This window comes from Calidris pugnax, unplaced genomic scaffold (assembly GCF_001431845.1).
Source record: "Calidris pugnax isolate Ruff unplaced genomic scaffold, ASM143184v1 scaffold20, whole genome shotgun sequence".
Classification (NCBI taxonomy): domain Eukaryota; kingdom Metazoa; phylum Chordata; class Aves; order Charadriiformes; family Scolopacidae; genus Calidris; species Calidris pugnax.
Window position 1 is genome coordinate 8020155 of NW_015094510.1, and position 72089 is coordinate 8092243.

Below are 72089 nucleotides of genomic sequence, written 5' to 3' on the forward strand. Positions count from 1 at the left end.
ATGTACTGCATTTTTACTATATTAACTAATGATGTTTACTGTACTCAGTGAAACAGCCAGTGCTCAAGGAATTTCTGCTAGTTCCCTTTAGAAAATACTCCTTTATACATATAATTTGTCTACTTCCATCATTATCAAAAAAGATTTTCCACTGGACATGCTCCATCGCACTGCAATGAATGCAAGGTCTTGGATCATGCAAACTCAGATGATCGTATCTCTGATTTCAATGAAATTTAAATAGATTCTTGAAGTTTTAAAGATTTCAGTGTGACAAATTTTAAGATCACTGCTCTCTAATCAAATCATGTGTGAGTTGTTCTCTTAAATCTAAAAATTCTATTTCTGCACTTCTAATACTATATGGCTTTTTTTTCCCTATTTTTCTCTGAAAAGTTACCTGTTTGGTATATGGGTCCACAGAATGGATGGTAAACAGAGAGTAAAGATCCCAAATGTGAATATTTGTGGGATTTTTAATGTATCATGTATAGAAACACAATAGCTGACATGTTCATTCTGTTGCTATACTTATTACTAAACAAACAAAAATGTTATGATTGTTGTGATTTGCTGTAGGATGTACATCTGATTGTAAATGAAGGACCACTAGGTTTTGAAATTTGTCAATACAACTTTCACATAAAATAATTAACTTACCAGAAGAAATTTCCTCTGCATTTTGACATAGATTAAACCACCTACTCTTTATATTTCCAATAGACCAGTCATGATTATCCAGTTCGCTGCTATAAAACACTATTCATCACTTCTTTTAGTACATATAAATGTACTAAATCTTCTTCACTGAGTGATCTACCTCTACCTCTTTTCCTTACATACTGTGGAGGTTACGTCCACCCATGGCTCATTCCCAGGCTGCTGCTGTTGGCCTCTGTTTCTGCTCCATCTTCATGCTGGGGCAGTTCTTGGGGAATTTATGTTATAAAACAAGAACCAAAGCCCTTCATGGGTGCAGAGGACTCTTTCTGCTCATGCTAACTAGATATCCTCTCAATGTCATTCTTTTCTCCACTGGTCTGAACTATTAACTCTTTATTAATGTCGACAGAGGAATCCCAACACACCTGAAATGCCTTCTCATTCTCTCCATTTTTTTTCTACATGCAGTAACTAGATTGAATGTGATTTTGACCTGACTCAAACCTTCCATGTCACCTCAATAACTGTCATCCAAGCTGAGAGAGTCTTTACACTCGCCTTCAATTTATTTTTATATGTTTTGAATAAACAGATGATAAAAACTGTAATTGAGAATACTTTAGCAATAGCAAAGCCATTATGTTTGCTCCGCTGCAATTGTAACTATTCCAAGTGATCTTTAATTTACAGTTCGTTGTCATGATAGCTTGGTCTAATTCCATAGGAGTCATTTGCTTTTTCTTATGAGTATGTACTTGGGGAGTCTTCAATCCACAGATCATTGACACAATAAACTGTAATTATTTTTGTACTTTGAGATTTTACCATCCATTTGCCCAACAGCTACTGTATTTTAAAAATCAAATTTAAAAAAGAACATATAATTCCTTAATTTATATATCAGTATATGCACAGCAGGTATGTATATTCAAAATTGTTTTCAAAAACTAGGTAGCATATATCTGTATTTTTTTTTTTCTTTAAGCCAAATGGATTATTTCATTTTATTCAAACAATTCAGCACTAATCCAAAGTGCAGAGTAATATTTCTATCTGCAGACTGCTTTTGAGATTTACCAATCCAAAAAGTGTATAAAACAAGCAAGGTAATATTTTAACTGGAACAATTCTAATTAGCACTCATACATACAAGTGACTGAAAGAGTTAGAACATGTTCTGAAATGTCAGGTATGCAGCAGCTGTCAGTCTAACTTGAAGATCTAAAGCAGAGCAAATATCTAGTGACACACACTTTTCTAGTATTATGAAAATAATATTTTACCCTAGGTAACTCCTCCTGTAAGGTTTTTCCCCCAAATCTTGGACATAAATTTGGGTTCTATGGCCACCTGTCTCATGTGTGCACCCCTCTAAAAGCACATGCTTTTATTCTACTCCAGAATCAATGTACTTAAAAAGTAACACGAATTACAATTTTAAAAAATATGTTTGTTTCTAACAGATCTATTAATCATAGGGTTCTTTTGTGCAACTTTTCCCAGTCTTTTCAAGGATACCCCACAAAAACTTAGTCCCTGAACCTGACAACCCAATTTCCATGAATTAAAAGTAGGTTAAGACCATGAAATTCAGTAAGTGTCTTAGTGATTATATCATCTCCTCAAGAACATGTTACAGTCCCCTTCCATGAGACACCATGAAATATATAGACAAAATGCTATTGTGAAGCATTGCTAGACTTGGTCCTGCAGTTGGAAACTGTACATAAGTGAATCCATGATTTGCCACATGTCACAAGCAATCAAGGCACCTTCAGGTGGCCACACTTTGAAGAGGGTTTCTTTAGCACATCACTTCTCTGATGGGTGGAAGGGGAAATGAGGACTCTTAGAAAGGCAGAAGACAGAAAATGTGTGTAAGATTGGTTTCTATCTTAAGAAATGGGGAAGAAATTATAGACATTGGGTTAGGTAATGAAAGAAAGTCATACTGAATAATATGGAAGAGCTGGAAACAGTGGAAAGTAAATGCGTCCATAGGAGATGGGTAGGGGTCCTCCTAGCAGAGGTTTAAAAGTCCCCCCTCCCTCCTGTCCTCCAGAAAGGACAAAACAAAGGCTTACAAACTCTTACAGTCAGGTAGACATAAAGATGTAATTGGAGAAAAAGGTTATTACTTTTAAGATGCATGCAAGATAGTCATTTAGCTGCATGGGACGACAACAGCACTGGTCTTGGGATGGCTTCAGCTTCATTAGGCTGCCAGGAGCTATAGGTACTTACAGAGGTGACAGGAACTCCTCACCCTCCACAAGTTCACTCCTTCTAGCTGGGTTTGAACAGTCATTGCTTAACTACACCTTCCTCCAGCAGGCAGGAACCAATCAAATTAAAAAGCATTGACAAAGTGCATAGTGAACCTAGCAGTCTATGTGCATACCTGCTCCACAGCCCAACACTTTATCAGAATGACGCCAGTTTTGCCCCTCATATGTCCACCTTTCCTACAAGCCCTGGCTTCCATGTAGAGTAACCGAGTTGCACAGGCCAGGTGAAAGTCAGGTCCAAATCTGAAGGAGGAGTTCCTCTAGGGAAACCACAACAGACACCAGATGCATTCGCCTGCAGGTCAGCTTAGGTACAGTTAAAGAAGAGCAGCTTTGAGGGACAGGAAGAAAAACACTGTTTTGTTGGGGTTTTTTTTCCAAAAAAACAAGGAAACTAGATTAAGAAAGCCAGATCTACATTGCTGTTACAGACCCTTCCTTTCCAGATATTTTGAAGGCCTGCAATATTACTGTGCTTTTTTTCCTTCTAAAGAAAGGGATTTGAAGAAGATGATATTAGGCAGAACATGTGGAGATTAGATTAGAAAGCAACAGCTTGTTTTCAATGCACCTGCTATACTGTAACCTTATTTCGCTCTTGTTGTCTATGAATTTCAATTCTTGTGTTACAGGTCCGGTGTTGCTAGATATTTCCTAATTAGCAGTGAATATCCTTTAGAATTAAAAAATAATTTAAAAAAATGTTTCCTGTTTTAACTGTAAAACAAAGCATTTGTAATGAAACAGACTTCTGTATTTCTGTTTTGTGTCTGTTTTTTCACCTGAAATCTCTCAAGGTGCTTCCATGCCAAGTGTGATTTTTTGTAATGCATGACCTTTCCCAGCCTAGCCTCATATCACTTTCCTTGCAGCTGCTAAAAATACAATTTGCTTTCTTCTTAAGGCAAGTTTAAACCTCAATTTTAGCCCTAGAAGAAAGGAGTGAAATCTGTTTTCTAAAGACATTACTTAATTTCTCATTAGACAATCACTGATTAAGTTCCAGCCCCTACTGATTTAAAGTTTGAAAATTAAAACCAGGTTTTTTTTCCCCAGACTAAGTAGAATTATTGTTGACTGGATAATTAACTACGGCTATTGTATCTGAAACAGAAAAAGTTGCCTGCAGCTGCAGCTGAAAACATTTTCTTGAAAATAGATTAATTCCAGAGTTAATTGTCTTGGGTCCCAAATAAAACAAAATTAAATCTGGGCCTGCAGTGTTTTTAAAAATATGAAATATTATTTTTTTAATTTCTTGAGTAACCAGGCTCTTCGTCAAATAATTCAACAGAGAAGGCGCCATCCCCACTTGACCAAATGTCAGGATGACCATTTCAAGTGGCGCAATAACACATAAGTTTATGATTGCTGTTCAATGTCTTAGACAAAATAGATTGCAAGAGCTTCTTTCTCCATCACAGGCAATTTTTATACATATTCCTTGAAGCCACATGTCAGCAGTTGCACATTCAGGTAGTCTGATTCTATCTACCTTATCTCCAAACCCAAGGGAATATGGATTTGCTCAGAGGGATTGGGACTATGGAGCTAAACTCTGCTATGAATACAACCATGTGCTGAAGTCACGTTAGAAATCATAAAATGAGTTTGTGGCCACATCACTGAAGAGCGTAGCTAGCACCATTAAGGTAACACAGAGGAGACACACCTCAGCTGGGCACACATGAACTGCCTCAGGTCTGATTATACATATGTGTACAGCTAAATTTATACTGTACCCAAATATCAGGAGGCAGTCTTCATACCACTGTGCTGGGGATTTCCAGTCCCTGTCAGAGCTGGTATCAGTGCATCACATTCCGTTTCATGATGTGGTAGACTGTAGGTGCTTACTAGTCTCACCAAAAATGTTACTCTGACAGCTGCATTGTGAAGAAAGGAACTACTATTATGAGTTGTAGCAAAACTTAGAAAGATTGTCTTGGGGAAAAGGAGAGTATTTCAAAAAAGATCAGAGTCACTGTAATTATATGCTACACCTTTAAAAGAGAACCACGAACTAGTCTGGTTCCAACAACAGCAGACACCAACTGGCATGCATCTACACTGCTTAGGGCTAGTTTCCTTTAAAGCAATTTTTTTTTGGAGAAAGCTAATGGAAGCAAACCAGAAATGATCTGTGGAGTGGGATAACACCAACACACACAGACCAAATCAGGGTCCTGTGTCAGAGCCTGCCCTTTGGACATCATGAGTTTATCAGTATAGACATATGTCTACCACATCAGGTCTGCCTGTGGACTTAAATACAAAAAGGGCAAAACTATAAAGCCTGACCAAATGTAAGCAAGAGATACGTGAGGAAATGACAAGCTTACCCAAAATTATGATTTCTGTGGACATGCAGTAAGAAACCATGTGTACCATTTTATGTTCCCTTCAGCTGTGCTCCTCATAAAGAGCATCATAAGGAGACCCACAATTCCCTGCCATCCTCCTTAGGGTGAGCTAGATCAGTTGAAAATCTTAGCAAACATAGTGACTAGCCTGAAGGGAGCCAGAGAGACTTAATAGGTATTAATTTAGAGTAAACTTTCAGATATAGCCAAAAAACTTTTCAAAGGAGAAGAGACCTTGGCTTTATTTTGCAGACAAAGAAATTACAAGTAATGTTATGGTAGAAATGACTTACATAGAGACAAATCTATAGAAAGATTGTAAATTGAATGGAAGTAAACTTAAAAGAAGTTAGCGTATGTTATTAGCTAAATTTTAAGTTAATACCTACAAACTGTCATCCTAGGCTACTGTTGTAAGATATAGAGATACAGAATTATAGTCCCTGTTTCTAATACTACTAATAATCTTTCAGACGCTTTTATTATAAATATTTTTTAAACAGAATTCAGATCACAAGGTTAAGATACCGATGTTTAGACATCTACATACAGGTTTTTACCTGAGAGTTAGTGTATAAATTCTCATTATAACTAGTGGGTGTCTGGGGATTTTATCAGTGCTATAAAGCACCACTTCTAACACCAATGACAATTCATCCCATCTGGCCTCTAGCTGCTGTTCCCTACAGGTATGAGTCTCCCCTGCTTCTCCTGCCATATTCACCAGCCCTATGTGGATGCCTAGAGTGTCTCAAGTGACACGAAGTTCTAGCATCTGACACCATTTGAGATACCTTCATGTACCTGAGATAGCCCCCTGGTGATGACTCTGAAGCCATACCCTTGTAGAGTAGCATCCAGAGGTCTGGCAACACACCTTTAGGGCATCTCATATTACAACTCACCTATGTTTTGGCAAATAAGCCCCACCTCTAAACTCCCTATGTGTGGGCAACTAATTCAAGCCTGTGTTCAGTACAGCTGATGGAGCCTGGATGCTTAGTTCAACTGCCCACAGATAAGCACATAGTGCTGTTTGAGCTGTCTTAAGGAATTCCTCCTGCCTACACAGCCTCCTGTGTGCCCCATATCTGCAGCTCTAACATGATGTCACAGATGACACTAGACACCTATGTTTAGTCAACTGAATTGAACCCTGTGCAGCTATTAATCTCACCCTAAACCAGATGTCTGGTGGCTGGACAGCTGAACCATTATCCAGGACACATTAATTGAAGTGGACATGGTTGAGCTTCGGTTCCCAAGAAGAGAGTCACCTTGTACTACCTGCAATACCCAGCAGTACATCTGACATGTCCACGGGATTGGCATATTTGACCCAGCTAAACATACAGATGTTTGAATATGGGCAACTGCATCTAGGTAAGTCAAGCTGTAAACTCTAGCCTGCTCTGTATAATACGTAATATTGTTTCTTAATATTATTGCATTTTAATTATAAGTAAATTTTTGTCTTGTTTTCTATTAGTTAAACAGGTGGAGAAATTTTAATAGAATTAGAGTGGCTCCAGTTCTTGATTAATTTTCAAATCACTTTTTTTGAAAGAGATTGTTTTTTGTTGTTTTATTTTTTCCTGTACATATCTGCACTTTATGATTGCAACCAATTTTAGTGTTTCTAAAGTCAGTTTTAAATCAATATTGGATAGATTTCAGAAGTCAGGCTTGCAATGGTACCTAATGTGAGTGAGCAGGAATTCAAGGGAAACTGTGCTGAAAAGAGTAAGACTTTTAAAATGTGTCTGTAAAACAGCAAAACTAATAACACAGTGACAGTATTAGTTCAGTTCTGAATCATGGTATTGTGATACGCTGGTATCATGCATGTAGTCTTGTGACAACAAATGCACTAGATAGTAAAATAAATCTTTGTTGAAGTTTCTGTCATCTTTCATATCATCAAAATATTATTTATCTGTACAATTACATCACAGATTCAAAGGTAGCTTACCTTTCTATCATTCAGTGTGTAGGATCAAAGTCACATTCTAAAACTTGAATTTGTTGCATGAGAAAAAAAAATCATTTAAAAACCCTCCTATTTCTCACTTCAGTAGTTGCATAATATGCATAGAAAAAGAATTTCAGAAAGGATTTTTTCCCTGTGTCTGGATAGATACTAACATAAATAAGTTACTTTGCATGAGCTGCTTCTCAATTGCAACAAAAAATGTTAGTAAAATTAGCATATCTTTACCACATTAAATCTCCGAAGAGATGCCAGTGAGGATGAGCATTTAGTACAAATCTTTGTGTGTATGAAATAATGCTAAAGAGCCTTAACAGGCTTAGATACATTTACAGGAAAACAGCAAGTTTTTAGTAATACACATAATTAGTATGAATTTAGATGAGTGCATTTGATTTGCATGAAAGAGTGTATTCCTACCACTCTTTTGTCTTTGAAGACTAAATAAACATAAAATTAATTTTTTAGTCTGATGTTCTGAAACCTGTGACCAAGCTTTTTTCTAGCTGTTCCTGTTGTCAGAGCTGCTAAAGAAAACAAAACCATGACATACATGTACTGAAAGTTGCTGACAAATATTTGAATAAATATTGAAAGGAAACTTCTGATTGTTCCTCTGCTCTTCATAGGAATCCTCCTTCAGAATGAGAGTTACAAGGTAAACTTGGTTCTTCCGAGACTGTGCAAGCAGTGATTTCACTGTGTTTTAACATGATTTACTCTTGCTTCGGTGAACAGAACATTTATATAGTTCCAAAACATGATTATTAATAGGTTTGTCCCAAACATGCTATAATATGATTAAGGTGATGCATATGGCACTATGTAATTCTTCAGACAAGGTAAATTTGACTGAAGAGTTAAATATGGATTACGAATTACACTCCTGACCTGAGTTCTGGTATTTAGGGATTTTTCCTGGGAATGTTTCACTGATCTTCACTTCTTCAAGGAGATTATCAAAGTGCTTCAGTCAAATTCAGGAGCCTCATTTTTATAAACCGACATGTTTCTTAGATTTCTGTCAGATGCAGTAAAGATCTGATTATCATTTTCCTTAGACTTTCTTCCCTGGCATCATTATATTAGCAATATTTTAAACAGTGAGCTATAGAGTATAAGCCATTTTTTCATTTATAATAAGGCTACCTTACACCATCACTTTAATGTAAAGCAATTGTAAAGAGGAATGTACATTCACAGAACTCTAAATGCAAATGAGAAGCCAAAATAATGTGCTTAACATTTTCCAAGTTTTTGTCTGACCTTTTACTGATCATTCTCTATCATTCGTTAGATTTCATTAGATCTCACATCAGATGCAAAATGTTTTATTAATGACATATCTAGGTGCTGTTCTTGATTTGGGATATTCAAGCAATTTTTTATAGGTTGTCTGAATATTCAACAAAGTATGCAGTGCGCAAGAGCTTTGAATTCACAAGGAAGTTACTGGAATTCATATGCAGAGCATCACACTATTATTTCTAAAGCCTTTGGAAAGCCATTCCTTTTCCCATTCCAGTCCCAGGTAATTCTCCGTATTCGATACTATGTTGGTCCTTATATCCATCACTGACTTTCCAAAGAAAGGATTCTTTACCATCTGGCATCCTTTCCCCATACCTTGGAGCGGAAAGGCAATGTTTGCAGTTTCTCATCTTCTGATTTTCCCTCCCTAACCAGCAACCATTTCTTGGTGTGAAATAATAGTGCTTTTCCGGGAGGTGAAATGGAACAGGAATACCAGATGAGGAATGGCTAATGAATACGGCTCAGAAAGTGTCTTAGAAACAAAATAAATGTTCCAGGAGGCAGAAAAATGAGGCTCCCCATGGCTGTTTTTTGGTTTCTTTGATTTTTTTCTTTTAAATCTTCTTCTAGGAACGATCATTCTCTGCTTCTGATTTATGACTCCCTGCTTTCATTGAAACATCTCTGTGGTAGAATTAGAATAGTGTGAAAGATTCTTGTAAATTAAAAACCTTGAGTTCAACATACTGATAAATACTGCAATAAAGTTAATGTTTGTTCCATTTCTGGTTCCACTGTAGGGAAGTATAATTGTCTGTGTTGGCCTTAACTTTTCTGGTTTTCATCATTCAGCTTATTTTGTTTACACCAGACAACAGAACTAATACAGTTGCCAGCTTGAAAGCATTTGCATTTGAATTGATAATAGTTTGGTCTTTCAGCATCAAAAATTGAGGATTATAAAATAACCTGTCACCCAGATGGTTCTGCTAAATTACTGACCCTTACAATCATTAATCACCTTGATATTTAAACAGGAAACTCTCAATAAAGAGAGACATTTCACACCTCTCAGGGTGATTGTTTCAAGATTACATTAGCCCAATGCACTTTATATTTGTTATGAGTATGAAAAATATGTTGAAAAAGATGGCCTCTTCATTTCCAAATGAGCCTCCCTAATGTACCACATTCTTCAAAAAGAAAAGAGCATTAAAAGTGGAATAGGAGAGGTAGAAGTATGATTGGGAGGATAAGATCACTCAAGTAGGATATAAAGATCAAAGTAGAAAAGTAGAGAATGAAAGACATGATATGGAGGAAACATCAAGAAGAAAACCTGATACAACCAAAGATGGCAGTGCCAACTCCAGTGCCAGTGAGAAATCTTCAGCTTAACATCTAATTAGAGTAAATCTAAACAGAACAATGAATGCTGTGCCATGAAGGCATACCTGAGCTGACAAATTAGTTTGTTTAATGGAAGTAATACAGTTGAGTTACCTTCACTCAGGCTAATAAATCTCATTGCTCTGTAGAAGGTATTTGTCCCAGTGGAAAACTACAAAAATGCAGTTAGCCATAAGACAGTGCAAACACTTCTGTCAAAACAGGGAAGGGGACAGGGTGAGAGAAAAAGCATGAGTGAGTGAGGCAAGCTAGAGACACAGGCAGGGTTGAGGAATTTCTTTTGATAGAATTAACAATTTAAGTTGGTTTTGGATTTACAGACCCAGTATTAACCAGTGCAGAAGATAAAGGTATTTTAGCATTGCAGGCGCACTAGGGAGTGTGCCACCTTACTCCAGCTGAAGGCATCACTTTTGAAGGCTTGTCCTGCTGGGGGCCTTCAACCACCCCAACATCTGCTGGAAAAGTAGCACAGCCAGCTGTACGCAATCCAGGAGACTCCTGACGAGCATTGTGGATAACTTCTTAAGCCAGGTAATAGACATCCCTACTAGAGGGTATGCGATACTGGACCTGTTGGTCACCAATGCAAGCGAGCTAATCAGTGACATCAAGATTGGAGGCAGCCTGGGCTGCCATGATCATGCACTGGTGGAGTTCGCAGTCCTGAGGGATATGAGTCAGGAGAAGAATAAAGTCAGGACCCCGAATTTTAGGAAAGCAAACTCCCAGCTCTTCAAGGAGTTAGTCAATAGGATCCCCTGGGAAACTGCCCTCGTGGACAAGGAAACAGAACAGACCTGGCAGATCTTTAAGGATGCTTTCCTTAGAGCTCAAGAGCTATTGATCCTCAGGTGTAAGAAATCAAGAAAGCAAGGTAAGAGACCAACATGGCTGAGTCAAGACCTGCTGGTCAAACTAATGGACAAGAATAAAATGCACAGGCAGTGGAAGCAGGGACGGGTATTTTGGGAAGAGTAGAGAGACACCGCCTGCTTGTGTAAGAATGGGCTCAGGAAAGCCAAGGCATGGATGAAGCTGAACTTGGCAAGGGATGCAAAGTGCAAAGAATAATAAGAAGGGCTTCTATGGGAATGTCAGCCAGAAAAGGAAGATCCAAGAAAGCACACCCCCTCTGATGAGCAAGACTGGCAAGCTGGTAACAACAGACAAGGAGAAAGCTGAGATACTCAATAACTTCTTTGCCTTATTCTTTACTGGCAACCTCTCTCCCCACACCTTTCAAGTGTACAGACCGCAAGGCAGGGACTGGGGGATTCCCTCCCACTGTAAGAGAAATCAAGTTCGTGACTGCCTGAGGAACCTGAACATACAGAAGTCTATAGAACCTGATGAGATACATCCCAGAGTCCTGAGGGAATTGTCTGATGTAGTTGCCAAGCCACTCTCCATGACATTTGAAAAGTCATGGCAGTCAGGTGAATTCCTGGGTGACTGGAAAAAGGGAAACATTGCACCCTTTTTTGAAAAGAGTAAAAAGGAGGACCCTGGGAACTACCAACCTGTGAGTCTCATTGTGCCTGGGAATATCATGAAACTGATCCTTCTAGAAGCTATGCTAACGCACAGGGAGTTGATTTGAGATAGCCAGCACAGCTTCACCAAGCATAAGTCCTGCCTGACCAACCTTGTGGCCTTCTATGACTGAGTGACTACATCAGTGGACAAGGAAAGAGCTACGGGTGCCATCTATCTAGACTTCTGCAAGGCCTTTCACACATTCCCCCACAACATTCTTCTCTCTAAATTGGAGAGATAAGGGTCTGATGGAGACTGTTCAGTGAATGAGGAATTGGTTGGATGGTCACATCCAGAGCGTAGTGGTCAACAGCTCAATGTCCAGATGGAGTTAGGTGACAAGTGGTGTTGCCAGGGATCCACACTGGGACCAGTACTGTTTAAAATCTTCATCAATAGACAGTAGGATCGAATGCACCTGCATTGCAGATCACACCAAGCTGAGTGGTGCAGCTGACACACCTGAAAGACAGGATTCTATCCAGAGGGACCTGGACAAGCTTGAGAAGTGGGTCCATGTGAACCTCATGAGGTTCACCAAGGCCATGTTCAAGGTCCTGCATCTGAGTTGGGGCAACCCCCAGAATCAATACAAGCTGGGGGATGAAGGGATTGAGAACAGCCCTCCTGAGAAGGATTTGGAGGTACCGGTGGATGAAAAGCTGCATATGAGCTGACAATATGCACTTGCAGCCCAGAAAGCAAACGTATCCTGGGCTTTATCAAAAGAATTATGGCCAGCAGGTCAAAGGAGGTGATTCTGCCCCTCTACTCTGCTTTCATGAGAATCCACCTGGAGTACTGTGTCCAGCTTTGGAGTCCCCAACATAAGAAGGACATGGACCTGTTGGAGCATGTCCAGAGAAAGTCCATGAAGAAGATCAGAGGGCCTGAGCAACTCTCCTATGAGGACAAGCTGAGGGAGTTGGGACTGTTCAGCCTGGAGAGGAGAAGAGAAGAGAAGGCTTGTTGCAGCCTTTCAGTACTTAAGCGGGGCTTAGGAGAAAGATCAAGACAAACTTTTTAGCAGGGCCTGTTGCAACAGGACAAAGGGGAATAGCTTTAAACTAAAAGAGGGTAGATTTAGACCAGATATAATGAAGAAATTTTTTATTATGAGAGTGGTGAAACAGTGGAACAGGTTGCCCAGAGAGGTGGTAGATGGACCATCCCTGGAAACAGTCAAGGGTAGGTTGACCAGGGCTCTGAGCAACTAGATGACCTTTAAAGGTCCCTCCCAACCCAAACTATTCTATAATTCTATGATTCTAAGTATCCCATTTTATTGGGTGGTAAGTCATGCTCAAAAAATTGTTTTCTTAGCTATTCTTTCACAGCGAGTTTGTGGGGCTTTTTCCAGCATTCCTAATTGACCTAACTTTATTTCTCTTGTTAAAGGCAGGTTTGGCACAGAATTTCTTTATCTCAGCCATTTCAAAGTCATTAGTAATTTAATTCTCCATCTCATTTATTAATGGACTTACTTTATAGCGGTACTGATTTTCCCCTGATACATTTACACAAGCCTATCTCATTCTCCTGCCATAACCTCATTAAGAGTGAGATAGAGCAGTTTGATTACAGTGGTACTTCTAAGCTTCCAGCCACTCTGTAAGTTAAGTTTATACTGTCAGTCAAGCACCGATCTGTTCAAATTCAGATGTGTCATTGTTCATGATCAAGAACTAGCTCAGTCTCAGGCTTAGACCACATTCAAGAATACTCCCAAAGGGAGAAGTTCAGTCTTGCGGTATACTCCACCACCTTGCTTTTCCTTCAGTTTTCTGGATATAGTGAGAATGGAGGAGCTCAGTTCAACAAATGGTACTTCCTATGAATAGTGTTACTTAATGATATAATCTAGTTAGCATCTACAATTCTCTTGTACAGGTAGCTTGTTTTTCATTGGCCATTGGATTTCATACAGCTTATATTTGCAAGGAGGCAAGCAGATAACACTCATTTCCTTGAGATACAAGGGCTGGAATCTTCCCTAGCATTTAGACAGACTGCCTTAGTCTACAGAAGTCTCCTTCTCTCTTCTGCTAAAAATCTTAGCACCTTTTCCTTTGTGAATATATTTATTACTGCAGGAATGATCTAACCTGTAAAGCTTTTAGCGACTCCTTTACTGGTCCACCTGAAGTTCAGGCACCCATTTAGGACAGAATCCAAACTACTACCATTCCAATTAGCCGTCTTCAAAGCCGTGCCATCCTGCTCTTCCTTAGACATGGTTTTGTCTTTGAGATTCTCCACTTTTTTTCTTCACAGGCCTTGAAGTCTTCTTCCTACCATATCATATTTAACATATTTATTAAGTCTTTGATATTTACTTTCTTAGAAATTAATGTTTTTTGGTATTCTTTCTAGTGCTTCATAAAAAAGTAGGAAAAAAACCTTAGGACTTCTGTAAAAACATAAAATGGGAGCAATGTTGGAATGGACTTCAGGGAGTCTTCTTGCTTAATCTCTTACTCACAGCAGGACTATTGCCAACACTAGACATGTCAGCCATGGTTTTGTCTAGTCCTGAAAACCTCCAAGTTTTTTGGATTTTCTGTCATCACTCTGTTATTTTTTTCCCATGTCAGTAATTCTTTCCTCATCAGTAAAGATCAGGAGTAGGAACCATCAACCATTTAAACCTTAATTTTCTGCTGGCATATAAATAATGATGCACTTTTTATTGCAGTAATACTTTATATTCTGACAGCACTTCCAGGGACACGGTACAAAACTTTTAGGAAAACTCTTAACAAGGTCAGTACAAAAAGTAGGCCAGTTCCCATAAAAGTTTAGTTATTTAAAAGTTATGTATCAAAGCATTATAAGTTATATATCTGTGACTTATAGGTAATTCACCCTTCCAGTGGAATTTGCTTAGGCTCTCTGTACAAGAGAGGTAGACACCACAGAAAAAGATCTAAAGGAGTAGGTATGCTCTGAAGTAAGCTAACTACAATCAGCATGCTCAGCATGTAGTACCCTAAAGTCAGAAATGACTCAAGGCTTAATCAGAATAGAAAGGTGCCTAAGGCAGCCGTCTGCTTGGGGGGTAAGGGAAAAGGATACGCAGACACAGCCTGGCTGCCTGCATGTTTGGTCCCACCATGTCTGCATGCTCCTGTCTTCCACTGGAGAAAGGGGATGGTCACTCTGGTCACCTTTTACCACCATTATAGTCACCTGAAAAAAGTAGGCAAGCTCCTGACTTTCAAATGCCTTGGCTGTTGTGTTGTTTTGTTTTGTTTCTTAGGGACTCATCTACATGATTTTCTGGCTGTCAAGACTACCGACTCATGAGATCTTATAGTAAGCATTTATTTTTAAATCCCTCTTTATGCTTTAACAAATGTTTTTCCAAAAATCAATCTATACAACCTTACATCAGCATTTCTTCTATTCTTACAGATAAGTATGCTTCCATCTTATTATACTTAACTACTCAGCCAGCATTTCTTCTAACAATGTCTTTGTCTTGATGCAAGTATATATTATATGTATACTTACATATGAAAAAATATGATGTATAAGACATTTTGGTCTGAAATTTACAGAAAAATCTTCACAGTGTTATTTTAAAAAATAAATGCATTCAACTCATATGGGGTGGGAAAATGTAATGTTATTAGAGAACAGTACAAAAGCAAATATGCTTAGTGCTCATCAGCAGGGCCATACTCATACAGCCAATCAGCACTGAGCTCTAGTTTTTTTTCATGTGGAGGTGATTACAGCAAAAGCATAAAAGCTTCTTATCCTAATGAACAAAATTATGTCAAACCACATGAATCCCTGCTAAATCCCTTTCAATGAAGACAAATTCTCCCTCTTCCTGCAGATCCTTAATTTCACCCAACTTTTTCCAGCACCACAATAGCTACAACAACAATAAACACACCTACAATCAGCTCATAAATTTAAGACCTGCATAGATCACGCAGCTGACAACAATTAATTCTGATTAAGAACATTGTAGAAAAGTCGACAGGTTCCAGTCTTAACCCTGATTTCCAGGTATCTGAGATTCATCTGATTTATTTTTATATCAAACTAATTTACAAGAGGCTGAAACCTGGAATCAAAGTTATATTTTTTTTAGATGAGGTTCAATACTTTTTATAAACAATTTGGTTTTTAACTTATTTTAATTTCATAGGGGTAGTCATAAGTCAGGGAATGAGGATGTGGTTTGTCTCAAGGGAATTCACCAACTCTCCTCAAAATTACTTCGCTTTTAAGGGATCTGAGAGAAGTCATTATACATTGCAAGATAAGTGTTAAAAAACGCAGACCTCAAAAATGTATATAGATTTTTCAAGGCTAGTTTTAAAATGTGACTTAAGTATTTATAAAGTAACTGTTGTCAAGGTTTATATGAAGGAATGCTCTGGCTCTCAGACTCATTGGGTAAGTCACTTATCCTCTATCTTCATGGCTGGGGAAGAGATAGTCATATAAAACAATAATTTAGAAAAAGACAGCTGAGGGCCAGCAGGAGTTTCTGACCAAAAACATGTGTCATTAACCCCTTCTTGGTCAAAGCTGAGGCAGAACGCAGGTCATTAGGAAGCCAGCAGAAGCCTATGTCAGGCAAGGATTCAGAACAACAGGGAGGTCATCTTCTGCTGAGAGCAGATGCCTTAGCTATTCCTGTAGAAAACTTAACAGGTGGCTTCAAAGATGATAATCAAATAACAATTGATCTCATTTGGTACACAAAGACATGATTTATGAAAACAAGAGACTGTATTTTCCCAAACAAAATTTCACACTGTACCACTGGTGGAAGAAGAGGAGTAAAATGCAAGTCAAGCTGTAGGCTTCAGATTACAATACTATGCATTCCGACAGTGTCAGTCAGTGATCATCAGTATGCACAAACTGGTATTCGGGGACAACCCAGGAAACATGAAACAGAGTGAACATGTTTTGCAAGCGGGTCTTTCTGTATATAAGCCAAATGGAATCTAACTTAACGAAAATGGAAATGTTACAGTTGTTTAGAGGTAAATTATCTTCTGAGATGAGTTATTTTTTCACAGAGGACAGCTAATTCACTGAGATTTGAACTCCTGCCCCTTTACTGACATGTACTGAATGCAAGTCCAGCCCGAGGGTAATGAATGGTGTTTGAATGAGAGATGTTTTACACCAAATTGTGACAAGGGTAATAGCATGTCACTGAGACTACAACAAATGTCAGCAAAAGGCTGAAAACGTAATGACTTTAGAGTAATCATTATTTGCTAGTGGAAAAACTGCAACAGATGAATTCACTACATATCTAGTATGAATGTGGTACAGCTCAATGTAATGTAAATACAAGTATTGTGTCATTGCTCACTAGCCTTACTATATAAAATCCCAACTGATGTAGCAAGTTACATGTTCACTAGTAGTATATTACTTGCTTTGAAGAACCATATTAAAATTCCTTTTGCATCAAGTCCTTCAATCCTGATATGAATAAAAAGAACATGACACTGATTATGTACAGAATTCTTACATAAAACCCTGGCATATAAAATGAACACTGAATCAGACCCAGGAATCCAGATTATTTGAGTGGACAGAATTTGGTTTACATTATTATTTTAAAAAAGAAGAAGGAGATGCAGGACAGAAAATAAATTCTATTTAAATGTGATTGTTACTTTAATAAAATCAAATTAGCTTACATTTCTGATGGTTCTGCTATCCTTTCCTCAAGTCATTGTGACTCAATATATTAGACAGGAATAAATACATGTAATGCATTTTAAGATACGGTTTTTTTAAAAAAAAAAATCCCTAGATATTGAGCTTATCAAGAAAGAGAGAAAGATAATTCAAAAAAGTAAATAGAATAGGCTATCAGACTGTAGCAAAAACTAAAGAATGCAGCTCAAAATGGATACTTCCTAGAGCTGCAGTGCCCAGGATTTCTTATGATGCAATACTCTCCTCTCCACAGAGTCTTCATATATCTAGTTGTATGCATATATTGTTATGATTTTTACTTTCTAGTAAAAATTTCAAAATTGTGAGCATTTTAATAAAACTTGTAAGCACTAGCTTTACTCATGCTGCTTCTGACAGACATTTTCACTGAAGCTGTTGATTTATCTCTGAGAGATCCTGATGTTATTCTTCTGTCCTGGCACTCAGATCTCAGTCCTAACTGGATTGGATCTTACCCAGGCATTTTCCCTTGCTGTACAATATGCAATAATAAAGATAAGCCTCAGATCATGGGAAACCCGTATCTATGTGCTAATCCTGCAACAATCTGCTTACCCTTAAAAGCCTTAAAACCTTGGAGTAGCTCATTTTGGGAGGCTTTGCAGGATCAAAGACTAACAGCCTGAATTTTTTTCAAGACAAAAAATACCACTTGGCAGTCATTGACATCAAAACCAGAGACATTAGGTGCTACACTTGCAGTTTGTGCAGCCACAGAGGGTATTCCACCCTAGCACAAGTAGTAACCATAGAGGAGAAAAGAGAGAACTACAGCAAACCCCCACCTCTAGCAAGATACACAAAGGTATGGTGAGCTATCGGTAAAGGTCCTTTACTGAATTGGAGATAGTTTGCAATCAAGATTTTTTGGTCTAATCATTATCACCGTGAGTAAGTCAGCAGGTGTTGCCATTAGAGCGAGGGAGTGTGCTACACACAACAAGCACAAGCTGTGGGTAGCTGGTATTTAATTTTTCAGCCATATCAAACCTCTCATAAATCTGGAATTCCCTTTTTTTAAAAGGAAATTCCAAAGCATAATTAGCCCAGGGCTTTTCAGTTAGATTGCACAGTCATTTAAAATAATGGTAAGAAATACAGTCAGAGTTAATCCTGAGTTTGGAAACCATCAGAAAAAAAAAAAAATATAATTATGTTATAAATACTAAAATAGAAAAATAGTGGGCCAACCCATGTTTTATGTCCAGCAGCCAGGTCCAAGGTTTAAATTAGCTAAGTAATCGTGAGATGGACCTCTGTATAGTGAGCATAAAGGTAAGAATTGTAATGGTGCTGAAGTATCTGAATCAATGTGGCATTGGAATATTGGACAACTCAGAAATCTTAGACTTTACTTTAGTGCAACTGGTGCTTACCTGATAATGAGAAAGCATCTTCTTTTCTGTTCTTTTCTGCATCTTATAATGCTTATACATAATGGGTTTTAAAGCCATCATTTTGATTTACCAGTGTTTTTTCAGAGAACATTTTCTGGGCTCAAAGATGATTATAGTTATTGCAAGCATCTAAAGTAATACAGAACCTTGTAAGTGGGAAATGAACATTAAAAAAAGAAAAAGAGGGTCCAGAATAACAGTATTAGAATTAAAAAAAGTAGGCTACCTTTGTTTGGTTGGGTTAGAGCCCTCACCCAAAATCACAGCTTAATATCAGAATATATTTTCTAGCTGAACACTGTTATCCCATTTCTTTTAAATCACAGCTTTCATTAACTAACTGCAAACTTCAACCACTGTCTCTAGAACAGAGGTGGGTAAAAAGGCTCAAGATATAATTGAATATATCCAGGATAGGAAAGAGGACCTCTTCACTCAGTCATGAGTGAATAATTTCTGTATGATATGGTTCTAAGCACCTTTGATACTGTTATGGAGCTTGTTTAGACTGTTTATGACACAAAAAGAGAGAAATTTGATTTGTAATGAGTCACATAAATTAATCCATTTATAGTCAGTGTACCTGGAAAAAAAAGCTGAAGAAATCAGACTCAAGTATCTGTGCTAAAATAGTAATGCAATCACAAAATAAAATATAGACAATGTTTTTTGTTGTTTTGAAATCAACTCTCCGTCTGAAAGGCAATGAAAACAAAAGATTGAAGCTGCTAATATTGACAGGTCTTGGTTAACAGCCAGAACTCCACAGACCTCTCATGGTGTTCATGAATCTATGCTGACTTACACAAAGCCAAGATTCATCTTTTTTTAAAATGTAATATGTGACATGGAAGTGCTTTAATTTTCTTTCAAATAGACATCTTCAGCTCTGTTAACTCTATTGAATTCCACTCTGTATCATCCAGGTCATATCTCATTTCCCAGTTGCAAACATCCATCAAAGACCGTAAAAGGGTCTGGCCTATTTTACACATTTTTAATAATGTTACAAAGACTGACATGACACAAAATTCACTTTGTGAAAATCTAAACAGAAAATATTATAATGTCAGTGTCAGGCATGGTCACATAAATGTGCTCATCACAAAACCATTAAATCAGATTAACAATGATTTTTGCAGAAATGAATGACATTACCTCCCAGACACAAAGAAAATGTGAAAAAAAAATGGACAAAAGGAATAAACTGTGCTCCACTTTAGAGCAGCTAAGGTCCCTGGTTGCTGTGCATTTTTCTTGTTGTTTTAGCTTTTACTTCTGCAATTTTACTATTTTTTTATGCCAATAGGTAATACAATGTAAGAGCATTTTCTCACCCTCAAAAATAGATTAATATGATTTCACAGTGCATTGCAATCATATACAAATGTCAAAAGTTTCTTTGAACTAAGGCAAAGAAAACTTTAAAATTGAAAAGAAAAAGAAAATGGCAAAGGACAACTAAGCATATTGCCTAGGAACAAAATTTTCACCAGGACCTAGAGTATATTAATCAAATAAATAGCCTCAGTGCAATAAAAGCTTTATTAAAAGACTGATGAGAACGCACAAGCGACGTGTTCTGAACTTCTCAGCTCTCTTTGATATTGAGCAGTTCTTAATAACTCTCAGCAAGAACTTAACAAAAAAAATTCTATGGCTAACAGTATAAATTTATGCTACAGTATAATTATAAAACCATGCAGCACAACATGCAACTTAAAGGGAAATTATTATTATACATGAAAGTTAATATAAATTCAGTATATACATATACATTTTTAACCTGAAGATTTTGAATAAATAATAGTGAATTGGTTAAAATTGTAATGTAATAGTAGCCAATGACCATGAATCTTACTCCCTGACATGTCTATCTCAAATCTTTAATACACCTTGATTGACAAAGATAGGAAGGTTTGTTAAGAATTTCCATTTCATTTGCTACAAAGTAACATCCAAACAACTTGGGGTTTGCACAGAACTTAGTGTTCTTGCATCTCTCATGAGTGTTATTGATCTCCTGAATGTTCATTTTTATCCTGGAGAGTATGTTGGAGACATCTATATGCCTAAACACCTTCTTAGGTAAATCTTGATCTTGCTTTGTGAGTTGTAAGGCTAGTACATATCATACTCTATTTTAGTTTAAGTATCTGAGTTGTCTTAGGAAAGGCTCACACTGTTTTGCAACATCTACAATAATCTGAGAAATTGAAGTAGATGTCCAGGGCAAGAAGCTGGTTTGCTTTGTCTCAGCTTACCAAGATGGTTGAGAATGCAATGCACTTTATGATGGGACTCCAAATCAGACAGAGTTGTGAGCTTAACGTGCCTGCACTTTTTTCTTAAAGTGAAAATACAAAGAACATCAAAGGGCCTTTGACTTGTTAGTACTGTTAAAAAAATTAAAATGGAATGGCAAATTTTTAAATAGAGAAGTTTTTATTTTGTAAGAGAAATATTTTTTAAAGTCCTCTCGTTTCCCTGTTTCTATGTAAAGCGTATCATTTCCTTCAGCCCCGCTCCAGTAACTTCTGCTGGCTCCCTGGGTTGCACAAACTGTACACAGTCCTCTCTAGAAACAGGAAAAATACTTTTGTTCCCTGATCCCCTGAGATCTGGGCATCTGTTCAATGCCATCCTAGTGTCTGCTTATCCTGCAAACTCCAACTCACGCTGCCCCTTCTTCAGCTGCTCCTGAGACTTCTCTCCAGTAGAGCTCACTTAGCTGACCTCCAACAAGTACTTTCTTTTGATTCAAAATACCAACAATGAAAATACACAACAGAGGTGCAGCTTTTTAGCAAAGCATATTGCAGAGCAAAGAGTAAATAAAGAGAACATCCATCAGAAACCCTTCTATGGCCTTGTTGCAGCCTCCAGAATAGCCTCTTGGAAACAGAGTAGCCAAATGCTAAGACGCAGAGCTAACTCTAGGTCAACCTCTGTGGGAGGAAGGAAGCTTAAATATATATTGTAGGAGTATGACATTACCACAAAGCTACAGTGGCAGGCAGCAGTGTCCCTTCCTCCTGTTGAAGTTGGGCTGCTGGACAGTGAGTGCCTGGACAAAAGAGAAAGCAAGAAAGAGAGACCTTGCCTGAGTAGCCTAGTGATAAGGTGTCCATGCAGGAGTGGCAGGTACTGAATTTGAGCCTTTATTTTTAGGGCTCCCTACTTATCTTGGGTAGGGTGTATCACCCTGTTAAGCTGCCTCTCTCCACTAAGCACAGAGGGAGTATATAAGTCAATATGCTTTTAAATTTGGGGCATAAAATTAAGCAGGATGAATCTTGACCTAAGTACCTGTGCTAGCTAGACTCATCCAAGAACAGGAGACAGGTAAAGAGGTAAATTCTTAGTAAATCTTATCATAGATTTAGCCCTAGGTCATTCTGTATCAAATACTTGAGAAATCTCACGCTCCTCCTCTTTCTTCTTCCTGCTTTTGAAGTCGTAAAAACTTGACTATCAGAAAGCCATAACATGTACTCTTCAGATTTCAATTTTTGTGGCTGACACCATGCCAGTAGAAGAAAAAATTGAGAAAGGATAACATTTAGAGCATTTCTAAGAAGTTTGATATATGTTTGCTTAATGCATGTAGTAATGAACAGCTAAAATGTAACATAAATTCTCTACTTGCAATTACACTTAATCTCCAATATTTACACTGCTTATAACAGTGTTCATATTCTTGCTTTACTTTCCTTGGGTCAGCAGTCTGTTTACCAGGTATGAATGAGGATACCTTTTGGATAGGACTGATAATTAGTTCAGTCTTTTCCTCTTTCTTACAGCAAATAAATAACCATATTTACTTCCACAGTATAAAATGAAAAAAAAAATGGTGGGGAGTGGGGGGAGAATATTAGAAGTGCCTGTTATTTGGGCTTGCTTTTGAAACAACTGCATTTGTGTTTTCTGCATTATCTCATTGTTGTGATTGTTGATGGATCTGAAAATAGGTCAAGCCATCAGACAGAAATCAGGAGATGGAAGCATCCAGAAAACATCTGTATCTGCCTTTAAAAACCAGAAGGAGGTTTAGAGGAGAATAAGAATACGGGGGCGGGGGGGCAGCTAGGGGAGGAATATAAGTCCTATGTACAGTATTCTGAGCATATATTAAAAGTATTCTGCTTCTCAACTCTGATAACAACCTGAGTATGAAGAGAGAGGAGAGAGAGGGAGAGAGAGAATGTTCTTTATATAAAAAAGAGAGAGTAGAAGGGAATAAAGGCTATAAGCAACACAAAAAATAAGTAAGTTGGATGCATCAAAATTTGGTTGTATACAGAGAATATTGAAGACACACAGCAAATCAACTCACCCATGGACTATGTCCATACCCTTAATTCAAGAGGCTGCACTGAGTAGCCTCTCAAAATGAGTCTTCATGTTGTAAGGAAACATCTCATGTTAAAGAACAGTCTCAGTTTTCATATTTTAAATGAACCAGACAGTCTTTTGGCTAATTCCTGTGCAAGAGCTTTCTCAAAGACAATTCAAATAAAAATAAGCCATGATCTTGAAATTAAAAATGTAGCTGAGACACTGGTGTTGAAAATAACTTGCAGAGTCGTGCGGAGTTTGGCAGTTTTAACTCAGATTATTTTGTTTGAAGCCAAAAAGATTAATTTCTCCCAAATTTTGGCTTAAGCTTCAAACTTGGACATCTCAAAAGATAACTCCATTGAAAAACACTGAAGCTGGACTTACTTAAAACTGTGACTAATTTTAGTTTAAATATTTGTTTGGATTTTGAGGGATTCAGGTTTACCTTTAGGTATTCCACTTCAATTAACGTTTTATATCACTACTGGAAAACTAATAACTATAGATTACTGATTTCAGTAAATCAAGGGCAATTTATACTATCTGAGGTTCTAAGAGAATTTTCCACATAGCTAAAAAATTTGTCATAGACAAAGAAATTCTCTCACAAAGAGAGAAAATTTGGAGGGGGGGGAGAAATCATACACTTCGGCTAAACATTTAAAAGCCAAACAAAAATTGGCATTTAGAATGACTGGTGTGAGCTTTTGTGCCTATATCAACTGGTAATGAATCTTTACTTGTTGCACAGTTTGTTTAAAGGAAGGGGTAGATTTGGTTCAGAATAATTTCTTTATTATGCCAGCAAAAACTGTACTGGTGACACTTCCCTGCTCTGAGATTAACAATTTAAAAATACACTACCCATACCCATACCATTCATTTATAAACATACCCTTTGGTTCATATTCTGCTATATACAGATCCAGTGAACCAGTGGCAGCAGATGTAACAACAGATATCACTGAAAACTCTGTTTAGCAGGAAGATTTCAGCCACACACATTTCTGCATAAGAAGTACTTTGAAAAAGACCTTATCTTGTTATGCCATTGTCGTGATGTGCCACAGGGTCTGGCCTTCAAGTTAGAGCTGAGTGAATCCATTTTCTGTACAATCTTTTAGATAGTACCTGCATACTTCAAAGCATACATTTGAGTTACAGCTCTCCTAACAATTATTCTGAAGTGTTACCGAAATTGATTGCATGCAATAATTTCAGTGTACCTCTGTATCTACTTAAAAATTTCATAGCTCCATGAAATCCATGTTAGTCCCTCAGTCTTTCAAGTGCTCCAGTCCCCTTAGCAGTACTTCATTGATCTCTCCCTAATTTTTCAATATTTCCCTTGTGTTGTGAGCCCTAATCTGGACACAGTACTCCAACAGGCCTCTTCCCAAGTGCTGAGGTGAATAACCACTTTCCTGGAGGATTTGCCCTTACCATTGCAGTCCAGTATTCAGCCAGAATTCCTCTCCCCAAGGACTGAACATATTTGGTTTTTTCAAGTTATTGAAGAAATCTCCTGGTCATCACAACTTCTGAAAGACGATAGCAGCCTCACGGTCATGGCAGCCAACTGTTCGACACCTTTGAATGCATCATTTGTATATGTCCAGTTTACTGAATTATTCTGCAACTAAACCCTCCTTTACCAAGGGCCCCTCTCTCCCTTGGACTTTGCTGACAAAACTGTATATATAATGGATTAATTGTATCAGCAGCAATTTGTGAACTGACAGCGTCTCCTCATTGAGTGAAGTGGTACACAAGCTGCATAAGTAGAGTTCGTCAGTTCTTCCAGAAGACATTCTGAGATGGCCACAGGCTGGGCAGGGCTCTTCCCAAGGAACACCTTTGACAATCGCCACAGAAAGTAATAATGTTTTATTCCCCAGGAAAACTGGAAAATATTCTTTTTTATCTTGTTTGGGGCAGTAAGAAATAAATTTAACATTCCTTCCTACTGTTTTATTCCAAAACAGGAAATAATTAGTTTGTTTACATGATTTTTTAGTGCTGTTGCCCTTTTATTTGACAGCCATGCTTGTAGTGTACTCTTGCAGATTCCGAGACATCAGAGAGTTGAAAATCTTTTGTCTTACCTATAAACATGACGCCTCACAGCATACTATTAAAAGCAAAGTAAGTATTTTTTAAACAGAAAACTAAGCATTCCAGAAGTTCCCAAATAAATTCAAGCTTGGGTCTGAAGATGAGACTCTCAAATGCTAGACTAAATGAGACAAATCAAACATAGAATAATAGAATCATAGAATGGGCCCACCTCTCAAGACTGTCCAGGTCACTCTGGATGGTATCCCTTCCCTCCAGTGTGTCAACCACATCACACAGCTTGCTGTTGTTGGCAAACTTGCACTCAATCACAGAATCACAGAACCACATGAGTTTGGAAGCAACCTCTAGAGATCACCTAGTCCAACCCCCCTGACAAAGCAGGTCCACCTAAAACAGGTTACACAGGAATGCGTCCAGGTGGGTTTTGAATGTCTCCAGAGGAAGAGACTCCACCACCTCCCTGGGCAGCCTGTTCCAGTGCTCTACCACCCTCAAAGTAAAAAAGTTCCTCCTCATGTTTAGGTGGAACTTTCTATACTCAAGTTTGTGCCCATTTCCTCTTGTCTTATCACTGGGTACCACTGAAAAAAGACTGGTCCCATCCTCTTGACACCCACCCTTTAAGTATTTATAAGTATTGATCAGATCTCCTCTCACCCTTCTCTTCTCCAGACTAAAAAGACCCAAGTCCCTCAGCCTCTCCTCATAAGGAAGATGCTCTAGGCCCCTAATCATCTTCATAGCCCTCCACTGTACCCTCTCCAGCAGCTGCCTGTCCTTCTTGAACTGGGGAGCCCAGAACTGGACGCAGTACTCCAGATGGGGCCTCAACAGGGCAGAGCAGAGGGGCAGGATAACCTCTCTGGACCACACTCTGCCTGATGTACCCCAGGATGCCATTGGCCTTCTTGGCCACAAGGGCACATTTCTGGCTCATGGTCATCCTATTGTCCACCAGGACTCCTAGGCCTTTCTCCTCAGAGGTGCTCTCCAGCAAGTCAGCCCCCAACCTGTACTGGTGCAGGGGGTTATTTCTGCCCAGGTGCAGCACCCTACACTTACCTTTATTGAATTTCATCCAGTTCCTCCCTGCCCAGCTCTCCAGCCTGTCCAGGTCTCGCTGTATGGCAGCACAGCCCTCCATCATGTCAACGACCCCTCCCAGTTTTGTATCGTCAGAAAACTTGCCACTGTCTATGTCACCGACAAAGATGTTAAGCAGCATCAAGCCTTTGCCAGTGAGGACTGAGGCAAGAAGTCATTGGAGTCATTCTCCACATCCTCAGTAACCAGGCCTCCTGTTTCCTTCCAGAGAGGGTCCACATATCCCCTACTCTTCTTTTTATCACTGACTTACCTGTAGAAGCCTTTCTTGTTGCCCTTGACATCCCTGGCAAGATTTAATTCTCTCTGGGCTTTAGCTTTCCTAACCTGATCCCTGGCTGCTCAAACAATTTCTCTGCATTCCTCCCAGGCTACCTGTCCTTGCTTCCATCCTCTGTAGCTTTTGAGTTTGTTCAAGAGATCCTTGTTCATCCATGCAGGACTCATGACATTTTTGCCTGTTGCCTTCTTGGTTGGGATGCATCACTCCTGAGCTCGGAGCAGGTAATCCTTGAATATTCACCAGCTCTCTTGGACCCCTCTTCCCTCCCAGGCTTTATTCAATGGTACTCTACCAAGCGGAGCACTAGCATACATACCAAGGAAAAATTTTTTCAGTCTCCTTGCTGTTTAAATTAGCCAAATATTTATCGACAAATATAAAGGTGACCCTCTGCCCTGCTAGTTTAGACCTTCACATCTTCTGTGGCAGATGGGATTTTGAGGTCTTGTTTCCAGTGAGTGTGTTATATTTTCTGTAGAGATAACTAAGTGAGCAGAAAAGAATGAGCATCACTACTGTATTTTATCTGAGTCATTTCCCTGCAAGGCTGAAAACCAAACTCAGGTATGTTTTATGACTGAGTCAGGACAGGCAAATAAAGACAATGTAGATCTTGGTGTTATTAAGGTGACAAAAGGCCCTCCTTTTCTTGCAAGGATTCTAAAATATCCTTCCTCCAATCTGCCTTCCCCCCAAATATAGGAATATTCAGATAGTGAATTTTGCTTAAGCCTAATTTTGAAGAATTATTACTATTATTACTAATTAACGAAAATAGATAATAATAATAAATACTGTATCACTTATCTTTGAAGACTTTAGAACTGCAGAAATTGTTCTTTTTTTAAAAAAAAGTTACTTGAGCTCTCCAGATGTAGTTCTCTATTCTACCTACATACATATTTTTGAAGTTGCAGCCAATGAAGCATTTACTTTTTTTAGCAGAGAGCAAACGAAATACATGATTATTAAGCAGGTAAGTGTCACCTGGGTCTGCACAGCTCCCTTTTCATAGCTTTTAAAAATGTAGAAGCAAGTGCTAAAAAGATCAGTCTTGTTTGTGTTTCCTAACTTCCATACAAGAAAGAGCATTGCAGCCTCATGCTGACCCCAGTATTTTCTACTTAAGCTGCTGGAACAAGTGAAAACTTTATAACTGTAACAGTGAGAAACTCACAAGATGGAGACAACAAAGGGGAATAGGAATAAGAGGAATAGACCTCATAGAAAGAGAAGGCAAAGAAGAAAAAGAAAAAAGCTCTTGAAGTGAGAATTGTAGGGGTGCCACATTGGGTTTTGACCTGCTCTGTTGCAAAAGGATGTATTGAGACAATAAAGATTGCTATTGCATTATGTCACCTCAAGCTCTCAAGTACAGTCAGTAAAAATTCTGAAACATGTGGAGTTTCACATCTCTTCTAAGTTATAAGGGATGTGAAACAAAAATAAGGGATGGGATACACAAGTAAATAAGGAACCTAACTAAGAAATTATGCACCACTTTATGGCATGTTCTGAAATCACTTACACAAGCCTTAAATAATTAATACTTCCAAGATAACTTCTAACCTGTGATTGTTATTTTTCTGATGGCAAATATAATGCAAATAAGACAAAGGAACAGTGAGACAATGATGTTTCTTCTAGCTCATTATGTGATGTTGCCAATGTGTTCTTTGTCTCTAATTCTTTGCGTCAATTAGCAAAGGTTGCAGTGTCTCAGAATGTCTTTGAGGGTAAAGAGGATGTTTTGATAAATGTCATTTTCACTTAATGGCAAAAGGGAGAATATATCACCTCTACAGTACACTTGCTGCAAGGAATTTTCAGAGTTCACACATGAACTGTGCACATATGGCTCAAATATGCACAGTAAGTCTACCATGGCAAGACACAGCTTATCATCTGGACAAGTGTTCCTCATGCAGTGCACAGCACAAACACGCTTGTTTTTTTTCCTTTTCCTTTTCCTTTTCCTTTTCCTTTTCCTTTTCCTTTTCCTTTTCCTTTTCCTCTTTTCAGAAAATCCTAGATTTCTATCTAGGATTTTAAGAGACCCCTATGAAGGAGACTCCTATGAAAATGAAAACCTCGGCAAGCCAGGTACATCTACTGAGAAGTAAGGAATTCTGCATCAGTTTTAAAGTAACAGCTTTGTTAAGCAATCAGCTCACTGAGAGTAGCAATCCTAGCAACAAAGTCTGGGTTAAGGAATGGAGTGAAGTCTGATAATAAAGTAATTTAAAAATGTATAATTTATTTACAAAACAAGGTTTAATCAGTTTAGCACTTGATATGCACGTCACATCATCCTTTCTATTTCACCAGTTTTTTAAAAAAATGGTTTGTTAATCACAGAGAATGCCCAGAATATTTGTATTATACTTATCAGTTGCTTTGAGAGAAGCTCTGTGTTCTGTTTTCTGCTAAATATGAATATTTGAGTAAGCTTGTAAGTCTCAGAACTGGTGAAGATCAATGATCAAATTCATCAACTCCCTTTCCTATTATGTACTACTCTGATGATGCAAGGACCTAGCAGCCTGCACTGTTAAATAAGATTTAAAGTAGGTTTCTATTTCAATGACAGTACAAAGCAGCTGATATATGTATTATTGCATCTGATCCACTATGTGATGAATCTATGGCTATTCTTCTGCATACACTATAGATTTTGATTCTATAAAACCCATTTCTTGATGATTATTCTTTCTGGTTCCCTAGGATACCACTCATAAGAGGTCCTAGCTGAAAAAAAAAGAAAAAAAAAAACAAAACAAATCAAAATTTTTACTTCCTCTCTATTTTGGGTAGACACTCATGATAATCTCAGTTGCCCAGCAGAAAGCACATGAATGAAAAAAATAATAGCTATATAAGAATAAAAACCACGCTATTAAAAAATAGAGATAAAATCCAGTATTGAATAGTGTTATTAATCCTGTGCTTTAAAGGTATACTCAGTTATAATTACATTCAGTTAAACAAGGAACACTAAAAAGCAGGTGTATGTTAACAATTGGCACCCAACACAACTCAACTGTCGCATATATTTAGATCTCTTATCCATGAATTCTCCATCCATACATTTGGAAAATTATTAAAATAAGCAATCAGTTACCTGACAGTCTCATGCTGGGAAAACAGCTTTTCTAAAATATTTGTACTTTGCAGTCTCAACAGTTTTTGCAGTCACAACAGTTTTGCAGCCCAGTAATGTTTCTAATGCTGTAAGATATTACCCTTTGCTGCTGTTCCCCATGTAAAGACTACTTTCACAAGCCTGTAGAATAAACACATAAATAAATAAATTTGTTAGAAGAAAGAAATTAGCTAACTGTAGAGGCATTCAAATTGTTCAACTAGTTCATCCACTAAGAACATGTCCAAGAATTTACTTAAATTCGTATAATTGTGTCAGTAGCCAATGCTGGGTCTCCTTAAGAATTAAAGATTTGTGTTTATGTGCTAACAAGTTAATAGATTGAATTCCTATAGTTACATTATTAGCTCCAATGTAAAGCTAATTCAACAAAACGTGGTACATGCTCCCTTACCAGACTGGATGTCAGGCCATCCTCTATCTCCTCTTAATAATTTCACCCAGGTCTAGAGGAACTCACTGAAATTCTTCATTTTCAGTGCACAGCAAGCTCTGTAAAGGGTAAGAATTGACACTTTTGTCATTCCAATCAAAGCTAAAAGCTTTTATGAATGAGTGCTCAAATCAAGCCGATACTAAATGTCACTTCTTTCCTACTTCATGGTGGAAAGTGCCATGAATTCTAAGTACAGCTAATGAGAATCAAGGCTGTGTGCAATTTCGAGGAACCTAAGTTTAGGTAGTGGAAATTAAAAAAATGGAAAGCAGAACTATTCTATCAGTTTAATTTCATTATGAAAAGTAAAATAGTTAGAGTCCAAAATGTAGGAGTTACAATACACAGAGATAAGGAATTAACTAATTACAGAGAATATTTATACTCACTTGTTCCAGAGAATAGCACCATTCTGCAACAGAATTCAGATTTCATCAAAGGGTGTCTTAGAAATAAATAAAATATGTTAAAGAAATAAACCATTAAAATAGCATCCTGTGTCAATTGATAGTTACATTTATGGCTCTAAAACTGTATGCTATTTCTATGGGTAAAGTGGTGCAAAAGTAAAGTGGTATGTTCTACTATTTAACTTTATTCACCAATATTGCAAAAGCATATTATATAGAGTAAAAATGTATTTAAAGATACAGTTAAGCTAATTACAAGTAGTAAAAGATCTGTGTCCAGAACCTGAATTCAATAGCTCAGTTTTTGAACCTTCCATTTTCATTGCAGAGATGGTCCTTCTGCAGATATCTTAATGTTCTGACTAAACATTTGAACTAGGAATAGGGCCATACACATTTTGGATAAACAAGTTTAGAAAAAAAAGGGGGAGGTGTTATCTCAATTCATCTTTTTATCAGTCTTGTCTTGTAAACATGCCTGCAATGACTGTCACACCTGACGTAGAAGCAGAATTATCTTGTAAAGAGACAGACACTGACTTCTATGGGGTCAAAATCAACTTGAGACTTAGTTCTACGGCTCAGTTACATGGGATGCAATTAATTTAATCACACCAGAAATTTTTAATTTAGTAAAAATATGCACATCCACAAGCCAGTTCATTTAATCTATTTCCTCTCCATTGGCTATAAAGAGGGTAGATAGTGATTTGCTCGTAGACTTGTAACATTTAAAAATCTAACTGAGGCAAATGGATCTCATCAGGTATTTTTTAAACACAGCCATAGAAAGCTTAGAAAATTACTTTAAATTTAACCAGATAAAGAAGTGCATGGCATTCACCAAGCTAGGATTCACCTGGATTTGATTTAAGGACCAACTAACTGTCAGACACATTTATATATAACATAAATATTTTATATGTATTTATATATATCATAAATAGTTTATATTATGAGATGGAAGATGTATAGCATAGAGTGCATATATAAAACAAATATGCATGCATATTTACGTACAATATGAGTGTGTATGCAAAAATAAAGCAACTTTCTGGAAGGTCAAGGAAAGCATTTTCTTCCTGTTAAATATTTGCCATGTAAATCTTCTGTGAACATTTACAACTGTTAGCCAGACATGAAACAACTAGTGATACAAAATACAGAAATCCGAAATCCTCTCTGATTTATGTGTCGTACTAGTAAAGGATTCATCCAGTACACTGTTATACAGACATTTAGAAATAAAGCAGAGTTACTTGTGCCAAACAGAAAGATGTTGAAAGCCCAGAATGTAAGGCTGAATTTTACATAGACAGTCAAGTTAAAGCTATTAAGTCAACATTGGACTAAGAAGGGGATGAACTCATTTTCCAAAGAAACTTTGCAGGTCTAAACACAAGAAAACAAATTTAAATTAGCATAGAAAGATTCTTCATTCCATGCCTAACTTCTCCTTACTATTACTACTACTTAATTTAAATTTTGTGAAATACATGACACTTACATAATAGCTCAAGGGATTTGTATTTAAAGTTTCATTGCTTTGAACTCCTTTTAGTAATAAAGGATCTTAGCATGGTTTTTAAAGCACAAAGATAATGAAATTCTGAATACCTCTACTAAGTTAGAGATGCAAATTCAAGCAATGAACCCAGTTCTGCACATAAACCATGCTGAAGGTGTAAGGGACTCTGCCATGCAAATGAGCTTAGTCACTGCTCCTAGCTTCAAGCAGAAACTTGGAACAAATCAGTTTACCTTATTTTTAATATGTTCATGTTATCAAATAAACCAGAGATACCTGAGTCATTACAGTAAAGCAGATATGAGCTGGAAGGCAGTTTCTCACATGGATATTCCAAAAAAACATTTTTCAGCTTTATTTCGCATGTGACATTATAGCAAAGCATATTGTATGAGACTAGTTTAGGACAGATGAACATAAAAGAAGCAAGAAAGGCAAAAATTTGCTATGAAAACTAAGATTATAAATTCAAAATGTGACTGCAATAAAAATGCAAAGGTAAGTCATTCTTTCTAATTCAACTGGTTATAACTACCAGATGAGATTTCCAGAAGTCTCTATCAGAAGAATAGGAATAAGGTGGATCTATGTGTTGTCATAGATTAGGTTCTCAAGTGCTCTGGAAAAGAGTTGAAAATATTCCCTTGGTCTTGGTGCTCTGGTAGCACATCTTAATGGCCTCTGCTTCTAAACTGCCTTTTATTTGGCCTAGCTGAGCACATTGGCAAAATGAATTTGTGTCATGGTGAACTGTATTAATTCCACAGAACTCCACAATACCTGATGATGGACTTCATCTCACTTAACTGTAATTGCTTAAAAAATCAGTGTCCAGGGTAAAGTAGGTATCAAGGGTTCTTTAGAGACAATAGAGAGCAACAAGCACTTCTGGAAGCTGACAGAACCCACCTTAAGATATGTTTAAGAGATTCTTAACTCTCCTCACTGTTTATAAATAGAACATAAACAACTAATTTAGACTCCTACCTTATACATGGTGAATGTTGGATGAGATTAATCACCCTCTTTAGGAGGAATACCATTTAGACAACATCTGGTGGGACAGCTTCCTTCTTCATTTCAATTATGTGGATGATTTCTCCTGTTAACAGTGAGATGGTATGCCTGTGGCCAGGGAAGTAAGATGATATTATGAAAGTGCTGAGTGCATTTAGCCATCTTTGAGTGCAGCTTAGTAGGACTTAAAAATAAGGAGAGACAGCATAAAATACGAATCAATGAATATGAAAAGTGAATATCCCGAAGACTAATCATGATTCAAGGACAACAATATGAGAACCTCTGATCTGGGCAGTTTCAGAGAAACATTTAGTTTTCCCATTGCTAAAAGCAGCACCTCCCCTCTGCCGGCTATACCAGTCTATTCCATCACTTCAGCTCTTAAACTCTGCTGCAAAGAGCTCCGTTTTTTCCAATTTGTTTTTATACAATGCAAACCGCACAAAACATATATTATAAAAACTTATGGGGTACACTAACATTAGTCCTCAGAATAATCAGAAGAGCACTGATGTAGAAGAAAGGCATGCTGCATTAGCAATAATTCATGCCTGTGTAATGTATATAAAATGCTACATTGGAGATGATTGCACTCTGCTGGCCTGTATAATAGCTATGCAACAGCCAAGCCAAAAGGCAGTAGAACGACTTCTGATGCAGTGAACTGTCATGTCAGACTTGTCTTACTGGGGTTGTCATTTAGAATATTATATTCATATTTTGGCTATGGGTAAATTTTCAGTATGGAGATGCAAAAGCCATTCCCCAACATTGTCCATTCCTACTCTTTTACTGTGAGCTGGAAGGCTTTAGAGCAAAAAAGTCCAATAAAATATTGATAAAATGTTTTTTAAAAGAAGGTAACTAAAAAAAAGAATGCTTTTTGGTGGATGTATTTGTAGTCTCTCTACACATCAGCTATTTTCATTACTTCAAAAGTCCATAATACTTTTTTCTGAATAATTTAGATTTATAGTTTTGTTATCAGGACATGTTTTGGTTTTGTTTGGTTGGTTTTTTGGTTGTTTTTTTGACCTATACTGGACTGGTTAATCCTAGACTTCCTGCTACAGGACCATACAGCAAACAATAAAGTGAAACATTATTGCCTTTCTGAATAAATGAGCTGGCCACAAAATAGCAGTTTTCTTCATGCATTTACAAGAAAAACAACCTAATAGGCAAACACCTGATATCAAGGTAAACCAACACATGCATTCACACTATTGCCTGTTTGAGACCAACAGCATACTGTAGGTAGACCACAATAAAAGACAGTCATTTGTAGCTTAGCTCAAAGCATGTCCCAAAGGTAAACTGCAGCTTCTCTGAACAGCAGGAAAAGTCATCTGAGGAGAGCATGCTATCAAATGGTTAAGAAAAGCACTGGTTTTATGCATTCTTATCCCTACATGCCCAAACAGAAAGACCGCTGCTGTAAACCCTATATGTGCAACTGTAGAAATAATTCCCCTCCTTAAACTAATGAGTTAATTTCCAGGTTACCAGAAAAGGCAAAGTGAGTGCTTCTTGTCTCTAAATCATTGCATGAGTAAAGTGAACAGTCAGATGCAAAAATAAACATTACTGTTTCTCCTGCTGTTTCGAGCTCAGACTAATTATCTGGGCAAAGAGATAATTTTTTTGGAAAGAAAGCCCGTTCTCTGCTCTGCAAGGATATGGCTCGCATAAATATCATCTTACTGCTCTCCATGCCTCCTTTCTCTTTCAGGCATCTGAGAATGCTGCAGGGAGTTCTGCTGACAACTTGGGGACACACGAACAAGGAGTTAGTATAGCTCAGGTTTTTTTAGCTCATGACCTGCAAGACATAAAAGGAACAATAACCTTGGCTTCTTAAGATGAATAGAAGAAAAAAAACTTAAAATTATATTTTTGCCTATTAGAAATGGGGGTGAATAAGTAAAAAATAAAGTCATTACTCTTTAAAAATATTTTTCCAATATGTATATTAGTAAGTATGAAAAAATTTTGCAGCTCTTACTGAATGCATGACATGATCCCCTCATGTAAATACAGCAACACCCATATCCTAGTTAAAATCATCATGCTGTTATTGATATTTCTCTCTTTTTTTTTTCCTTAATCAGCACTTGCACATTGAAAAACACATTGATCAATTAGAGATTGCAGTGTACTTTTAAGGCTGCAATAAGTGTCCTTCTGAATTAAAATCATGTGGTTCCTTAGAGATAAATATCACCCCAAAATAGTATTAAAGAAGAGTGCATAAAACCTGAAAGCATGTTTTCTGGCTTGAGATAACAGAGCTCTCTTTTCAGTTCAAGCAGTAAGCAGGAGCCCAGGAGGCACAAAGATCTGAATTCTTGTGTTGCCACCTACCTCTCTGCAAATGAATTTGTTAAATGGGATTGATATCTGCCTGCTTTGGAGATATTAGCAGAGCATGTTTCTATTAAAAATGTTGCAATCAGGGAAGGTAATTATTAGAACAGACACTAGAGAAGAGCCAGATGAATACTGAATGATACTTAAGTTAGGCTAGTGATAAGAAAGTTCCCTTTATCCTCACTTTTACAACATTTGCTTTCGACTACTATTTCTGAAAACTGCTATGCAAATATCCTATAACTGATGCCTGTCCTTGGTGATCATTGCATGAATCCAAAAAAGCCCTTCAAATTCAACAGCACTCCTTCCAAGCTGCAGCAGCAGGGTATCTTTCAAATGAATCCAGCAGTGTAGCAAAGATGTAGTGCTCGTGTTCAAGGCAGGTACCAAGTCTAAAAGCGATTTCACAGATGAAAGACAAGTTATCAACAGCATAACAGCTGTACTGGCATATTTTCTTTGGAAATTATCTACCGTATTCTACAGAATAACGATAAAAGGGAAATCTGTGAGGCCCTCTGCCTCTGCAGCGAACTTCACATTTGGCTGCCACAAGCCATTAAATTATGCCCTGTACCTGTGCCAAGAAATTAAATGACAATGACCCTTCCCTTTGCTTTGTTGTGCCGAACTCAATGACAAAGTGACTAACTCATGCTTCAGATGATATGGGAGATAATTGTTACTCTCCAGAACGTCTGTAAGACTGTTACTGTTGTTAAGCATATCTTCAAAATACATGACCTGCCTACTGAGGTTTTGTACATCCTGAGCAAACATTTTCATTATCTTTTCAGTTCTTCTTCCAAGCCCTAGAGGAAACATGTGGCTCAGCTTTCATGGTTCAAGACATAAATTTCTAGTAGCAATGGGAGACAAGCAATACAATACCTGACTCCAGCAGCCAGTGCCATAAGCCAAATCTCACTTGACTGTATTTCTCTTCCTTCTTTCTACTCAAACTAAAATGCAGATGAAGAGTGACATGAAGAAATGGCATTAGATTCTGTTTTGACTTCACTTTATCTAAGTCAAAGCTGTGTGTAGTCTTTGTTTATACAAAGCAGCAGTTATTACCCATAGAGTATGTTTAGACCAGTGGTATGCAGAGTGCCTTGTACAAAGATGACTATTATATAGGAGAAATACTTTCAAACTGAAGAACTGCTCCTTTAGGTTTATTCATCAATGCTACTTTTGCCATGGGAGGAAAAAATTAAAGATGATGCCCTTATTTGTAAAAGACCAAACTCTGCTCCAACTTCCAAATTCACTAGTGAGGTTTTGAAGGAACAGTATTGGTATCTATTGTTTTGAAGATGTGAATATGTTTGTAGGGTAGAAAAAAAATGCAAGAAAAACAGTAAGTAAATGACTGATACAGAAACCGTCATTGAATTTGGAAAAACAAATAGCTGTTACTGAAGAGAACGGTCTGTCTGAGGAACTCATGCTAAATACCTCAAATTTACTGTTGTTGATAATAATGTTCTCAGATTTCTGCTTTGGAGAACAGGAGACAAGACTGTCTAGGTGCATTAAAATGTATTTTAAAAATGTATTTCTGTGCCAAACAGCCCCTTTTTCAGAGCAAAGAGAACTCCACATTATGAATAGAAGAAATTTAAAAGTGAAAACAAAATCAGTCTGCTTGCTATATGTGGAAACAAGGAGACTTCTCTCTGCATTACTATTCTTCCAACTTGTGCTGAGCTACACAATTCATTTTTTACCAAAAGGTAAAAGGTCAGTAAAAGTCAATAGATAAGCAGACACACATGAAACTGCCCAGCTTCTCATTCTGCTTTGAAATTCTCCTCCCCTTAAAGAAAAGGTTACAAAATACATCACTGCAATGGAGTTCTGCTAGAAACTCAATAGAAAAAACAGGAATTAGAGGACTGATTTTGCAATCTGGAATTTATATAGTCAATGGGTGCCCTAGAAGGGCAATACTCAAAAAACCACATATGCCTAAAGCTAGGCTTATGGATGATAGCCCTGCCGTAACAGACAGATGGAAATGCTGCCTGTCGTAGGTGACTCACAGGTGCTCCATTTTTGGGGTAAAATTCTTTGGCCTTTGCTTTCTTTGTGATGTCTCTCTGCATGAAATGCACCTTTGATCTTCTACCATCTCCTTTCCTCTGCTATTTCTCATTTATTTTTTCATTGACCTCCTTTTCTTTGTCGTGTATTCCTCGTATATTTTTACCAGAAGATGCCATCAAAGCAGTTCAGTCATCTCCCTTCTAAGGCATTTATTGCACTTGAACTCATCATTGACTTGATATTAACTCATGTCACACAGCATCAAAATCAAGCATTAAAAGAAAAAAACCATGCAGAGATTACTATTTTTGTCTTGAGAATTCGTAAAGTCTATAATGTAAAAAAATAAAAAGAATTTTAAAAAAATCTTAAACAGGCTCAAGTAGTTGAGTACAGAACAAAACGGAGCTAAAAGGTCCTGAAAACCCAAGAGCTTTGTGAATAAATAGGTGCCTAGCCTCTAACCTTGGATTGTTTGCATTAAGTGTAAACACTGCTTTCTATACTTTTAATGAAGTTCACAAACTTCACAAAACAAGACTGTTTAATTAGTAATAGCTTCTTGCTGTGAAGTGTCAAATACTGTATCTAAACCACAGCATTTCCAGCTTACACAGCAGCATAAAGCACTCTGTTTTGTCTTTGAAAGGCAAAGTTTGAACAGGGATTCAGGGACACTCTGCCCGGGAGGAACTTTTACAGTCAGGCAGCCATAGTACAGAAACGCACAGCACTAATTTGAAAGGGTGAACTTTTTTTCCTAATGCTGGACTTTCCTGGACTAAATTTTTGAACTTTTGTAGTTGCTGTGAGAAAGCCATAGTCTGTAAGATGTCTGGTGTTGGGTTTCTTTTGCTTTTCTGAGAAATCTATAATTAGGAAGATCTTAATCATTAATGTTGAAATAAGAAAGAAGAGTGTTTCTCACAGTCTTTCTTTTGTTCAGAAATAAACACAACCCAGTTTATTCTGTTCAAGATAAACTGTTTCAGTTGCACATCTTAAGTCTGTTTGAAACCCACCTGTCTCTTTAAACCTTAGAGAATGTGAAGAAAAGTAATTATTCCCTGCTTTTTCAATATTCTTAGATATGGATATCTGTGGTTTGGATACAAATCCCATTTAGCCTTCCTTTTCAAAGCAAAATACTTCAGACGTCCAATATTCTCTTTTTTAAACACAAAATATTTTAAAATTGATTTTCAGTTTTTGTTTTTGTCATTTTTTCCCAAGGGGGAAACATTTCTGAGCAACACCACAATAGATCTGTAATAAACCCTAGAACAAAAAAATATAACTTTTTATTTCTTTGACAAAACTCATAATGCTTCCCGAAAGAAGCATGTATTAGCCTCACTCTGCAGATGATGAAACAGGTATATGAAAACAGAAAGCAACAATGTGTGTGACTAGAAACCCTTATGTGACCTGCAGTAGCTCTATTCACGTCAATAATTAAATCAAATTCTGATTTCATATCAAGGAAGAGCTTAATATGCCGTCTCCTGACTATCTGCTCCTGATCCTAACTGCGGTTAATTGCCTGATTGTGGAACTGCTGTTTCTGACGTAAGTCTACAGTGCTATTTGATATTTTAGCTCCCAAAATCAAATAGTGAGCCTCTGTTTCACAATGAGATATTTTTGCTTCACAATTCAAGGATTTTTTTGTTATTTAGTCTCCTAAAAGCATCTCCTTTATCATTTTTTCCTTCTTCTGTGTTCCCTGTTAATTCTGTTCTTATCATTTTAATATGATTTTGTTCTCTATCAAAGAGTTGCCACTGCAGCTTCCTTGATGATCAAATGGACTGGCTGATCTAATTCATCTTTATCATCTTCCTTTTCACTTGAAGCATAAATCATATCTTCATTCATAAATATATTCAGATCAACACCCAAAAGGTTATAGAATTAGTCTAGGAGAAACAAACTTCCTTTATGCTTTTTTAGCAGAGACTATTTTTCTCCCCTGAAATGTTTTTGACTGCTATCAGCAATTTAGTCAGAAACCAAGACAACAAATAACCTCCTTTCTTATTTATTCCCTGAGTAGAAAGTCTCTAAGCAGACTGTACAGGGCAATAAGAGGTTTTAGATGAGCTATTTCTGCAAAAAAGAAACTCTTAATGAGACACATCACTACATGCAGTTTCACACATTGCATGCTAGAGCCTCAAATATATGTTTTTTTCCCCATAAAACCAAAACTAGACAATACAGTTGGTCTAAAATGACAAGCTCATGTCTAGAGATAAGAAGGCTTGCTTCTGTTCTCAGTTCTGCCTCTGACTGTGTCTTGCTTTCTCCGTATATGAAATGACAACGGGAGTGTTTACACTTTTTTATAGTTCCCTTTGAGATCTAAGAAAGAAAATAGACATGTAAATTTCAAGTATGATATTTAACTGCATATATATCTTCTAGGTAACATAGCTGTATTGTCAAAATAGTATTCTGGACCCAGCCACAGACAAAGGAAAAGAGTACAAGCAGAGAGGGAGATTCACTTCATTCCACAAGTCTTTGTGATACAGTTAGGAATAGAGGTTGGGACAGAGAACTAAAATAAGGACTATTGTTTTTCTGCTATTGTGAGGGCTAAAACAGTAAATATTTTCCCTAGGGTATAACTGCATTTTGTAAAGGGAAGGCAGGTGAAACAAATGTATGCAAATTGTATTGATAGCTAAAATATATCAGCAGGTGACTCTCTTAAGATACAGTTTAAAACACATTTACAATGCTCACATTTCTCACTGACCTGAAAAAATTCCCTTCTTTTGTATACAGAAATACCTTGAAACAGCAAGGAGGAGTTTTTCTTTCTTTCAAAAGTAACTCCCCAGTGCATACACTTACTTTAGAAGATTGTGCATGCCTGTGAGCTTGATTCTTCCTTTCCATTTTGGCTAGCCGGTCAAATAAAACCTCTTATCTCCACCTACAAACCTTTGCTTTCCTCTGCCATCAGATTATCACAGCTGTAACAGCTACAACTGTTTCTGTGATGTTACCGGAGTGCAAGAAGGCCCTTAAGGGCACTGAACTTTGCCTTCCCTTCACGGATATTCATTCACCACCCAGCTAGTCAGTCAATCCAAGGCAGGATTCAGTTTGCTAGGTTAGGGATGCCCTGTTTGAATGACAGATCCTAAGACATTATGCAGCAAGGCTGAAATAATCTTTCTGCTTTCTCCTTAGAGCTCACCTCAGAGAAGCAAATGAAACAGTGGCATAAATAAAGAATTCTGCAGATGGTCAGGGAATTGGCCAAGCAACTAACAGCAAAGGAGAAATGGATTCAGGGCTTCATCTTAGCCCCGGGGATTCCCTGTACTGCAGAATCCGCCAGAATAGTGTCCACCTCTTGCTGTAGAAAATACTGCAGTATGTGAGGCTTTACATTGCACAGCATCAGTTCCAACATGTCAGTGTTAATGACGTTTTGAGTCAAGAGGGAAACCCAGCTAACACAGACCAACCCTCCCTGTTGGCTAGGGAATATTTTCTACAACTAACTCTCATTTAGAATTCTTCAGTGCTGGCTTTTCTACCTCACAGCTGTGAGCTGACAAAGCTACAAATGAGGCCACTACCGGAAAAAAAAATAAAAAAGGTTAAAAAATAATAAACTGGAATTCATTGTATTTTTAAAGAAACAAACACAAGAAAGATACAATGTTCTTAGGCACTGGAAAGTATCAGTGAAGAGTGCATCACTTGTTCTGCACTCTAGCTGAAATTCAGCTTTGTTTTCTTATTTGTCCTTTTCATTTGTTTACTATCTTTGCTGGTGGCTAGTAATTTGTTACCTGCAGAATTAAATATTTCTTCTAGCTTATTTTACAGAACAGTAATAATACAGATCCCCTGGCTTAGTTATGCACAGTGCTTAAGCAATTTCTTCAAGGAGCTAAACACCATTACTTATCATTTGTTATACACCCAGCTTCTCTCTTCTCGGAGTTCCAAGTTTCTATGTTCCCTTTAGTGTTCTGGTTACCTTGTGTTGGATCTATCAATTTCCATGCAAACAGATCTGAAGCACTTGGCAAGGCCATTCGTATGTCAGGACAAGGAATGCAGATCACCTTTGTAAAGCTAGAAATGGTTATATGGAAAGCAGTACGTTAAAAACGCAATGATAAAAAAACCTATGGTAGTAGCTATCTGCCCTAATTCAAATTAGATGTCTAAATCTGGACTAGAATAAGGTAAATCCTTTCTCTTCTAACAGACAATGGAGACAGGCACCTCTGGGAGGGAATTCATCTCTCCTCCAAAGACAGTTATCTAAAGTATCAAGCTTAGAATGACTCACCGTTTGAAGATCTTGATTGTTTGGTGATAAAAGGAACATAGCATTCCTAGCCCAGGCACAGATGTTTCACTTTAGATATCTAAAGGTAGGCGACTCCATTCCCATATGTGAGGAACACCCATGTCATTGCTGCAGAACTGTCAGATGTACAATCCTGCAAAAACCAAGAAAGTGCCAAGGCAACAGTAAATTGATATAGCTTAAATATATTATTCCTCATATATTGTTTCCAGTTAAAGACTTTTATAACGGATGTTGAAAAAACAGAGAGCTTTGAAAGAATGACATGGGGGCTGGACAGCCTGACATACAATGGCAGGTCTGTGTGAATTTGCGGCTCATCGACCACATGCATTATTGACTCTTTGCATGTTACGAATCCATGGAACCCACAAAATTACTCAGGCTAACTGTTCTGTCAAAGCAGAGAGGTAAAATCAACCATGAGGTCTCTGATTAGCTGAAAATAGATATAATACTCTACCAGTGTTAATGGCACTGTTCGATGTGACTACTTCTGACACTGACATGCAACAATATGTAAATTTATGCATCATTTAATGGAGCCACATCCATGAAACAGATCTTACCCCTCATATCACCTTGAACCCCATTTCAGATTGTGACTTCATTTGCCTGTGGGATCAGAATCATGTCTTCTAGATTTACCCTAGGCAGACCAGTTCCTCTGAGGATATAACTTGGCATAGCATCATGCAGTCTGGAGGTCTATCTCAGCATCATCTGAGAAGCTCCCTCTATTACTTTTCCCTGAATCACAATTACTCTTTTTCCTACAGAGAGCCAACATTTCCATGATGTTAATGAAATGTAATTCAGAAATCTATTTTTTCATGGGCCTAGTGTTAGGATCCATGCTTTCAGCCTAAAATGTCCATGCAACAGATCCACTGACGTGACTGGAATTCTTCGTGAGAGCAATTTACTGCAACATGATCAGACTCCCATGAATGCCCTGTGAAAGCAGACAGTCATTTGTCTTACTCATACAAATCTCTCTGCCACCTTACACATTCATATGTTTCTGAATCAGGCCATGTATCTTCTAATCAGGAAAATCTGAAACTTGCATCCACAAAACTCAACGAGCGATATCTATCATCTACCTTGTTTGGGAATAACTTCTTCACCACAAGAACAGTCAAGCACTGAAAAGAGTTTGCCCAGTGAGGCTGTGTGCTCTCTGTCCTTGGAGATTTTTAAGACCAGACTGAATAAAGCTCTGAGAAACCTGGTCTGACCTCGTAACTGACCATGCCTTCAGCAAGAGGATGGATCATAGCTTGAGGTCCCTTCCAGCACGAATTATCTTATGATCCCACAAGCACTGAGGCACAGCTCAAAGCCAAAACCCCTAGTAACTGCTCTTCTGATATGGTGAAATATCATTCTGGCTGGCTCTGAGTGCTGCAAGAAAGAAATCCTCTACTGCACCCTGTTCTTTGAGGCCTGGTTTAGGGTATACTTTTTGCCACCATGAAGGGATTGTTCTTGGACCAAGAATTTCTATCTGTCCTTGTGATATGAGGTCATATGATTAACAGTAACTCAACAATGTAGAGAAATAATAGGATTATCATGTTTGAAGGACAAAATTTAACATCTGGTGTGGAAAAAAATGGAAGGAACAAATACCAAGAGTGGGTTTATTAGAATGACATACACTGATGTATGGTGTCCACCAGATCTACAGATTGCCAAGACCCCAGACGCACAAATTGAGAAACAAACAAAGTACAGTAAGTAAATACTAACAGCTCACACAGCTGGTACAGAATAGAGAAGCCAAACACTGTCAACCCATAAAAGATATGAAAAAGCACACCCAAAACAAACCGGCCACCAAACTAAGTGCAAACCATGAGGTGTGAGGAAGACTTGATAGCTGGCATTGTTTGTTCTCCAGGCTACTGAAGGGAATCCTGGACAGACAGCCTGCATACAAGCATCCTGGTGTATATGAGTATATAAGTAGGAGAACATGAGTGTGAATGAATGACAACAGTTTTGCCTAAAAATAAAACTACCTTCTCCTGTAAAGCTTGGCATTGGGATTTTCTGTATTGCTGGGTTTCCTACAACAAGACAGACTGAGACTCCCCAGGGACACAACAACAATGCGCAGGCAGGGACTGGGAGTGCAGTGAATTTTAGGCCAGGTGACATTAGAACAACCAACAAGACTCCCAAGGCACCAAAGCAACCATGTTTGTGCAGTTTTATTCTCAGTACAAGGACAATAGTCCACACTATACTTGATACACTGTGATTCTGTATAGGAAAAAAAAAACAATAAAATGTTTGTTTATTCTTTATAATCATTATCTTCAGATGCTTTTCAGAATTCTATTATGTTTGGTCATTAAAATTATGGGTTTTTTTCTTATTTTTAGTATGAAACTCCCTCTAGCTACAGGAATTTAAATTTCTCAGTATTGAACTGTATTTATCCATTCAGGCAATTAGTCTGTAATTTTGTGCTATAATTTTGTACTATACTTTCTTTTGTTTGGTCAATTATTACTATACATCTCTGGTTTTTAGTATCAGGAAATTTTATCTCTCTGCTGCACCTCTCCTCCTTTGGGTCATTGCTTTACAAAGTGAACAGAATTGCTTTAGTGCTCATCCGTAGTCATTGCCTCCCTCTGCCCATTTATTTTAAACATTGTCTCTCTCTTGGAGTTCCAAACCAGTAGGTCATCACTGTAATGTGTTCACCCGCCTTGTAGGTGTATTTCAAAAAGTGTTGCACCCACAATTCCAAAGCAGGAAATAAGGTTTCTTTTGTCATCTCTAATGGGAATTTCTTAGCTAACAGCCTGTGTAGTTCTTTGAAAAAGCAGTTGTAAATTAATGGACATGCTATATCTATGACTTTCACAGCTTTTTGTTACATCTTTAAAAAAGAAAAAACCCCAAATACCGGCTATAAACTCATTTTTCCAAAAACATACTGACTACACTTAAATAAATTACTGCTTACTGGGTAGTCCCCTAGACACTACCACTGATTAGTGTTTCTGATGTATTCACACTGCAGAATTCTAGATTAATTGTCCAGTGTTACTTGAAATTTCCTTAGCTCCTTTTTAAAATATAGATGGTATATAAGATCCTTTATTCCATCAGTTCCACCATCTGATTCTAAATGTACCTAGAGAAAGATATACCTTTTTTCAACTGCTGCCAACCCACGTCCCTGAAGCAATCTCTTTTTGGTGATAAAAATTAAATCTAAAGGAAAGGACACAATTTAGACAAACCTTCCCATCATTCAGTGACTGGTGAAGTCAACCTGAGTTTCTCATGTTAAAGTTCCAGTTAAGGACAGATCTCCTCAAGGAAGGCCTGCAAGACTTCTAAGATCTTCTCTATGTATGTACTGGTGGAAATATTTTGTTTCTACAGACCAAATGGCAAAAGTTTCTTTTAGCACCTTATTAATTGAGGCTCTTCATGATTTACTCTTTTGCATTTTTCATCCACTGAGCTTGTTTTGATTTCAACTACATGGATTGTGGAATAGGTTTGGCAGGAGATTAATGTGGCAAGTACCGCCCATTGTTTTGCTTAAGGAGCTGTCATCTCTACAAGGGTAGCAAAAAATATGAAGTAGTCTCTAGGCATTGATTTCTTTGCTGGTTTGCCCAGTCCAGCATTGAATCTATCAATAAGGCAAGAGGCTCAAAGGGGATAAGTACCACTCGTATTCTTACCATGCAAGAGCTTTCCTATTTGTGTTATTAAAACAGAGGGAAAAATGTGCTTGAGAGTTTTGGTTTGGTGTGACAATGCCACCTGATTTTGCAAATTAATTTGCATTCTTTGATAGCTAAGAACCTCTCACTCTTCTGGCCTAAATGTTGCTTTTTGTTGTAACTGAGCCTTTAGTAGTCAATAGCACATGTAAAACCACTAATTTGTTAAATTAACAAACTCATTAAAGGGAAAAGAAGAAATACTTGCCCGAAAACTGATAATAATGTCCCTTTGAATTGTAAAACAAGTTACAAAAAAATGTAGTACATAAACCAAATAAAAACAAAACAAAACAAACCCAGAAGTAGTCTGCATGATAATTATACATTTGTCCTGCTGCAGTCTTTTTTTTCTGCATCTCATTGTGTGTAAGTGTGTTCTGTATGGCTGAGTATAAAGACAATAGTATTCACTTTTTCTCACACTGTAACTCCAGGAAATAAGAGTTATTGCTAAATCCCAAACACTTCTGGTTCCTGAATATTCTGGTTCTCAATATTTTTATATATATTTTTATATAAATTTCACTTAGCCTTTTTGTTAAAAAAGTAAAAAAAAAGAGAAGCTACACATCAAAAGATTTTTTTGTGTCTTAGAGCTTACACTTGAAAATTGGGGCCCAGAGGAGATCCACAAACAAATCCTATACAGTGTGGATGTGTCCAGCCTGTGTGTGGGGAGACGCCCATGGGAACTTGGGAATACATACCTGAGAACTCATCTCCACCAGCTTGAGGTGCAGAATTCACTGTCCAAGATAGATGTACTCCATGGTGAAGACATTACCAGAACAGGGCAGGAGCCCACTAATCATCCTTGCTGCAGGGAAGTACACTCACTCAACAGCTAAAAGGGCATCTGGGGCTGTGTATATGAGGATGGTGTTTTCACTCAAATTCATAGAATCATAGAATCATAGAATCGTAGAATTGTCCAGGCCGGAAGGGACCTCCAAGGGTCATCTAGTCCGACCTCCCCACAGTCAGCAGGGACACCCCCAACTAGACCAGGTTGCCCAGGGCCTCATCAAGCCTCACCTTGAATATCTCCAGGGAAGGGGCCTCACCCACCTCCCTGGGCAACCTGCTCCAGTGCCCCACCACCCTCACAGTAAAGAGCTTTCTCCTCATCTCCAATCTAAATCTGCTCCCCTCCAGCTTAATCCATTGCCCCTCATCCTGTCACTGCAGGCCTTTGTAAACAGGCTCTCCCCGGCCTCCATGTAGGCCCCCTTAAGGTACTGGAAGGCTGCTATTAGGTCTGCCCGGAGCCTCCTCTCCTCCAGGCTGAACAACCCCAGCTCCCTCAGCCTGTCCTCGTAGCAGAGGTGCTCCATCCCCCTGATCATCCTTGTGGCCCTCCTCTGGACCCTCTCCATCAGGTCTATATCCTTCTTATATTGAGGGCTCCAGACCTGCACACATGGTAATGGCTTTGTACATCCCTTCCTACTGTCTTAGAAATCACTAACAGTCTGGAAAACCTCAGGATCACTTTGTCTTGTCAGAAACAAGAGGTAAAATAGCAGAAAAGCCCTTGGCAGACCAGGGGGCCAAAGTGGTAGGCTCCACATCATAACTCTGCCTTATGAAAGCCCATGTTTTGCCTCCCCATATGCGAAGAACTTAGTGAGTCACAGACAAGGGTGATGAGCCAGGACCATCACACAGGGTCTCAGGCTGGGAAAAAACACACAGCGCAGCATTGGAGTGTGGGAGATATATAGGCTTTACATCTGGATGCTAAGAGGTGGGATCCATGGGTGTAATTCTCACCCTTAGAGCACAACACTGTGGCAAGTCTAGTTACAGACTACAGATTTTGAAATGTTTAAGAAACATAACATTAAATCTAACCAAGAAGTGTTTGTAAGATACTCTGTTTTGACATCATATATAAAGGGATCATAAACTGACCTTGTTTTCTGTGGATTTGAGATTTAATGTTACTTACTCCCAAGGGAGTATATTTACTGCCTTAGCACTATTTTGCAGCCACCTGTGAGTTACTGATTAGACAGGATATGTAAGAAACAAAAGGTATCTTTGGGAAAATATGGGTACAAAAAAATGTCACTGAAACACTATTGTGTATTCCCTTCAGAAACATTCATTTGAGGTAATAACACTTCTGCAGGAGTGAGCAATGCTTTTCTAATTGCTTGTATTATCTCATTATTGGTATTTCACAACAGGTAGTAGATAGCTTGTAGCTGGCAAATCTCTACAGACTCCAGACAGAAGCATAAACACACAAGAAAAAAAAAAATAATTTCAGTGATTACCTTCCAAGCCTTTAATAAAAGTAGTTAAGGCCTGATTTAAAAGCCTCCTCTCTGATGGTAATGGCCTATTTGTCAGATGTTATTATACAGTGATGATAGTCATTGTGCAGTGAAATGCTTAGCATTTAGCATTAAATTGTGATACTTTTTTTTTTCAGATGCTTATATCATGGCAAGCAGTGGAGGGATTGGCCTGAAGACTGGCTATCTAACCCCAAAAGACATCAAGCTTTAAGATAAATTTTCCAACTCTATACTTATATAGCTTTGAAAGGCAAGATATTGCACATAAACAAAAATGAAATATAACTAAGTGACAATAGGCTATAATTCTTAAAATGAAAATGATATTAATTCTAAATAAATACTGAATTAATGTTTAACCCATTTAACACTTTACCTTTGAGTTGAAACTGAAATGGTAATTTCAAGAATGGATGGATATGTTTCTCTGTAAATTCTAGCCCTTAGGTATGCTATATAATTTGCATTATATTTAAATCTTAATTAATTATTATAAAATATATTCAGATATTTTTAACTGTGGTGCCATAAAAAACAAGCAAAGTATTACAAACCTTTAAAATCTTAATAGACCTCAGAAGAAAACATCAAGTATTCAAGTTATCTGATCTATTTTTACATTTATATTAGTGTTCAGTCAAAGAGAATCACTTAAAAAGTGACTCGCTTAAATATAGACACATTATAGATGTCAGAAGTTGAGCAAGAGGGATCTCCTTTTCACTAGTGTCAAAAAAGTAGGCTCAGGTTCTGTCATTTAGGATACTATTTTCTAGGTATCTTCTATGGAGTTTTATTACATCACTGTGTCAATGAGTCGGATCTTATACCCTATTTATTTATTTATCTCCTTTCACAGAATATCTGACCACTAGTGGATATACGTTGAAGAAATGGTGGAAATCTGACCGCTAGTGAATATATGTTGAAGAAAACCCACTGCTAGACCTCTATAAGGTGGCAGTGTCATATTATTTAAAATTTCTGTAATTTGTCCCCATAAATTTTCATTAGATCATGATTGAATAGTGAAGAAAGAAACAAGACTAAAAATTTAGCATTAGAACACAGAAATTGTAATACTTCGTTATTTACCTTTGTTTTATTTACAAAGAATTCTTGTATGTGATCTTTATCTAAAACAACAAATGAATCAATGCAATAGCAATAACTGTTTTGGAAAGAATTACAGATTATATATTCCTTAATCAGCTGTTACTGTGTAAATAACATGGATACTTGATATTCGGTGCATGCTATGTAATAGACACCTCAAATCATTTGCTTAGTGCAAGCCAAAGACTTATTTTGCTTCCAAAAATCCTTACCCACAATAATCACTGTGAAGTATGTCTAATTTCCTGTGAAAAGTACCAATATTTTCTGTATTAATGACAAGATATGCACCTAATAGACAATAGATGCACACATAAAATGGGAATGTGGTCCTTGCATAGAAATAATAAACTGGAAAATATTTTTTTAAAGAAAAATAATAAACCATAGGTAAAAATCAGTAAAGGTCCCTTGTTACACCGTTCTGCACTGAGTATCTTCTGGGCAAAAATGTTTCACTTTACCTGAGAAAATGCTTTAGAAATAGATTAGATTTATTTATCTACCTCACCCATATTTATAAAGAAGTTACTATCTTAAATTGATTCAAAATATAAAGCTCAATTAATATGAGATAAAATGCTTAATGATTAGAATACTATGGAAGGTACTGGTTCATTGTTTTTAACATATTATCCTTAATGAGTTTGCTCTCCATCGTAATTTATAATTTAGTTTTTAGTAATTTGCAGTAACAGATTAGCTTGCTATCAAGGAATATTAGTGCACACATATGCCATATTTGGAATGGCTGCTGAAGGTGCCAAGGCAGTGGTTTAGTGGCTTTTCTAGATATGAAAGGACCTTCTGCTGTTGGACTGATAGCAGACAGAGTTGTACTCTGACACAGTTATGTTCCTGTGTGAACATCTTTCCAACAAACTAAGCACCCCATAAAACCATTTCCAGGTAAATGCGTGGTGCAAAACAGACAATGATTACCAAAATAGCTTTTTATCAGATTATGCAGAAAAATCCTTAAGATTTCACAATAAATTCAGCATTACATATAATGCTTAGATATAATATGTACCTGTTTTATTCCTGAACCAGAAAGAAACTGCATTGCAACACATCCATAAATTTTTTCAACAGAAATGTTTACTAAAGCTACGTGTATACTGCTGACTGTGTCCACCATGGGACCCCAAGCCCAAAGGGGCTACACAGGTTTATGTCTATCCTGCTCATGGCTAGCCCCATCTATAGCAGACTGGCTATATCAAGACCTCATTGGTTTCAGCTCTGGGTCTCATGGCTTCATACTGTGGTTTTGCTGCCATAAACCAAAACCGGGTGAGAAAGAGAGACTGGATGCTGTTTTCAGTTCAAAGTGTTTGAAATAATTTGAGGACTGTGCTGCAGCCCAGTAGTTGTTTTTCCAAAACACAAAGATGTGAACGCATTGCCTAACCAACATGTTGGATGTATAGATGTGTGATGGCATTTGAAGGTGTAAAGGCTTCTGGGATGGTACTGAAGGGCAAAGGGTGCAAAATCTGCGGCAATCTTATCCATAACGCTTACTTACTATGGGTCACTTACACTTCCTATACTATCCAGGAGAAATTAGTTCCTTCTAAACTGTCTTTTGCAGGCAACGCTCCTCACTGAACACATTGGATACCATGTCTCTAACTTAGCCACGCTGTCCATCTGGGTACTTAGAGTTGAGGCACTAAAATGCTATTAAGCAACTTCCTTTAAGCATCAGAGTCTGATAATTTGGGACCACTTCTTCAATGTTGCCCTTTACTCTCACTGTACGCACAAGTGTTCTCAAAAAAAACATGAGGTGTTTTGAAAAGCTAATAATTTATGTTAAGCACTTAATGAAAATAGGGCAATTTGAAAATCTGCCTTTAACTCACAAGAGGTCTGCCACAGTTTCATTAACTATAAAATGCTGATAATGTTACCCACTTACTCTCTGCATCCAAATATTGCAAGGCTTATAAAGATAGTGATTATATAGCCAAGCAGCTTGGCCCCAACTGAGAAAAACATCCTTTTTCAGGAAACCGTTTAGGCAGCCACTGAAAATCTTTCTGAGTGAAGGTCACTGAACTTTAGGAGACTGTCATCAGAACATAACTGTGGTGCTTCCATGTATTTAAGAAAGATAGCATCTAATGATTCTTTTGTATAGACAGCAGCATCTGGATTTCTTCTTTACACTAGATGAAAATATAAACACAAACTCAAATTTTTGTATAATCTCTGCTGGTGAATTAAATACTATTATACTAAAAGTAAAGGACTCCTGTGCTTCCTAAATTCCCATCATCCAAATATGGGATTCAGTTTTAATCAGATTTTAAATATGAAGATTATTAGCTCTAGAAACATAAATGAACATATTGTTAATTTCTTTTGATGACATAACATCTTTATTTCTCTCTTGACACAAGGTATATGCTCTGTGAGTTCTGTATTGAAATAATAAAAAGTGAACCTTTAATTTTTTTTCTTCTGGACAAAACTAGTTCATGCACTGTATCTCCTGGAGAAAAGTAAATTTCAATATGGTGTTGAATTTGTTGTCTCAAGAAACATAATAGCAGGTCAAATATTTCACCCACCAGAATTTTGGAAATAATTTTGGAAAAAGAATTTTGTATGTGTTGAAGTGATTTCCAATGAAAAAAAAAAAAAAAGGCAACTAACAACTGTTCAAAAGGCAGGCTCATTCAACTCTTGCTTGTGCATTCGTTATTACTAACATTACAGCCACAATACAGTGCTTCATTGTTTACTAGTACTTGATTTACTGTCAGTATATAAATCCCACTATCATCGTAGCATTACTTACATTTAAACTGAATTTAACAGTGCTGCAGATTACATTGGAAAACTTGAAAAAGGTGACATACACTGCACTGAGATAAGACCATCATACATTTTTTTTTTTACATTTGAGAAAGTTATACCACCATCTACAGTTATTACTGAATTTTTCATGTTAAAGACTTAAATGGTTATACCACCCTCTCAAGATTCTGAAATTGCAGCCTGTGATGCACACAGTATTTCTCAACCTCCTCTCATGCTTTTAGAACTTTTAATTACTTTCTTATGAAGGCAGAAGATACCACAGAGACTCAAATATTTCTTAATTATAGATACTCTCATGTCTTTTCTGGGCAATCTCAGGCCATTTGCAGTTTATTCCCCGGATTCACACAGAAGTTTTTGCAGCAAGTCCACATATAAAAACCTTAAAAGCTCTTGATACTAATTGTTTTTGCCAATATTATACTATGCTTTTCCTGAATAACTGAGTCATTACAGCTCTCAGCTATTCAAGACTGATGTCCAAATATTCAGAGGGGTCTCTTTTTTAAAACTTCATGTAATTCCCCCAAATGCTTTTGAACCGTATCGCCTGTTGGGATGTAGATTTATTCACTTAGATCCTTTAATTATTACACATGGAGGGAAAAAAATAAATTGGTTTTACAACACTGACTAAGAACACAGATGAAAAGACTGAAGTTCCATTTCCTATCATAAGACATTTGGTCTCTTAAAATGCAAAACTCAAATTTAGCAGACCTTGTGACTGAAGTTACCCGTGTGAGCAGCACACAGCATGAAGAAAGCCACAAACATACCTCTTCACCAGTCTGAACGATATTTTCTTGTGCTGGGTAAAAATAGACTTTCCAAGTTCTTTTAGGTACTTTGGCTTTCTTATCAAGGGTGTATGTATTGTAGCCCCTTCAATAAAGAGAAATGATGAGATCTCAGAAGACAATGGATTTTAGTCCCTACTCTCATGGCTTGAATCTAAGTGATAATCTAAAAATATATCATTGTTTCACTGAGATCTGTCTCCATTCTACAACTGTTAGACAATATCAACAAGAGTATATTTTAGAAATAATATTAGGCTCCGCTAAGCTTTAGGCAGCCATAAATTCAGGCTGCTTGAGTCCTTTAAGTGCAGTAGAATCACATATTCCACTCTTCTGATACCATTAAGCTTAAAATTATTTTGGTTATCATTAGTGTTCATCATTTATCAGTATATATTATCATTTCAGAAGTATTGATTTCAAAAAGATCATATAAAACAATATATTAGTGACATGGTTGCTTCTACCTGTGGGATTACCCACAGTGCAAATTTACGCCCTGGCTATATCTCTTCTGGTTTCCATTGGAAGGAAACCCTGGCATGGGTAGAATGGAAGTCACTGTGCTCTCTGTCTGTTGTCCTCATCTGGAAGAGCAAGCACACTATGGAATATAAATGCTGCACAGTCTAGTTTCAGCCATTGGTGCAAAGTCAAGTACCTATTATATGCAGAAGACACACAATGCTACCTAATCTTCACCACATCTGATTACTGTAATTGTAATATTAGAGCGCTGGGAGAGGGTTACCTCTTGAATGAAACAGTTGGATGAAGATTCAGCTGTGACTGAAATGGAATCCAATCAGCTCAGCAATATTTCTACCATCTATATTCAGGTTGTCAATATCTCTGCTATCTGTTACCTGACAAAGGGCTCTGACCTATTTTGATGAAAAATGATCTGGGCTCATTTATTTATCGCTGCTCAGCCAGAGAGTACTAATGACATTTAAGAAACAGTGACACCTCCATTGCTTCTGTATTCTCAGCTGAGGTAGAGTGCCTCAGTCCATCAGACCTGCTCTGCAGTAATGAGTGCTTTCTCGTTGAATTAATAATCAAGTTTGGTTCCTCTAAATGTTTTGTGTAAATAGGCTAGGAATTTCAGCATGGAAAAAAAAATGGGAAAAAATGATGGCAGTATAATAGGAATCAATAAATTATTGAGTGGTGCAAAGAAACAAGTAGGGATTGCCTGTTTATTCTTTGTTTGAATGAAAGCACCACAGGCTATCAAACAAAGCTAAGGTGTGACATTCAAAAGAAGAAAAGGTGGATCTTCACACTCTAAGTAACCTGTGGAACGTCATGCCTCAGGACATTGCAAATGCTGAATGAGTTTGTAAATTTGAGTGGAGACTATACAAGTTCATGGAAGAAATTTCCATTGGTTGTTATTAGCTGCAAACACATCAGTATTTCCTGTTCAGAAATTCCTTGAGTTTATAAAGACTGCAAGAGTATGATGAGAACGCTTAACAACATTTATTCCATTCCTATACACTTTCCCGATAGGCACTTTTGGTTAATATTAGAAAGATGATGCAGGATCTTTTGGCATTACCTCCTACAGTACTTCTTTCTTCATCATATCTTCTTTATCATGAAAGCACTCCATAACCATAGACAAAAATATTTGAGTTCTGTAATAATGAAAGAAGGCTAGTGCATAAATTTGAGCTGTAGACAGTCCCTTTACCTGTCCTTTTCTAATGTCACTCCCCGGCTTTGGCCTCATTTCCTATGTAACAAATTTCTGGGCGAGGGCAACCTGAAGGAGTCAAGAGTCAGGGAATCAAATCTGCTGTTTACAAGGTAAATTTGCTACAAGGTAAATTGGGCAGTATAGACATAACCCAGCTGGTCCCTCTTGGCCCCTGACCCTTACTCTTCAGCAACATAGTTAAAGCCTCCTCTAAATAATGCCCTGAAGACCAGAATTACATACCTTTTCTGTTGTAAACCTACAGAAGCACCATCAAAGTTTGTCGTCGCTAGCATACATGATCCTGCATGTCAAAGCATGCTTAGAATGTCTGGACCTCTCATGAAAATTTCCATGTTATGTTTGCCTAATCTATCAGGTTGAAATAATGTACTACACACGTTTCTTCCTTTCTGGGATGGGCAAGAATAAACAAAGATCTAACATTAGTCACATTGCTTAACCCAGCACTGACAGGCACTTGGATGTGAGTGCAATATAAGAATCTATACGCTGTGGAACCAAAAAAAAAAAGAAAGTGAAGTGCAGACAGAATAAGTGGCCTCCAAAGGTCATAACGATAGTGACTGTAAGAACAAGAAATAAAACTTAAACCTTCCAGTCCAATGGTTTTATCATATCATCACAAAAGCAAAGTCATCTCCAGTTACACTGCATGCTCTATTCCCAGCTGTACCATATTCTCAGGAAAGTAGCTATCAACTGCTACAAAGCAACTTAAGACCCCATTGTTACAGCAATAAGCCAACCTTTCACAGACATACAGCTGAATCAAGATCTTGATTCCCAGTCTGCCTCAATTTAATAGCTCTTCAGAGCAAATTTACAAACGTAAAGGGATCTTGAGACCCCCTTTGTTTGTATCATTTTATTATAGTCCTGTCCCCAAGATTTAAAGCATTCTGTACCACTCAGGAAAACTGATACTACTTATTTAGTGCACATGCATAGGTTTAACCTCACAGATGAAGTCTTTCCAGTGTAATTTTCCATTGTCAGAAATACAAGAGCTATCTAACAATCAAAGACAAAATTTGAAATACAGAGTCCTGTGTTCTAGGTTTGTTTTTATTCTCCATTTTTTCAAGTAGCAATAATTCTTCATCTCTTTAAAGTGTTGCAAGAACAAATAATATTCCTAAAGTAGATGGAGATCTGTGCAATACATAAGTTGAAAATGTTATTAGGGTATGTCCTTTTTATTCAGGCATGGGCTTGTCCACCCAAGAAGACCATGTTGTGTTAAGGTGTGGTACACTAGTCAGAATGGAACAAATGTTCCAAAATAACTTCTATGGCTAGATTGCTCAATGCAAATTTAGTTCTGCATAGGGCTATTCTCTCCATAATACTCTGTACAGGTATTTTGGGAACCTCAGATTGAGGTTCAGACATCAGTCATCTATATGTCTACATCCAAGATAGACACTTTTTACTTCCTGGTCAATGGAAAGGAGTGGTCACTTTTAGGACAGAATCTATATGATCCTTTTAATCACATCTAAGTTACAGAGAGATGAATCAGTCATCCTAAGTGCTTTCCTGTGAAAGGAATATAGATAAATTGTTCAGATACTGACATTTGCACTGGGAATGTCCATATTTCTCAGATTAATTCTACCTTTCACTGTGTGTATTAATGGACCACAGTCCTCCAGTGGCAAGTTGAATGCTCAAGTATTGACTATTCTTTGCTTCCTGCTCCACATTCTTTCTGTTCTTTCTGATACAGATCCTCATTTTTGTATTCCAGTAGGGAAACTGAGACTTGTGGCAAAATATTTCCTATCTTAAGGTGGGTCAGTGTGTGTCAGTTTCGACAAGGAGCTTAGGCAGGAATACCAATAGTTGCCTGATAGCAGCAAGAAGATGAGAGGTGCTATATAGATCAGCAGCTTGTGAAGTTGTGTCCATGGATCACGCTGTGATTCAACCACAGCAGTAAATGAAGCTTTAGCACTCCTGGTGCTACATAAAACATTTCACCCAAACAAGCATTGATTCGATATCAACTATTTTTCTAATCATTTGAACACAGAACTGCGGCCTCAGTTCAAAATTTTTATGGGCTTGTTGCTAGGAGGAAAAGATTGATCTGTGGCAATGGATGAAGCAAACGAAAACCATTTTTCTTGATCTCTGTGCAGATCTTATTTCAGAACTGCAGGTCAGCATGAAACCTCCTCTATTTATAAAAATGTGGCCATCACTCACCATTATGAACATCACTGTAAACGTCAGATCCAAACTAGCAAAACTCCCCAGCAGTAACTAACAGTTTATCTAGTCCTGATTGTATGGATGTTAAAGTTTCTCTGAGGCTGTGGATAACTTTTCATGGATTTTTGATCCTCGTGTTCTACAAGACAACAGACAGAAATCATGTGCTTATTTCACGTGCTTCCTTTCATTCAAAAGTTGGTTGACCACATTGGTAATTTTGCCAGTGCTATACAAAGTTCATTATGAAAGGATTCAGGATGTCAATTGACACCTCTTTTATTTAACTTTAAAAGTATATTTGTTTCCAGGTATTATGAATGTCAGTGCTGTTGAAATTCCCTTGCAATTTTGGGCAATCCAGTTTTTTCTCTGCTTACTTGACCTATGAAGCCTCTAATTAGATGCTAGGTAGTCATTGGTTATGGCTAATTTACTCTGACTTCAGCTCTGTAATCACCTAACCTTCCTCTATAACCAATTAAGAATAACATCCCAGGCTAAAAAAGATATACAAGTGGGAAGAATTGCCCTCTGTAGTTTTAACTAATAATAATAACCTCTTTAGGTTTAACTAATTCTAGTTAAACCTTATGAATTTCCACTTGGATTACAGAAAGAAACTCTTTATGTCTTGCCTAAACTGACACCCAATGACTCTAAAGGCTGAATGACTAAGGGGAAGGTGCTGCTGCCTCGTGCTGTGTGTAACTTGTTTTGTGCCATGACTGTATGCTACGTGCTCCAAAATACCCATGGGGAAAAGAGAAAGAGATTCCCTGTGAAGCCTGGGAGGTGCAGTAGGGGAGGCTCTTAAAATGCAGTGTGGAGTCAAAAGAACTTCTCTCCCTCCAAATGACAGATGCCAAAGGCACTAACTCAGATGTCCAGTGTTCCTATTCTGAGGATGTTATTTTAACAATTTCAAACTTACACTTTATTCAACTGGCTATGAAGTTTCCTTGCATTACATTTTATTATATATTTCATATAAATTCCATGTGATAGCTCATGAACAATTTCATAGATATTTGTAAGGAATGTCGCAAATAGTTTTATGTCAACAAACTGCTTTCATGTTTAAGAACTGGGATGGCTTGCATAACTGGAGTGCTGCAATGGAAGGATACAAGATCTTTAGCAAGGACAACTCAGGAAGATGAGGAGGTAGAGTAACATGCGTTACTGGTGGACAGTAATTTGAACGTGAGCCAGCAATGTGCCCTTGCAGCAAAGGCTATCCTGGGCTGCACTGCCAGCAGGTGGAAGGAGATGATTCTTCCCCTTTATTCAGCACTTGTGTGGTCACACCTGGAGTGCTGTGTCCCCTTACGGGCTCCCTAGTACAAGAGAGACATGGACATACTGCAGACAGTCTAATGAAGAGCAACAAAGATGATTAAGGGTCTGGAGCATTTCTCCTATGAAGAAAGGCTGAAAGGGCTGGGACTGTTTAGCCTAGAGGAGAGAAAGCTCAGGACAGATCTTTTGGACGTACATAAATACCTGCAGGGACACTGTGAAGAGGCTGAAGCCAGGCTCTTTTCAGTGGTGCCCAGTGACAGGATCAGAGGCAACGGGCACAAACTGAAACACAGGAGATTCCCACTGAACATCAGGAAACAATTTTTTGCTGTAAAGGTTACTGAGCACTGGTACAAGTTACCCAGGGAGGCTGTGGAATCTCCATCTTTGGAAACATTCAAAAATCATCTGAACTTGGTTCTGGCCAACCTATTCTAAGTGACCCTGCTTGAGCAGAACTGTTGGGAGAGAGGACCTCCAGAAGTCTCTTCCAACCTCACCTATTCTGTGATTCTGTGAACAGTTCTTCTGGAACTTTCCATGAATGAATGTTTTGTTTCATGAGGTACTTCACTGTAGTTGTAGCTCAGTGTGCTTTTTTTCTTTATACATTGCTTAATATTTCATGAAAATACCATAAATCTTACATGACGATTTCAGAGAGATTTCTCATGAGTGTTTCATGAAATATTTCATGAGCTATGACATTTCATGAACTTTCTTTTGCTTGAGGAAAAAATATATTATCAAACATTTCATGTTTCCAGAATACTATCCAAGTTTTTATGGTAATTATGGTATTTCAGACCTAGTCATGTTTAATACTTCTTGACTACTTTCCAAGAAAGCTTTTTTTTTTTTTGAATATGCAACTTCTAAAAACAAATGAAGTGCCAAAACACAAAAATTTTAATCTCTTCAGGTACTTTTAGATGGCAGTTTGACACAAAAAGGATGATGGTGTAAATGCATCCAAGAACTTTCACAGCCATTCACGTTATCAGAAGGTGAAAAAACAAGTCTGTTTGGAAATTTCACTTGCATCCGGGCTTGGAGTTACCTAGGGAGGGAGGGTGCTTAGGAGAATGTCTCCTATGCTTATTTTCTGTTCCACCCCCATTATTACTGTTATTACAGCTATATGCCACCAGAATCACTGCTATGTGTATTTCAGGCTTTATATATGGTCCCTATATAGTAACTTGTGGAGTGATGCACCTTAGAAAAATGCAGCTCTTGGCTGTGAAGGCACTTTCACACTGTCTGATGTGAGGTGAGTGTCCATGAGATACAATACGTAGAATTTACCAGGAGTAATATGCTGGCTGAGTTTCTTTTCAATGCTAGAGAGGAAGGAGACAGCAACAACTGTTTTCAGGTGAAGCAGTCTTCAACAGATGCCTCCATTTTTCCTTGGCGCTTTTACAATGTCTTGAGCTCCATTGAATCTACTCTTTATTCTTCCTCTTCTGAGCCCATAGGAGATCCATTTCAGAGCTACCTCAGTCATGTCCTTTGAAACTCCTAGAAAAAACACCAAACGCATTGACTTTTGCTCCCTCTAGCTACCTAGTCATAGGGTTTGGAAAACTAGTAACGCGCTTATCTTTGATTACCAGATCAGTTAGGATTTTGGACCTGTGGGAGATGAGAAAAGGGACCATTTTTCTTGGCATCAAAGACAGAATAAATCACTGTAAGTTGTGGTGTAACATTTTCACTTCTTCTTCCTTCCCAGTATTAGAATACTCTAGAAACAGTATGATATTTTCTTCCTTACTTATGCCATGTTCTGGAACCATCCTGCAATGAGCTTCTTTTTCACTTCTGATAATGTTTGAAAAATGAATACAAGTTCTGTGCACTGCTGTTTGGGAGAGTCTGGAAGTACACACTCATGAGAAATAGTTGGTTGACTGGCAGGAGTCACTCCTTGCCAGCCAAACCAAGCCACTGAAGGAACTCCAGAGCTACTGAAAGAACATGGCTGACACGATAGCTTTGGAAACTGTGGTGGGGTTGTGGAGATCAGGTTAGAAGGCACACATGCATCTGTGCAGAAACTGCTTGCGCTGAAGGACATCACTGATACAAGTTCCCACAAGAAAAAAAGAATGAGCCCACTCAGACCAGAAATGTACTCAGTGATATTATTTACCTGCAAAATACTTCAGGAGGGATCCGGTGCAAACTCCTCCTCCAGGCAGGGTCATCTATCCAAGCAGACCATATTGCTCAGGGCTTCTAACGAGTGAAAAAACTTCTAAGGATGAAGAGTGAAAAACTTGTTTGTTATTTTCTGTCCCCATGGTGAAAACGTTTCTCCTTATATTCTGCCTGAACCTTCCTTGTTTCAATTTATGCCCACTGTCTCTCATCTTTACACCATTCAGCACTGTGAAGGGCCAGGATTCATGCTCTTGGCACCTTCCTCATAGATTTTGGGGGAAAGATATTAGGTCCCCACGAGACCTTTTGTTTTCCAGGCTCAATAAGACCAGTGCTCCAGAATATTAGAAATTAGAGCTGCATATTCAGATTCAGGTGGAAAAAAAAAAAATCTAGAAAATTTATAACCAAAAATAGAGGTCTATCTCTGCTTAAGGACCATTTTATATTCTGTGCAATGCCCAAAGTAAAATTAATAGATATTTGCAATTAGTGCTAAGAACCTCAAGACTTAAAAATATTCTCCACCATTTGATCCCCTGGTGCCTTACAATCTCTATAAATCTTCATCTATATGCAAGTTTAAGCTGCAAGGTATTCCCCCAGAAGAGTTTATCTACTGTTGAAATGCTAGTCTTTGTACCAGATAAGAATTCCAGGTAAAGTGCTGTGCAACAAATGCTGTGATAAAATATCTATACACAGCTATGAAATGTGTCTCAGAAATTCTATTAAGTCTATAATTTCAGCCATAGCACTAACTAAGCACTGAAGAAAATTAATTTGGATGGTGTTTTCTTTTTACAGTAACAAATTCAATTATGTTAATAGTACATTGGAACTTGGACATATGGTAAGAGACAAGGTGTTACAATGATATCAAGAAGGGGACAATATAAGAAATTATAATGAGAAATAACTGTTTTGGAAGGAGTTAAATCTAGCTCCAGTCAGGGAATATAAAAATTGCCAGAGCAAATGTGTTTTAAAAACAATCCCTTTCCTCCCTTCCATGTTTCAAGCATACAGAGTGAGGGGGAAAAAAACTTGAATCTCCTCCTGCTTCTGCACAAAACGATTACGCTCAGCCACCATTTCTCAAACAATGACTGTGCCTTATAATATTAAAAAAAAATATGAATTATATTTCTGAATATCACTGTAATTCACCATAATGTCACAAAAAGGTGCATACTTGATGACCACATGACCATCTCCTGAATTGCTTCAGAATTTTGTCAGATAGTTCAGCTCAGCAATAAGATTTCTTTCTCATCAAAACTTGTCTTGTGGTAGGAGAATGAACTAAATTGCTGCACTTCTATCAATCAGCAAATAAAACAAAACAGAAACTGCTCTTGCTGTCAGGTAGCCTTCCGTGTCATACAACTAAAACCTTTTGCCTTATTAAACTACATATCTACATCTCTGACTGACAAGTTAGGAATGTTCCTTGGCCACTGCTCTCCCAAAGTCCATTCCCGGTCATTGCCCACCATGTCATGGTTTGACGGCAGCAAAGGACCACGTGCAGCCGCTCGCGCAGAACAGAGTCCCCACGGCCACGCGGCCAGGAGGGGAAAATCGAAATAAAAAGGCAAAACTCGTGGGTTGGGACGAAGGCAATTTTAACAGAACAGGAAAAGGAGCAAGAAATAACAACAACAACAATAACAGAGGGATATACAACCACAATCACGATACCGCCACTCGCTGACCGCACCCTGGACGCCCCCAACCGCTCTCCTCCCCTGGGGGTCACCTCCTCTTCCCCCGCCCCCTGACTTCCTGTCCACCCCCTTCCCCGGCTAGCTCCGGCTACCCCTTGGGCATGGCTCACATGGGATGGAATAGTTGTGTCCCTACTAGGTCCTGGGGAGAATTAACCCCATCCCCGCCAGACCCAGGACACGCCAGGACGCTGCTTTGCCCACATTGAAGTTTTCCCTCAGAACATGTGCAGTCACTGTACAGACTATCATATGCCAGTACTAATGTCTCTGCTCAGCATAAGTTTACCTGCACAGGCAGAGCTAGTGACTTCTTGAGGTCCCCTACAACTATCTATTCTCTTATTTTCAGGAGCTCCCTAGGTCTTTGTTCATCTCATTCCTCTCCACAATAAAATAAGATCTTTTTATCCACAATACAAGACATCTCCCAAGAAAAAAAAAATAAAACTTCACAGTTCTCCTTAACATGGGCAGACACACAAACAGGAAAGGTTTGAGTATCATTCTAGATTTACTTTTTTTTTTTGCCATTGCTAAATCTTCCAGGTGCCTCTCCTTTTTCTGAGGTGATGTGGGTTAAAAAGTCCTCCCCCAGAAGGTTACGCAAGAGCACAAGAAAAAGTAGTGTATTTTAATATTTTAAGGGTGTGGATCAATGCCATTGATGCCAGCCACAAGCAAACCTACACTCCAAATCTGGCTGTCATACAGTATTTAAATAGAAAGGTGGTACACAGTCTATATGAACCTGAAAAATAAAGAAGTCACATGGAAATCTGCCATTGACATCTGCAAGGTGCAAACAAGCAAGTGACAGCTGGAGAGCTGCCAAGCCTGGGCATGGTAGCAGAGCATCTGCACAAGCGTTAGTCAATCCTAACCCTGCAAAGTAATTTTGGTATCAAAGAGTTCAGACTACTTATTATCTTGCTTTAACAATCGCATGATATGTACACAGATTGTTTCAAAGGTAATGAATTAGGGTCACTAAAAATTAAACCACATCTGAAGCACAATTAGACGAGCATTTATTAAACTGTGTGGCAGTATGACTCGATCAGCTGCATCTCACTTATCATCACCCACCTGAAAAAACCACAATGCAACACACAGGAGAGGGAACTACAGTTTGGAGTCACTTCCACTGAAATCCTCAAACACTTTCTGGACAAAGAGGATGATAATATGAAATTACTGTAGATGCAAACTGACTGAAGAAAGTTAGAACAAAAATAACACTACAAATAACGCAGGAACAACTTTGTCTGGTTAACTCTTATTCCTACTCTATCCACCTGACACTGACTCCACTGATCCTGCAGCTCTTCACAGCTGTTAGTTCTCTAAAGGCTGCTCACAACATCACAGTGCTGAAGATTCCAGCTCAGTGGGCTTTTTAACTCTTCACATTAAGTTGACAACAATAACTTGATGACCTTGCGGTGTTTCAAGTGGACTAGTGCTGCCACATGTTAAGAATTTACATTCAAGAGTAATATTTTTTACCTTTTTTATTGACAAAAACCTTTCATCTAATTTTGACTTGTGTGACTATAGTGATAACATGAAAAATAGCACCACTGACTGTTTATTTTCCCAGTCCATTGTTTTTCACTCCCAACCCTTCTGTTAGTTATCTTCATATTTTTTTTCAAATCCTCACCTTCTCAAGTTCACTTTTTCATATCTCTAGCCCCAATTTGTGGCATATTCATTATCAAAAATGCAGATAAATACATTTTATGGAGGTAAATTTTAACAATAAGTGAATATCATGATTTGTGCTTTAAGTGCTTTTCACACTGACATAACTGGACAACATATCCTATATAACATGACTGTACAGTCTTGGCCAATAATCTCCTTTCTCAAATCCTGCATTGTATTAATTTTTCAAAGCATCATAAATGTCGAAGTTAATCCTGTAAAAAAAGAAAAATTCTAGGCAGCATGCAGGGGTGAGAAGGGAGGCAATAACCCAGCTTTTCCTGACAGAGAATATTATGCTGCCAGAATAACTCTACCTTTCCAATATTATCAATGCTTGTGAAGGTGAGTGCAGCATGAAATTCATTGGTAGTACATGCTACATGTTAATAGAGAGGAGCGTTTCATGGACAGAGACACTACTGCTGAGATATGATAGATGACTGTTTAAATTTAGAAACTGGGAAGGCAGTTAATTAAGATTTACAAGGACAGATACTGTAAGTTAAACATCAGATGATTGTTAGCAGCATTGTAAAACATAGCTGTAACAACCCTAATTGTGATATAGCTAAGCCTTGCCATCATTTAAAGAACAAGGAATTTTGCAGCTTTGGTCACAGAAGATAAACTAACAAAACATCTTTTTGACCTCACCTAGGTCAATTTATAGATTTATAAATTTCAGATGTGCTGGATCCAAAGGCACAAAGGCACTATTTAAGGTAGGTTTTTGATTCAGGATATTAAGAATAAAGTATTAATGCAATGAGATACAAATGACATTAGTGCACTGTGAGTTATGTGCCAAAAGGCTGTATATACCAATTGTTCATGAAAATCAGAAGCTATAATCAGAAGTAAAGCTCTTTGCATCAACTTCATTGTATTAGCCTAAGAAAGGAAAGTTTTGCACTGCAGTCACTAGCTTTTCACTTATTGTACTAAATCATGATTAAAAATTTACTTAGAGTTTTGCAAAATTTTTATGAAAATATACTTGGCTATCTAAAATGTGTCTACCTACATACTTATAATCATCTTGCATGTACAGGTGAACTGTAAACTGCAGTTTAACTTTACATTATCAAGTATAATGGGGTGCATCTGTGTATCTGGGATACCCAGTCCACTGCTCTTGTTAGAAAATATAATTTTGAAATCATAGAATCATAGAATGGTTAGAGTTGGAAGGGACCTTGAAGATCATCTTGTTCCAACCCCAACCCTTCCACTAGACCAGGTTGCTCAAAGTCCCATCCAGCCTGGTCTTGAACACTTCCAGGGACAGGGTGTAGTTCTACACTTTGTAACTCCATAAAAGCTCAGCTCAAATGGCTAATATACATTCACAAGGATGAATAAGGCTGGCTGTCTTGACTTGCCTCCTCTTATCTTGGTGAAAAATATGTGAGCTTGTAAATAAGCTCATTTTCCTTGTGAGGCACAAAAAAAGACACATAAAACCCGATATTAATTATACACATATTTTGTGACAATTTTTGATGCCCATTCATGGTAACTAGATGAAAAATTAGAAGCATACCGATGCACCAGATTTGTTTTACTTACTTTTTTCTTAATTGGACTGAGTTTGTATCCATTATAGCCCAGTTCCTCCTACTTCACAATCGTAAATCATTTCCAATGTGTCAACATAATACCAGGCTAGCCGCATAGCTATTGTTACATACTACAGTCTGCCTGGGTAGAGGCAATTATGTTTGTCCAGATTGGACAAAATGCAGTAGATAAATTGGAATAAGGCAGATAGGTTACATGGTATCATATATTTCTAGCCTGATACAATGTCATAAATTCACTGCAGAGATCTTGAGCATAATGCATTCATAGAATCATAGAATCACCTAGGTTGGAAGGGACTTTCAAGATCATCTGGTCCAACCATCAAAATTCATACACACAGACACACAAAAAATCACATTTCTAACCAGATTGTATTACTACAGTCATGAGTAAATAGGTCTGAGTTCCTCTAGCAAAGTATATGTAGTAAAACTGGTTTCTAGCATTTGTTCCTACAGCTTACTACTGCTATTCTTTGAAGCTCTGGTTCTGCTCTAGTCCTACTGCCCTGGAGGGTGACTCTAACAGCAAACAGGTGCTGGTCCCTTCTAGAATTATAGTGAATTTCTTGTCATCACAGGGACTTTGTGACATATTATCCATGTTGTTGATAAATTGGGGTTATGCCTTATTGACCAGCACTTTGAACTGACGCCAAGACTGTTCAGGGACCTGTGACATACTCACTCCTTTGTAACTGAGTTTGCAGAAGTGAGAAACTGAAGTGTCCTCGTTCTGCTGTTACTGACTTACCTGTGACTGCCAAGACATGAAAGGCCTGCTGGCAGAATTTCCTTGTTGCATAACTTTTTCTGTAGGATGTTAGCACAGTCATATACGTCATCCTAATTCTGGGGTGCTCATTTTTCAACACTAAAATATGTATTGAATAGTAAGGGTTGGGTTGAATTTACTTATAAATATGGATACTTTTAAAAAAAAAAAATTAAAAAAAATATCACTACAATATTTTCTTTCTTGGTGTCTTCCCTGATAAATTATAAAGAAAAGGTGGGGGGGTTGGTTTTTTTTTTATTATTGTTATCATTATTATTATTCTGTATATTCCCCTTCCTGCGCACGGAGTTTATTACAGAACTGGAATTAGAAATGGTTTCAGTTTGTTTCCCTATTTCTGTTGCACGACGATGTGTTACCAATCCAATGACTCCTTATTTGTGAGACACAGGACTAACTTTTCTTCTAATCACATGCTGGGGAAAATTGCACTTCTAGAAGACTCTAGTGTCTGAATTTGTGAAAATATTTTATAGCCAGCCAGGCTCTGTGGGATTCAAGGTCTTAGTGTTTTTGAGCCTTGCCAGGCGCAGGGACATGGAAGAGCAAGGCCTGGGCATTTGACCCAGGCTGGCCAACAGGATTATTTCATACCATGAACAACACAGTCAATATAAATTAGAAAAGTTTGCTGTGTAGCTCTCTCTCCCTTGATGGCGGCTGTCCAGACAACTCCTTGCCCCAGTGCTGGACACCTGAGGCCTTCCCTTCTTCCTGAAGCCATTGCGCTCGCAGTGTCCGCCATTTGCTGTCCCCGCTGGGAGTGCACAATTTCCTACTGATATAACTGGCTGAGTATAATTCCTGTATCTTATATCAGTATTGGGATTAATACTGGTTCTTTAGTATTATTGTTAATTATTTAGTCTTAGTCCATTAAATCTATTTATATTTCAACCCTTGTATTTCCTTGTGTTCCCCTATTCCCCTTTCAGGGTGGGGAGGGGTCATCGGGTGATAGAATAATTGTCTAAACGACAATAGATTGTTATGGGTTTTCTCAAACCATAACAATATGACTTCTAAAAGTCAAGTAACTGCCTACCTCTAAGTAAACAACAATGAAATTTTTAAGTTAAATCACTGAACTGCGAAAAAACAAACAGAGCAGCATTGGAATATGTCCTCAAAATCTGACATTTAGCTTTCATACTGTTATTCTCAAAGTATTTACACTTCCCACTTCCCAGTGTTAATTCAAATTTTAAAAAGAGGCCTACCACATCAACACTGGATTGGTGCAAAAATGCTGGGCATTCTGAAGCCTGTTACTATTCTCTGATGCTGTGCTGGTTCAATGTCTCCAGCTGACCTAGTAGTCCTGAACACCGTCCTCTGCCAAGAACATTCAAGATAACTTAGAGCACAGTATGTTTGATACCCAAACAACTTTCATTTAAAAAAAAAAAAAGAAAATCTATCCTTTACACTAAGAATTCATATCATGTTTTCTATTTAAGTGAATCTTTTTGCAAATGCCTCTCATAGTTTGTAGATATTTCTGAAGTATTTTTCAGCTCATGACTTTTGGATTTCTGTAGTGAGCAAATTGGGCACAAACAACAAGTAGCCTTGAATCCAGATGATTATCTTATTTGTTGCTATTATAGAGCCTGATAATTTTTAAGGAATAATCATATTGAAAAGTTAGTAAGAATAACCACAAATTCATGAACTGTGAAGCTGATGCATTGAAATAAATCCCATTAATTTGGCACTAGATTTGAAAACTGTCAAATAAATCCTCAGAACATGGTAATAAAAAAAACCAGTAGAAACATGACAACATACACATGAATGAGCCTTTTAAACATAAATAAATGACTCGATCAAAAATAGTTGAAATTTTAAAGATGATGTGCTTTCTGAGCTGTCAGGAAAGACTGAATTCCAACAGTTATTCTTTTATTGAATGGAAAAAATGAGTTAATATAACCTTGGTCCAATCAGCCACAAATTTAATGCAAATTAGTTTAAGAGGTAACTTAGTTAAGCCAGTCAGTACCATCTGCAGAGTCAGAAGCTAGGTTTTTACTGCTGAATAAAAGAGATCAAGGCTAGTGGACGCTGACTTGCTTTACATCATTTAGGACTTGGTCCTCTCTACAGCTATTTCTTGTTTGCTATTGGAGAAGGCTTTTTGGAGTAATCCAGGGACAGCAATAAGAATTAGGCAGTATGGACCACCATTATTTTTATTTAGCATAGACTTAGTCTTAGCTGTAGTATTAGTTCAAGACCACCCTCAAAATCGAGGTAACTAATTTCAAAATATTCTTCTACTAAAACCAGTATAGGAGCTAATTTCCTGGGTTTAAGAGCTGCAACTAAATTGCGAACATTTGCTAAATTATCCTGTTAGATGAACATCATTGAATTACAGGTAACCCACATGCATGGGTTAAACCTCCCTGAAAAGGAAGGTAGTAATGAACATTTAAATTTAGGCTAAACAGACTTGTACTCCAGATCAGGAAACAGCAGCTGATAACTGGCTGTCAGTTGTATCCCCATAGCCACAGACTCATTTAAAGAGAAGAAGATATCACTAAAACTAAAGAACTTATTTTTAAGCAAACTCATTTCAAGCTAAACCAATTTAATGTGCCCACATTTTAAGCTATTTGAGTTAAGACTTTGAAACTTTTCTAATTCAGACAAAACCTACACTAAACCCTGACCTTGTATGCACCTGTCATTGTTCCAGATGTTGAGCTGTTTGGCTGTGTGGTGTCTGTGCATTGAGTAAATTAATTCTTTCCATTTTGCCCAGCTGTTCTGTGAGGATGAAGAATGTCTAATCAAATTCAACAAATGTCATTTGGACACCATGACTCTCAGCTCCACTTCCAAATTTCTGTTTCCAGTTGTCACTTATTGCTATTTAATTATCTTTCAGAAATTGGACTGTTAATTTATGTGACTAAGAATAAGATGCAAGAAGACACCTTCTGGACACCAGCAGGGGGATGTATCCTGCCTCTCAAGTGGGCATCTCTGTCTAAACCTGTCAGCTAGCTTCCCTTCCCAGGCAATGAAGAGAAACAGTCACTTTTAGATTATGGTTGATCTAACTCAAGACATCTGCATTAGGATAAGTCACCCATGGTTTTGCCTGCATAATTACTTAGGTATTGAAAGCTTTATGCATGTATGAATTGCCAACATCTTGTATAAACTGACCACCACAGCAACTGTGTTAGCAATATGCAAATTTGAGGTTCAGATCAACATCTCCTAAGAGACTGAACTGCTCTGTGCACTCACAACCCCCAGTACACAAGTCATCATTGAATTCAGTGCATGGCATATCCACTTGTGCGATTTTCATTCAAAAGTGTTGAAGGAAGTAATGACAGTTCCCAACTTTTATAAGTGAGACTTTTAATTGCAGCATTTTCCTGAACATATGAGAGAAATAGGTTCTGTGTTAACTTCAGCTAAAGAAGGCTACAATATTACTTATCTGGGCCAACAAAGAGCTGAAAGTGAAGACCAATCAGCCATTCGGTCTATGTCTTCTGCTGAAATGCAGCCACCAAGCCCAACCAACCACAAAAAGTTTGTAATACCAGATACAGACTCAAGAGACGCCATGTTTGCATACTTCAGTCACCCTCCATGACAGCAAATTTTTTATCTTCTCTCCCAGGGGCCACTGGTTCATTTTAAACCAGAGCCAGAGCATAAAACTTGTAAAGAGTGAGGCATCTTCCAGTCTTACTTCCCAGGCAAAAGTATTACTTCATTGTCTACTGTTTTAATTATGAGCATTTTCACATTAAAACTTCAGAAGGGATTTAACCATTCTGTTATGGTCAAAAGGATGACAAATAATTTTAAAAAAAATAAAATTATGTGATTAATCCTAATATCAGATGGACATTTATATCAACATTGCAAAAAGGCTTTAATTTTCAACAAACATGAGGATTGCAGACACATGCCACTCTGCAGCCTTTCAGATTGTCCAGACAAAGCTATCTCATCCCTTCCCTTGTGTTCAGGGGTTGGCAAAAATTACCCCTTTCTGACATTAGATTTATGGAACCCACTTCCAGAGCACAATGGCTGAGAGACCTGGCAAAGGAATCTGCATTTTCTTCCATAATTCTCAAACTGTCCTCAGAAATTGCCAGTTGATTGTCAAGCATTTTCTGTGTGGGTCACCAGAATGAAACAAATGCCTGCTACATGGCAGGATTTGGGCAAGGAGAGCAGCTCAAGAAGGCATACCTCTGTTGAGAAAAGTGAGGCAGCTAAATTAATAATAATAACCATTATTAATGCATTTTATGACATCTCCAAAAAAATACCTTGTCAGGTCTGGTGGGCTGTGCTGTAGGCTTCAGTCAGTGAGCTCCTGCTCCAAGGAGAATCAGAACAATGTTCAAAATAAAACCATGTAAACAGATTCCATGATACTGCTAAGTAATGAGTGAAAAATATTTACTGACTGTGGAATATATGGAACTTGTTATCTAATGAGAAATATAATTGATCATAAGAATCTGCAGTAGTAGCCCATGCCTTCTGAGAGTTACCAGATCAGATATCTTGAAGACAGTTATTAATTCCATATCTTTAGCTCTTACAGGTTGATTGCATAGGCTGCTTGCATGATTGGAGTAGTGCTGAATTTAATACTTAACCAATCCTCTTCTAACCCTCAGTCTGGTTGCATGCCAGACAGGAACAATTATCATAAAATTGACTGAGAGAAAAGAGAATAATTTCTATTATCAGCTGTTTCTGGTTCATGACTAGATAAAAACAGGAAAGAAGTGAAATTGGAAAGACTGGGAAAAAAATACTGCAAAAACCATCTTTCTCTATAGTGCTCTGCAATCTCCTTATATCTGTGTTCCTGAAACACAGGCTCTTTCATTTCAGAAATATTAAAAATGAATGCTCCTGAATTATGTTTTGCATGGAACATGTAAAATTCAAGCCAAACAGTTTTGTTCATTGCTTGTGTTAACACAGACTCTCACAAGGTTCCAGAGGTTAATAAATGCATTAACATCCAAGGATTAGAAGGTAATGGTAAATAAAACTTGGTAAAATGAGCTTAGGAAGTAATAGCATTAAAAATCAATGGTTCCCTCAAAAGAGAGTAATGGAACCACTTAAATTATTCTGCCATTCCAAGGTTGCTTATCTTAACCAATTAAGGACAGAATAAGGAAATTAAGTTATTACCACAGAGGCCCACAGATCTCTGTAACTATAGTAAGATTTTTTCTATAGATATAGTGGGAGAGAACAGAACCACTTAGATATAGGGGAACACAATCGAACCACTTCTTAAAACGTTCGTACTAATACTAAACCTGTCACTTGTGTTTGCATAAGGACAGATGAAGCTAATCATTAGACCTTGCTGATGTGAAAATTATGCAGATTTTGGGCCTTCTGAACACCATAATTAGTTTTGAAACCATAAAATTATTTCATACAGCAAAATTGCAGAAATATTGGCTACTGTATTATGGTTTATATCCTTGCCAGGACAACTGAAAATCCTGTAAGAGTATCTCCTTTTTTTCACTTCAGCAGATTAAGAGCTTAACTAACTTCGTGAGACTTCAGACTATACTACACCAAAAGATATTCAGAACAAATGTTAATTTATTTTTTTTTTTCATTATGATTGTTAGTGGAAACTGGAGATAGAACACGTGAAAAATAGTTACCAACTAAATGCAGATCAATGATAAATTCAAGAACCTGATAATAAGGGAACTGAGCAGGTACAAAACAGGAGAAAAAGCAAAGGGGGGAAATGAAATTATATTCATTGTTGCAGAAATAACCAGTAAAGGATCACATAAAATTTAATGACTTTCCATTTAAAATTAAAACAAAACAAAAAAAAAAGGAAAAAAAGTACTGGACTTACTTACTTATTTATAATGGTTGAAGATGACAAATCCTGGTTTTCAATGGCAATCCGCAAACTTGGGCTGGTAATAGACACTGTGAAAGGCAAAGATGTAAGGATAGCAAGAATATACAGCTCATAACTTTAACTGGTAAAGTTTAAAGAGGATTTCGATCATAATATTATGGAATGAAGTTTTTACAATGTTTTTGCAAGATGTTTCATTTTTTTAACCTCTTCGTTTTGCCTTGATAAAAGTACATGATATGTCTTTTTGAAGAAAGTGGATAATTCTACACAGTTACAACCTCTGTACTTCTGGTTGCCAAGATTAGAACAGAAATATGAATCTAACTTAGCTTATATAA